Source organism: Trichosurus vulpecula, chromosome 4 (assembly GCF_011100635.1).
Source record: "Trichosurus vulpecula isolate mTriVul1 chromosome 4, mTriVul1.pri, whole genome shotgun sequence".
Lineage (NCBI taxonomy): Eukaryota > Metazoa > Chordata > Mammalia > Diprotodontia > Phalangeridae > Trichosurus > Trichosurus vulpecula.
Window position 1 is genome coordinate 104822060 of NC_050576.1, and position 60906 is coordinate 104882965.

At 40.0% G+C, this 60906-nt stretch overlaps 1 protein-coding gene across 1 annotated transcript; it reads left to right on the top strand.

Annotated features, from left to right (window-relative positions):
* The first annotated feature begins 4721 nt into the window (after window positions 1-4721).
* Window positions 4722-21490, top strand: LAX1 (lymphocyte transmembrane adaptor 1). The gene is made up of 6 exons (XM_036757064.1): window positions 4722-4787; window positions 7522-7636; window positions 13949-14058; window positions 14948-15058; window positions 17857-17942; window positions 19323-21490. The coding sequence occupies exons 2-6, from the start codon at window positions 7548-7550 to the stop codon at window positions 20169-20171; spliced, it is 1245 nt and encodes a 414-aa protein (XP_036612959.1). The 5' UTR covers window positions 4722-4787; window positions 7522-7547; the 3' UTR covers window positions 20172-21490.
* The last annotated feature ends 39416 nt before the right edge of the window (window positions 21491-60906 follow it).

Here is a 60906-nt window from a genome sequence, read left to right on the forward strand (position 1 = left end):
CGATCTCATCCCCATGTAGAGTCCATGAAAAGTGTTCTAATCCCACTCTCCAATACACTGAGAAGAAACTTGTCTGTGTGCATGTGTGTTTATAGTTACACATATACATACAAAGAAAGAAAGAGAAGGGGAGGAGAGAGGGGAGGGAGAGGGAGAGAAAGAAGGAGGAGGGAAAGAGGGAGAGAGAGGGAGAAGGAGAGACAGAAAAAGAGGGAGAGGGAGAGAAAGAAGGAGGAGGGAAAGAGGGAGAGAGAGGGAGAAGGAGAGACAGAAAAAGAGGGAGAAGGAGAGGGAGAGGGAGAGAGAGAGAAAGGAAGAAGGTGCTTCCAGGAGATCTTTGAGACCTCCAGAAGTCAAAGGAAGTATTTGCCAGTATTGAAACCCAGGGGGAAGACATTTTTAGAGGCCAGAGGACAAAGGGTATTCTCAACCATGAAACAAGGATAACCATGACTCACAGTGCCTTAGTGTGAAAGAAATGACTAAGAGATTTTTACTCCCCCTAGAAGCCTAGGAGAAGAATTCATCTGGAGGGGAGGGGTCTGGAGGAGGACAAAAAGGAAGTCCTTCCTACGGTCCTGGAAATCCTAGGGTTGGAACTAAGGGTTAAAGATGCAAACTCAAGAAGGGCTGAGCTAAGAATAGCTTTGCCAAACCAAATCATAGGATTTGAAACTATAACAGACCTTAGGAAGAGGATCTACAATTCTGCGACTTAGAGGTCTGACCACAAAGATCTTTCTGAACTTTGTCATGTTGTACTTTTTGCTACTTTTATACCATATATGTTTTCGTGTGATCTTTAGCAGCAAAACACCTAAAAGCAGAACTCCATGTTGTTTTCAGAGAGCAGGGTGAGGAAAAGAATTCTCACAAGCAAAGCTTTGGGTAATCCAGTACCTAACACAGTGTCTAAAACATAGTAAGTGCTCAATAAGTATTTACTGACTGACTAGTCAAGGATGATGATGGTGATAAAAAGAGTAGCCCATTTAAATGGTACTTGAAGGTTTACCAAGTACTTTCCTTTACTACATTAAAAAAAAAAAGCATTAGTGACTCCATTTTGCCCTTCTTCACCATTTTGTGAAACTAAGTTTCAGTTGCTTGAAAGTCACCTGATTTTGGAGAAGTCACAAGATTACTCCCCTCCCAAAGGTCACCTACTTAAGGAATGTCACAAAACTACCCCCTCTCCCTCTCATCTTGGTGTCTCCCCGATACCCTCCACCAATAAGAAACCAGAAGTCTCAGTCCCTTGTGTGTGTGATATGGTTTTTGGGTTTTTGGGGTTGCTAGGAACCCCAAAATGTCAGGGTACAGGGCAGCATCTGCCTGGAATGAATTAACGCGCTCAAACTTGCTTCCAGTCAAATGACAAGTTTTATTGTAAAGCCAATAGAGGGTGAACCTGCAACTTAATGGGGGTGAGACTGATGGTTATATACAAAAAGAACAGTGAAAGGATCTGGAGGGGGTTCTGGGCTACTGAAATGTACGGGAAATTCAGGTACTGGGTTGCTTTTAAAGCAAGTCCAGGTCCCATTACCCCATTGTGTGTGTGTGTGTGTGTGTGTGTGTGTGTGTGTGTGTGTGTCTCCTTTGCTTCAGAAAGCCTTGGTCCCAATTAGTTTCTGCAAACTGCATGCCATGCTAAATAAATCATTTGTCTGGACGATGCTCCATTTCTTTATTTCATTAAAACATCTTACATAGAGACTGGAATTGTAATAGCCCTTACAAATCATCTCTTTTAACCCACACATTTTATAGCCAAAGAAAGTGAGGCCCATTAATAATTATTTGCTTCAGGGCATACAGGTGACCAGGACTTTTCCTTCCCTGCCTGAACCTGAGTTCTCCAGTTTCAGAGAGGCAAGGTAACAACTCTCAGAAACCAGAAAGAAGCTCCAATAAACAAAGTCCTAGCACTTAGTAGTGGAAGGAAAAAATGAGTCAGAAGGTGAAGTCACAGTAAAATCAATGCGTGTTAAACACCCTCTGTATAGAAAGCCCTGTAAACCAGGCAGTCTTTAACTTCCTGTAATTGGAGTTTATGGCTCAGCTACGGTTCTTACGCTGGAGTGAGTTCAACACCCACATGAGTATGGGCCAGCTGTGGTGGTGCTGTCAGTGTGCACTCAGGGCCAACTGTACTGGTAGTAGTAGCCACTGTTCACATTTTTATAGGGCTTAAAGCACTGAGCAATGTGAGAATTGTTATTATCTTCACCTCACAGATGAGGATGCTGGGGACCAGAGGGGTTTAAAGATCTCAACCTAGGTTACATGGCCAGCAATTGTCAGAACTAGAGCCCAGGTCTCTTGGCTCTGAACTCTTCCTTTCATATTCACTGGAGAAGAAGGTAGCACTCTCAGAATCTGTAAGTGGCTGCATATAAATGAACTTAGCTGGTTCATCAGTGGGGTACCTCCTAATTCCCATTACCCCTGTTGGAGGGAAGAAGAGGGGACTGACTGAGGTTGTTGTTGTTTGTCCTTCGTTCTCAAAGAGGACCATGACATCAGGGAGGTGATGCCATGACATGCAAGTGAATTGGACTTAAATGAGGAGGGGCTGTGCAAAGTCACCAGCCTCACTTTCTTATCCAGAGCCAGCTGGGTCCAATGGCCAGATACCCATCAAGATCACTGGAGAGACCCCAGACTTGATGGAAGACTTGAAGGTCTTTAGCAGGTCTTAGTTTGACTGAAGCAATGCCCGTTCAGTGATTAAGGCTAGTTTAAAAAAAATGAGGCAAAGAATGGCCTCTTTAACTTAGTCTAGAAAAAAATCAAACTGGGAAGGGAAGACGCTCAGGGTTTCTGGCCAAAACAGAAACAATTCCTATTTACATTCACTCAGAACCAGTCAGAGCCCAAACAACAACCAAGTGGGGTTTGACCTGGGACCTACTGTTGGCCAATCAGTGAGATCCAGAGTGATTTGAGTTTAAAGCATGGTCCTTAAGAAAGAAATCTAGCCTGTAAATCCCAGTTGACTAAGGTATATAGAGGGAAAATAAGTGTGGGGGGAAGAGAAGAGGAAAGGAGGAGGAGGAGGAGGAGGAGGAGGAGGAGGAGGAGGAGGAGGAGGAGGAGGAGGAAGAGGAAGAGGAAGGATGAGTGAGCGTATAGCCTAACAAAGAGCATCTTGTGATATACATGGTGCAATGGAAAAAGTCCTGAATTTGGAGTCAGGACTCTGGTCCTGTTTCCTCGTGAATAAAATAAGTGTGTTAAACTAGTAATCTCAAAGCTCCTTTCCAGCCTATGATTATATTCAATAATCCCCTGCCTTCCAGAAAATAGTGATTTACCCCATTGTTATGAATAAGAATTTTCACACTATTGTTTCTACTAACAGTAGTCTAAATTTGGATAAGGATAGGGAGTGGGGGCGGGGAGAGGAAAGGAAAGCATAACCCATAAAGGGATGGCCCAATAAACATCCTTTTGTAATAAAGTAGCTAATACATTATAGTCAAACTATCCTTGCCATGAAGTTGCAAAACCCCGGGGATGTAGGCTAGCTGACTGATCACCCAATTGCAACATGGTTCCTTTGGATTGAAGTGCTTCTCACAATACCATCCTACCAAAAATGTAATTTTTGTAGAGCCAGTTAATGATGTTAAATGGGATATTTCTGTATTGGAGGAGGAGGATGTGAAAGAAGAGGAGGGGCCAGACAGGAGAGTCATCGTAGCCTGACTGCTGGAATCTCAGCGTCTGTCCACCCTGCTTTGGGGATGTTATAACACTTCAGTTTTGAAGTGTGTGGAAGGAGAGGAGGGAGGATGGAAACTAACTATTTATTAATTGCTAACATTTATGTAGCACTTTTATTTATTAATAGTTTATATTTATCATATATGTGTATATATATATATATATATATATTTAAAGTTTGCAAGGCACTTGACTTACATTTCCTAAGCTGATCCTTGCAACCATTTTGAGAGGTAAGTCATCTTAACGCCACTTTACAGATGAAAAAACTGAGACTCAGAAAAGTCAAATAACTTGCTCAGAGTCACACAGTGAGGAAGTGTCACATGGGGGATTCAAACTAGGTCTTTGTGACTCCAAATTCAGCAGTCTATCTATGATGCCCTACTCCCTCTTATCCGCTATCTGCAAACAGTGGGACCTGGGAGATAAGAAGATGAATACCACGTGATGCCTACAACCTAGTTGAGGATCGCACGAGAGATAGTGGGATATGTGCACAAGTTGGGGTGGGAGGGAAGGGTATTGTGAGAGTTCCTAAGGATGAAAAATAATCAGAAGACAGAATGTGACCATTGGTCAGATTAGAATGGAGGGAGCAGGCAAGTAGAAGGTAGGAGACAAAGTGGTAGGAGGAACAAGCCTCTGGAACTTTCACACCCACACAAAGACACACACCCCACGCCCCCAGGAGAGGCTTCAAAAGCAATCTCACCACAGCCATACTTCTTAAGTGAAGAAGATGCAGTCCAGTGAAAGTGAAAGTTCTTTCAGTGTTCTATTTCCAGTCCTACTCCCATGTCCCCTTCTCCTTCATTGTACCCTCTCTCGATGGGCTCAGGGCTCAAGCCTGTACTGAAGGAGTCTCCTCCCTCCTGCTTCAGCAACTCGGGTGCTTTGGGGGCTTTCCCTTATGAAGTGCTAGAGCTCCAGATGAGAGACAGGTCAGAGGAAGAAGCCAACCAAGGGACAGGTTATGACCCAGAACTGGTCTGTTGGGTGAATGGAATTCCTACCAGTTTCAAAGCTCACCTTCCTTTTCTGCTTCCTACTGGGTAAGATGGCTGTATGGGGAGTGAGAAAACGGATGGGGTGGCTAGAATCAAGAACGTGGGTGTCATTGTCAAAATGGCTCAGTGGGGGAGTTAGAGGGGATTTATGGAACTGAAAACAGGCAACAGATTAACTCCCTATGGAAGAGAGGATATGTAATAATTGAGGGTTGAATTTATAAATGGATGCTTTAATTGAATGGCCACAGTGAAGGATGTAAGTGAACCATTGTGTCCTGTTTGCATTCATTTCTCTGGGAAGGGAAAGGAGTCTTGGAGAATAGGTGAAGAAAAACCCTAAGGATCTTGCTCCAGGCAGCAAAATGCCCATTCTCCCTGAAGATGGTGAAATTTACTGCCAGTTTCCAGAATTTCTACCTCCACCTCCCCCCTCTACTCCAGGACCTTTCACAATAAGGAAGGAGGGATTATGGAGTGAAGTGGATATAAGCAAATATATAAGATGCTTTCAGAGCTTTTTCTTAGAGGTCTTCAGAGTCTAGGGGTGCTCTTTTAAGGAAATAGGATGTCAAATAAGAGTTAAGGACTGTGATACTGGGGACTGCGTTGATGAGAAAACTCCCTCTAACAATGACAGGCAACAATTTCTCTGCAAATTAGAGCCTGAGAGCTCAGTGGTCACACAGCCAGGATGTTAGATCCAGCTCTTTCTGGCTTCAAGACCAGCTTGCTATCCACTACACCACACTGCCTGTGTGCTGGCACATAAAAATGACTGCTGGGGGGAGAACACAGGGGACAGAGCAGGGAGGTTTTAAGTTGGTTTAGAAAGAGCAAGGAAAGAGGCAGAGGCAAAAGTGATTATGTTAGTCAAGAGATGTGGCAAGTGACTTTGGGTCACTACTTTGAGGAGATGTCTGTAAAGGTTAGCCAGATAATTGGAGCAGCTAGGTGGTACAGTGAGTAGAGCACTGGCCCTGGAGTCAGGAAGACCTGAGTTCAAATCTGGCCTCAGACACTTGATGCACTTACTAGCTGCGTGACCTTGGGCAAGTCACTTAACCCCAATTACCTTGCCTTCCCCCCTGCAAAAAAAAAAAAGTTAGCCAGATAAGGGAGTTTTTATTCAAATTAGACACACTGGCAGATATTTCCTGACTTTCAGGCTTGTAGGGCATGACATCCAAGGGGCAAAACTGTGTTAACCACCTTGGAAGATGTTAAGAGCAGGAGAAATCCTTTATCCTTTAGCAAGCATCCATCAACAAGCATTTATGAAACACAGAATCAGGCCCTGTGCCAGAGGTACAAAGACAAAAATAAAACAGTCCCTGCCCTTGAGGGGCTTACATCCTACCAGGGGAGATATGTAAATGTAAAGAAAGTTATTTATGGAGGAAAGTAGAGAGACAGAACAACCTTTTCGAGGCTGCCATCTTCTTAATTCCTGAGAAAAGAGAAGTCCAACTGTGAGTTAATAGATCTCACCATGTCTCTGAAATCCAGGAAATATAATGCACCTTCACATTCCAGGGGCCCAGAGTGATTCATTCCCCTCTCCCTTTTCCAAACAAACCCATTACACACTACAAAATAGAACATAAATGCTAAATACAGAGTAAGCACTGAAAATATTTGTTCTTCTGTCACGTTAAACACCAATCAGCACTTCCTGTGCCCCTTGCTATCTCAGCACATTGGAACTGATGCTTCCTGTGGTTGACTTTCTGTTTCCATTCCAGTAAAGCTGCCAGCTACTTTCTAACAGCATAAGGAGGCTCTACTTCTTAGCAGGGCTTCCTTTCTATCACTTGGCCTTCTCCCTCACTCAGTGCTTCACATACCACACTCCTCACCCACATGCCCACCCACAAGGAAGAAAGATCACAAAATATCTCCTAAACCACTTCTGGATCCAGAGGCAGGTCACAGGTTGCAGCATAGAGTGGATGCACATAGGAGGAATTCACCTAGCTCTTGCAGCTGAGGCCAACCAGCCCAGGACAGATATGGCAAGAACTGAGTTCATCCAAGGAGTTTGTTGAGAAAAGGATGGTAGGATCAGGAACACTGAGAAGAAAGGAATGGAAAAAAGGGAGATTTTTTTGTGGGAGAGGCAGCATATTACAGTGGAAAGTGAACTGGACTGGGAGGCAGAGGACATAGGTTTGAATTTTGGCTCTTCAACTCAGCATGAAAGATTTAGAGCTAGAAGGACAAAGGAAATGAGGCATAGAGAGGTAAATGATGTATCTCTCACTATGCTAATAAGTGCCACGGGTGAATCCAGGTTTTCCTGATTCCAAGTTCATCATCCTCTCCACTAAATCACGCTGAAGCTTTGGACAAGTTGCTTCTTTGCTCTGGGTCTCAGTTCACCTGTCTGCAAATGAAGGAGTTAAACTAGATGATCTGTAAGGTTCCTCTAGATCCTCTAATTCTGTGAGTTTAATTTTTAAAAAAAATCAAATTGGAGGATCCCAAAAGGAAAGAAAAAGGAATTGGGGGAGCACTTGAAAGAATGAGCCCCAAATACTAGCAGGATTGCAATGGAGTTTGGTATTAACTGATAATAAGATGATTGGATTCAGCATAATTAGATATGAATAACAGACAAATTCACTTTTGCTCTAGGGAATCAATAACTCAAAAGGTTTTCTGTATTAAAGAGGGCTGGCTAGCTACCCATTATTAGAAATCAACAGCAGAGAAGACTATGATGATTTGGGAGAGAGAGGACCTAGAGCTAAAAGATGATCTATTTTCTCCAACCTAGGTGTTCATTTAGCAATTTAACCTGCAATGGAAACATCCAACCTTCCATCCACCAGGAACAAACAGAAGATGATGGAATACACCACGCTCCCACAAACTGTTGGTAGCCCCAGTGGGTGAGTATTCATTTCAAGATTTGCTTTAATGGGCTAGCTAGTGGATGGAGCTCTCCTCACCACTGGCTTAAATAGAGGATAAAGGTTTCCTTTGGGAAGGTCCCTTCTTGACATTGCTGTTGCCGCTAAAACTACCTAGACACACTTAATTTTATCTGTTCGGTGGTTTGTGTCAGAGGAGGAGAGTGGAAGGACTGTGGGCATCTTTGTAAAAACTAGACAGCAGCCTAAGTGGGGGATTTTCCCAGGGGAAGAAAAAAACCAACTATGGGGTGCATTTTAAATTCTGTCCTGCTTGGAGCCAAGAAGTTGGATGACAGAAACTAGTTAATCTATGTTTGGGGGATACTGGGGGCTAAACTCAATTTAATTCAATTCAACAAGCAATTAAAGCATCTACTATGTGTACAGCACTATGTTAGGCACTGGAGATACAAAGAGAAAAGCTCTCAAGGAGCTTACATTCTCCTGTGCCTCAGAAGGTGCAGCACATTTCTCATAAGAATGTCCCCGGGCAGCTTCTTGCTTAGAGAGGTTATAGGCCATCATCCAAACCCCATTCCTCACCACCCACTTCCTAATTCCTTATTCTTATCCCCCTTAACACTCTCACCCCAAAGGCCCAATCAAACATACCCACCCTTTCCACTGTGCCCTCTGGAATGCCTGTTCCATAGGCAATAAACTTCCCTTTATCCTAAATCTTTTCCTTCCTCATTCCTTCCAACTTCTTTCATCTTCCATCTTCACTGAAACCCAGCTCCCCCTTAATGACACAGTTTCCCTAGCAATGCTTTTCAGTACTAACTTCAGCTTCAGTCATTTCCTTTGGTTCATTCTTGGTCAAGCAGGAGAGTTGGAATATTCATTGGATTGAATTAGATCAGATCGGCTCTTTTCTCTAGGTTTTTGGAACACCTCTCTCTCCTGGTTCTCTTCCTACCTATCAGACTGCTCCTTCTCAGTCTCCTTCACTGGATCCTTATCCATGTCACACCTTCTACCCATAGGTGACCCACAGGCTTCTACCTAGGCCTTCTTCTCCTCTCCCTCTCACTTAGTGATCTCATCATCAACCTTGTTTTAATTACCATCTCAATGCTGATGATTCTCAAAGTTTTCTGTCCTGCTCTAACCTTTCTACTGACCCCCAGTTTCACATTTTAAGTTTTTCTTCAGACATCTTGAACTAGATTTCTGGTAGGCTCTTTAAGCTCAACATGGCTAAAACGGAACTCATTAACTTTCCTGTAAACATCCCTCCCCACCCCACCCCATGTTAATTTCCCTATTACTATTAAAGGTAACACCATCCTTTCAGTTTCTCAGGTTTACAACCAAGGTGTTATGCTCAACTTCTCACTATCTCTGATGCCTCATAGCCAATCTGTTGCCAAGGCTTGTCGATTTTACCTCTATAATATCTTTCTCGAATATGGCCCCTTTTCTCCTCTGATATAGCCACGGTGAAAGCCCTTATCAGCTTATGTTTGGACTATTACAATAGCCTGCTAGTGGGTCTGTCTACTTCAAGTGTCTCTCACTCCAATCCATCGTCCATTCAGTTACCAAAGTAATTTTCCTAAAGTGAAGACCTGACCATGTCACCCCCATATTATCTCCTGAATCAAATGCAAAATGTTCTATTCAGCATTCAAAGCCCTTTAAAACTTATGGCCCTCAACCCCCTCACTTTTCCAGTTTTCTTATACCTTTCTCCCTGCCCTTCACTCTTCAATCCAGTGACACTGGCCTTCTGGCTTTTCCTTGAAGAAGACACTTAATCTCTTGGCTCTGAGCATTTTCCCTGGCTGTCTTCCTGTTCCTGGAATCCTCTCCCTCCTCATTTCCATCTACTGGCTTCACTGGATCCTTTCAAGTCCCAAATAAAATCCTACCTTCTCCAGGATGACTTTTTCAACCTCTCTTAATTCTGAGGCCTTCCTTATTTTAATTATTTCCTAATTTTCCTATATTATACCTTGTTTGATATGTATTTGTTTTCTTGTCATTTCCCTCATCAGATTGTAAACTAACCTTGAAGACGAGGGTTGTCTTTTGCTTCTTTCTGTATCCCCAGTGTTTAGCACAGTGCCTGGCACAAAGTAGGTACTTCATAAGTATTGACTAACTCACTCACTGACTGAGAAGTATGGCTACCTACAGGTTTTGTTCAGTCAGAGAGATGATCAACCCAAGTTTCAACATCAAAACCAGCCTGAGGTAATTCTAGCCATGACCTTGGATCACACCTAATATAAGCCACTTCTCAGTTGTGTCTAGAGGATTTAGGAGACACAGTCCCTCCGCAGAGTACACTCCTCTAGACACCTTTGGTGAACCCACTCAGCTGCTGCTTAGTTGTGACTGCCAAAAAGCCCATGGAAACCCTGGTGAGACTTTCTTTGTTCCCTCATCCCCTGTGGTGGGGGAACTCATGAGAGAAGAGGAGTGAGGAGCAAACCCAAATGAGGGTGGGAAAGTTAGAATGGCCAAATTTTATCGCTACCTCAGCTCTGGGCCTGTTCCCACTTGTCTCCCTAGCTTGACAAGTCATTTCCCTCCCCCAACTTTAGAGCTATCATCTCTTAGTCTATGCATCACTTAGGACATAGTAAGCACTTGATACATGTTGATAATCGATGATCCCAATCTCCTGCTCCCTCAATGGGGAAAAAATAAATCTACTAGTCCAGACTTTGCCGGAAGTCGAATATTTTAGCTTAGGTAAGGCAGTATGGTTTTCTAGAAGCCACACTGTACTTAGAGACAGATAGAACCTGAACTTGTCCCAGATTGGCCATTTATTAACAGTGTGACCTTGGGCAACTTGCTTGACCTTTCCTGAGACTGTTCTTTTTTATAGAAAATGAAGGATAACAATACTTGTACTACCTACTTCAGAGATTCATAAGGAAATCATGTTGCAAGTGAAATCACTCCTTAAATACAACAGCATCCTTGTCTTGAAAGCTACTACTGTATGAAACAAGAACTGGGGAAGATACACATTTCAAGAGGGGTTTTTGTTTTGTTTTGTTTTAATAATTCAATGTAACCATATTAGCAAAACACTGTTGCTATGGACCATCTGCCAAGATGTAGGAATGGCTTCCTTGTATAAGACATATGATACTGTATTATATATAATATATATATGTATGTTGCTACATTGATGATCATATGTATATATGATAAGATACATTAGCATGATATGCATTCCAGTAGACCTAGCATACAACTGAATCTATAACTACGTAGATAATGCTAAAGTGGTATGTGTAGGAGGAGAGGGGAGGTGGAGTAGAGTGAATGAAGGGACTAGAAATGGCTGGGATTTATTTTAAGCTCCATAAGGGCAAGGAGTTTTATTTTTTGCCTTTGCAAGTATTGTATTTATTATCTGCCCTAGGACCTCTTTTCTCTTCTCTCTATACTCTCCTCCTTGTCCATTTTGTTAGTTCTCATTGGTTTAATTATCATCTCTATGCAGATGAGTCACATTTATATATGCATATATATATATACACACACACATATATATGTATGTATGTATGCTTATATGTGAATATATAGTCTCTATATAAGTGTGAATGCATACATATATAAACACATACATATACATATATGTATATTAGACAGAGAGAGAGAGAGAGAGAGAGAGAGAGAGAGAGAGAACTAGGTGGTGCAATGTATGGAGTGCCTGGCCTGAAGTCAGAAAGACTCATCTTCTTGAGTTCAAATCTGGCCTCAGACACTTACTAATTGTGTGACTTTGGGCAAGTCACTTAACCCTGTTTGCCCCAGTTGTAAAATGAGCTAGAGATGGAAATGGCAAACCACTGGAGTCTTTGCCAAGAAAATCCCAAATGAGGGCAACAAAGAGTCAGATAACTGAAATGACTGAATAACAATCAGAGACAGAGACAGAGAGACAGACAGAGACAGAGAGATCTCCAGACCTAATCTCTGTCCTGAATTCCAATTCCTACACTTCCAGTTTCTTATTTGGCATCTCACTCTGATGTCCCATAAGAACATCAAATTCAGTATGTCCAAGATGGAACTCATTGTCTTCCCCACTTTAAACTTCTAAATTTCTATTGAGCGTACCATCATCCTACCAATCACTCAGTTCCTAATCTTGGAAATGTTCTTGATTCTTCCTCGGCTCCTCCTCCTTCCTCACCTTCTCCCCATCCCCACCCCATACTTATCATTTGCCAAGTTTTGTCAATGGTACCTTCAAGCCATCTTTTGCATTTGTTCCCTCTTCTCCATTCACAGGTCCTGTAACCTAATTTAGATTTCTCACTTGGACTATTATAATATCCCCTGAATCAGTTTCTCTGCTTGCCGTCTTTCCCTTCTCCTGTCCACCCTCCATATATAGCTGACACATTAATATTCCTAAAAAATAAGTCAAAAACAAAAACAAAACAAACCTGACCATGTCACCCCCTACTCAAACTTCTTCAGAGGCTCCTTATTGCCTTTAGGGTAAAAATATAAGATCCTCAGCCTGGCTGTTAAAACCCTTCATAATCTGGTTCTAGCTACACTTTCCATTCAGACTGTCTTGCCAGCTGTTCTCCATACATGCAATCTCATTTCCTGCCTTTACACCTTTGCCCAGACATTGGCTCACACATGGAAGGCACTCCCTTCTCAGCCCTGCCTTAGGCTCACAGGCTTCCTTCAAAGCTCGCTGCTCAGATCCCACCTCCTGCAGGAGGCCTGTTCTGATTCCCTGAGTCTCCCTCTTAACGTTACTTTGCACAGTTTTTTTTATACTTTGATTTTTCTGATCTGTACATGTGTATTAGTCCTCCTCCCCTCTTTGCTTTTTCTTTGTATCTCTAGCACTTAGCACACTGCCTTGCACATAGGCTGTTTGTTGTTGTTTATCCTTCTTTCTCAAAGAGGATCATGATATCAGATGATGCCCTGACTTGCAAGTGAATTGGATTTAAGTGAAGGAGGGCTGTGCGAAGTCACCAGCCTCACTTTCTCCTCCAGAGCCATCTGGACCAGTGGGCAGATATAGATCAGGACAACTGGAGATGGCCCAGGATGCACAGCACAGTTCCTCGCACATAGGAAGCAATTTATAAATGCCTATTCTTTGATTTTTGTTTTGTTTCACTTTTGCATCTCTCATGCCTGCCTGCTGAGGAGTCCTTTGTGCATAGCAGGTACTTAAATTATTATTGAATAAACAAATGAATGAAACCTTTTTTGGAGGAGATGAGCCTTGAGAATGTTTTAAAGGAGAGCAAGGTTGTACGGCTCATTGGAGGAGGAGGAAAGAGAGAGATCAAAATACTTTGGAAAACACTCTTGGCCAGAGATCTGACTCTTTAATTTTTTAGCCCCGTCATTAACTAGCTGTGTTTTCTTGAATTGGGTTCCTTACTGAGCTTGGCCTTATTTTCCTCATCTATTTGTTGTTCAGTCTTTTTAGTTGTGTCTAACTTTCTGGGACCTCATTTGGAGTTTTCTTGGCAAAAATGCTGGAGTAATTTGCCATTTCCTTCTCCAGCTCATTTTACAGATGAGGAAACTGAGGCAAACAGTGTCACCCAGCTAGTATCTGGGGCTAGATTTAAACTCAGGTTCTCCTCCTAACTAGAGGGTGGGCACTCCATCCACTGTACTACCTAGCTGCCCCATTCCTCTTGTATAAAAGGAGAGATTTAGGCCATGCCACTTCTACTCCCTTTCCCCCAACCCCCATCCTGCTTCATTCTTCTTTTCTCCCACCCCAACCTTGGACTATTCCCTAGGTCTGCCAGCTCAGATAGTCGGTGGAGTTTTTGCCTTATTTTTCCAAGAACCCAGCTTCTCTACCAGCTCTTGGCCACCTCCACACCCAGATGCCCTTACCAATTCCCCTTCATTTGTTGTCTTCTCCAGTTAGAATGTAAGCTCTTTGAGGGGAAGGGCTGCCTTGCTTGCTTATATTTGTATCGCGGGCACTTAGCATAGTGCCTGGCACACATTATTAAGTATCTTGTCTGTCTTTCCATCCTTATGTCTAGATGATCTTTAAGGTATCTTCCAGTCACCTCTAAGTTGTTCCACAAAGGCAGAAGTGAGCAAGACATATAGTGTGGATAGCAAACACAGCAGCCCAGGCTGGAGTAGAGGATCTGACAGAGAATGACAGATGAGATGGGTCATTAGACTGGAGGAAGATGTATAGTCAGGGGTGGAATCCACTGATTAGGGTGCTCTGATATGCCAAGCAAATACACAAAGCCCCACTCAGCCTGGGGAGAAGGAGCCTGAATTAATTGTGGGTTCTCCTAGATTTAAAGACCAACCCAGTGTCCTGTCTTCTGTGGCTGCGGGCTTGCTTGCCATCTTCTTCGTCACCGCTCTCCTCTTCACTCTGTGGTTCTGGAATAAATGGAAAAAACGTGAGTCATGTGTGTCTTTAGATCATGTATGAAAGTTATCCTTGTTATTTAAAGTCCACCTTTAAGCTATTTAACTTCCCACCCCAGCTCCATTTGGAAAGGCAGACTAATTGCATAAAGTCCTATTCAGTTCTCACATACTCCCAGAGCTGGAACTAGGACAAGGTGACTAGGACTTTGTCTCTACAAGAGGAAATTTAAAGGTCACATTAACAGTACTCAGTAACACAGAAACAACTGAGTGGCACACAGTTAGCAAGAATGATTAATTAAAATAGGAAGCTACCGGATGGCAATTTCTTTCCCCTGACTCTTTAATATAACCATCACTGCCTTAACCAAGGTAAGTTCCTCCCCTCCCCCAGCCCTGGCAGTGGCTTCCCCAGTAGAAGCCCTAGGATATCCTGACATCTCTACCACACCGAGAAACTCCCAACTGAATTGAGGTTAGGTTTCATGCCACTCATCTGGGCTAGCAAAAATTGCTAGTGGTGACACTACAAATCCCACCCAAGAGGTAGAGCTTTAGTCCTCTCAAAAGAATTTTAATTTTAATTTAATTAATTAATTAAATTTAAATTTAATTGATTTCAAAATTGTCAGTGATGATTTGAGTGCAGGTTTGCTTGTATTTTTGTGTTGTTCACTTAATATGAAAAAATGAATCAAACCCACTATTCTTGGATGCCTTCTCCTCCTCAAGACCTCTTACTGTCTCTACTTAGTTCTATGGTATTGACCTAATGTGGAAAATGACTAGTCTTCTGGTAAGAGCAAGACAATCTCCCATGTAGAATCCTTGCCCAAGAGGAGAGCCCAAGAGACAAGGCCCCATCTAACCCAACAGCCCAGATGCTACTGACATCTCTCTCATCCTATTGCCTTATAGAACGGGTATCTTACTTCCGGGTCACTGTTGTTCCCTTGGTGACACTGTCTCAATCCAGAGAACGCGCAAAGAACATCTATGGTTTTCTGCCCCAAAGCCAAGCAAGGCCTGGTAGGTTCTCCTCTCATGTTCCTGGGTCCACAGAAAAATGAACTGGCATCTCTTTAAGCTTTCAAAGGAGCACAAATTTAGATCTGAAAGGGACCTTTCAAATCATTTATTCCAATTTCCTCAATTTGTATATTGTGAAAATAGGCCAAGAGAGGTTAAGTGATTTGTCCAGGATCACACAGCTAGTAAGTGGCAGAGCCAAGATTCAGAAACAACTCTTCTGACTCCTAGTCCAGAGATCTTTCTGCTTTTATTGTTACTCTGGAATGCTACAAAAAGAATGAGACCAATGAATCTCAAGATGTAATTCCAATGAGTTGGCCCTAGAGAGCTACAGAAAGGTTGTCTGGGAAAAGTGGGAAAATCCAAACAGGGTGAGAAAGGGGAAGTACCCCCAGAATTAAGGAGACAGAAGAAGATAAACTATGAAAATGCACATGACTTAGCTTTACCCAGTCACTGGTCATCATCTTCTAGCTTAACTCAGGATGGGGAGTGGGAAGCAACAAACAAAACTTCAGTTCTAACCCTCTGGTCACAAGCGTATCAGGTTAGCTACCAGAGTAATCTTTCTTATACAGAAGTCTGGTTATATCACTCATTCCTTTGGTCAATCAATCAACAAGCATTTATTAAGCACCTACTATGTTTCTTGCACAGTGCTAGGCACTAGAGGGGCAATTGCAAAAGTGTCCCTGCCTTCAGGGTGCTAATATTCTATTGGGGAGACACAATATGTTCACAGATAAGTAAATATAGGCTATAAGAAAAAATACACAGTGATTGTTGGGGGCAGAGAGAACTAATAACTGGGGGAAACAGGAACATCTCTTGAAGAAGATAGAACTTGAGCAAAGCCTTGAATGGAGCCAGGGTTCCAAGGCAGAAATGCATAGGGAGAGCATGCCAGGCACCAGGTTCAGCCTTGCCTGGGAATAACAGATGGAAGGATAAGTATGGGGAAAACCCAGTAGGTCAGTTTGGCTGAAACATAGAGTGCACAAGGGGCAGTAATGTGTAATAAGCCTGGCAAAATAGTCCAAAGCCAGATTACAAAGGACTTTAGTTACCATACAGAAGAGTTTGTATTTTATCCTAAGTGCAATGGGTAGTCACTGAAGTGTCTCGAGCAGGGAAGTGAGATGGTCATATCTGCATTTTAGGAATACTAACCTGGGCCAGGCATGCTAGGGTTCACCTGAAGTTTCTGCTGCCAGGGAGGCTAATGCTGGTAGTAGGTCACTTGAGATTGGGAATTCTGAGTTGTAGTAGGGTTAAAGTCTGTTGTATATCCACACTGGATATGGGACTAATATGGTGAGTGCCTGGGAATGGAGGGCCACCACTGTGTCTAAGGAGAGGTTAACCAGCACTGGTCAGGAAAATTGAGCAGGTAAAAAGTTTTATTCTACTTGGTATTGGGATCAAGGACATGAGTGGACACTGCACTTTTAACCTGGGAGATAAAAGGGAATCAATCTCAAAAAAAATATTTACCAATTTAGAAACTTCATAGAAGGGAGGAACAAACTGGATACAGGGAGAACAATTAGGAGGCTATTGAAATAGTCTGGCCTCTGAGACTTGAAATTGGGTGGTAGTAGTGTGGATAGAGAAAAAGGTTCAGGTTAAAGAGAGCTGAAGTAGAATTGATAAGCCTTCACAATTGACTGAACCTGGAAAGTGGAGTGTGGTGAGTGAGAGTGAAAAATTGAGAACAATCCCCATGCTGCAAACCTAGTTTACTAGAGAATGATGGAGGAAGGAGGCCTTACCAGAAATAGTAAAATTAGAAGAAAAATAGTTTAGTAAGAAAGAAAGTGTGTTCATTTTGGATATGTTGAATTTGAGACACCTATGGGATATCCATATAAAGCTATCAAGCCAATAGTCGGAGATGTGGGACTTGAGGTCAGGAGAAAGATGAAGGTGAGACAAATAGATTTGGGAGTTGTCTGCACAAAGATGAAAATTGGGCTCATGGGAACTAATGAAATTGCCAAGAGAAAGAACCTAGAAAGAAGAGCTGCCCAACTTAATGGGCTTCTCTCTGATTTCCTCAATCGATAGCAAGCCTTCCCCTCAGACCTCACGTAAGTTCTTCATTATTATTCCTTTCTTAACCCTTAATAATTTATCATGTTAGGTTAGGGTTAGGGGGCAGTGGTCAAAAGATTGGACCTGGAGTCAGGAAGACCTGAGTTCAAATCCAGCCTAAGATATTTACTAGGTATGAGGTTCTGGTAAAATAATTTTAGTCATCCGTTAGCCTCAGTTTCTTCAACTATAAAATGAGGATAATAATAGCACCTACCTCCTAAGGTTGTTGTAAGAATAAAATAATATTTATAAAGTAATTTTCAAACATTAAAGAGCTGCACAAATGTTGTTGTTGTTCAGTTACTTCAGCTGTGTCCAACTCTTTGTGACCCATTTGGAGTTTCCTTGCCAAAGATACAGGAGTGGTTTGCCATTTCCTTCTCCAGCTCATTTTACAGATGAGGAAACTGAGGCAAACAAAGTTAAATGACTTGCCCTGGGTCACACAGCTAGTAAGTGTCTGAGCCTGGATTTGAACTCAGGTCTTCATGATTCCATGGTAGGCATTCTATCCAGTGGGCCACCTAGCTGCTAAACTACATAAATGCTAGCTGTTTTGTTGTTGTTGTTGTTGTTATCTGTATTTGTTTCATACACCCCCCTCCCAGAACATAAATTGGAGAAACATCTCATCTAAGCTGGTATCAACCTCTCTTCTCAGGCTTGTTCTCTGATTCTTGCTTCTCCATGTCTTTAAGGTCGGCGTCACTCAAGAAACATTCGTATTTTCAGCACGGAGAGTCTCATTCCCAGAAATTCAAACAATCCTGACTCTGAGCATGTGGTAAGACCCAGGCATGCATGCACAAACACAAACACACACACACACATACACACACACACCCCTCCGTATTCTTGGCCTACATGCCCACACACGCACATATACACGTATATTTATCACACACACATAGTATATACACAAAATATATATACACATTCATACACACATATATAATTTTCCCCAGTAACAACGAATTCTTGGCTTTTGTGCTTTTATGTCCAGTATGTAACCTCTGAAGAAAATTAAATTAATTTATTACTAGTATTATATTACTAGTATGTAATACTAGTATTAATACTATGATTCCTAAAGTTGCCTTTCTAGTCCTTGAGTTGAGCTCAGGAATTTTGCTTTCCCTCTGAGTTAGTTTAAAGTTATAATTAAAAGAAACATTATCATCTCTCATAACTGTAGCTCCTGGAATACTTCCAGAACATATTTGTTATCTTTAAGCTCCACAGATTAACTTGGTAACATCCCCAAAAGATATGTTGGCTGTCTTTGCCTGTCCCTGTGCAATTAGGGGAGTTTTTAAGCTGTTCCAAGAAGACAGAAAGTGTGGTCATTTTGATTCCCTAGCAAAAATTGGAAAGGATGCATTTCATCAAACAATTAACATTTCTTAATTGATAGAGAGGGGCAGTGATTAGCCTCCCAGGAATGCCAGCCTGCCTTTCTTAGTATAGCCAATCGTAATGTTCCTGCTCCAGCTCTACAACCTATCACCTTTTCCCCATGCCTACTTGTTGTATGTCAATAAGGAGGGTCCCCTTCTTCTCATTGGGGTTGCCGACTTCACTGAGGTTGCCAGTCTGACCCACTTAGTTAACATTTACACATGTCACTATCAAGGGATTAAGCTCAGAATCTTGTGCCTCAGTTTACCTTTATTAATTTTATAAAATAATATTTATATAGTAACTTTCAAACATTAAAGAACTATATATTTAACTATATATATGTGTGTGTGTATATGTATGTATGTATGTATGTATGTATAGATATATATATTTTTTTTAAAGAACTGTATGTCTCCATACAGTATCACAATATAATAATCACAGAAACTTGGGATTGGATGAGAAGGACCCCAGAGCTCATCAAGTCCAACACATAAATGAATAGGAATCACCTCTACCCTATATCCTATATGTTCATTACATATCCATGAAACAGACTAGAAAACAATAAACCTTTTCTGGATCCTTGGCCCAGGACATAGCCATTTTTAAGGCTACAGAAGGTCTTAGAAATAGCACCATGAAGGAAAAAACCAAAAGCTGTAACACATCAGAACATGAGAAGGAAAAAGAAAAGAAAAACTATGTTAATGTTCCATACTCCTTTCTGGTACATTTAAATCATTTCTCTGCTTCCTTACAGTTCTCACCAAGAGTTCATGTCCTCCAGTCATGCAGAGCCAGTGTCCCTGCTGTTGGATATGAAATTGGCATCTATGACAACACTGCTATATCCCAGGTCCATGGGAACCTCATCCATGCAGTAGACTATGTCAATGTTGGGGCATCCATAGAAAGCATGAGCACCTCTTCAGAGGATTCACAGGATTATGTCAATGTGCCCAGTGCCAAAGAAGTTTCCAGTAATCCAGGCGCAATGAACATCTTGTCTGTGACTCTCCAGGACCCTCAAACATCTGAGGAGAGTAAACCCAGTGTAGAAAGAGACAGCAGCTCTAGGGATGAACACTCTAGCCTTGAGGACAGTGACTATCAAGGGGATGCAGAAGGTTCTTCCCAGTCCTCCAATGACTACGTAAATGTGCCAGCAGCAGATAAGGAGGAGGATCAGGACAGACAACACTGGATGACCTTTCAAGACTTTCGGGCTTATGACAATGTCCTATGGGCTGAGCCTAATAGGAAAAAGCCACATGCAGGGGAAGGGTTGACATCAACAAATATAGGAGGCATGCTGGGTTGGACTCCCAGTGTCCCTTTTGATGGTCAATGTGAAGAGCCAAGAGAGAACTCACTTGACTTCTGGGATTATGAGAATATTGAGCCATTAGAACAGGATGGAAACAACCAAGAGACATCTGGAGAAATGGATAGTGAAGACTCTGATGACTATATCAATGTGCCAGCAATGGCTGAAGAGGGGAAGCTCAACGTTGAGCACGGAAATGAGGCAAAGGCACTGAATACCGAGCAGAAGCTCACCAACCAGGATGGAGACTTTAACTTCTCTAACCACATAGCAGTGACTTAACTCAATGAAGGACTGAGAATTTTTCAATATGAGCCATCTGGTGAAAGGTGGAAAGAGGTGATGAGTGGGCAAAAGGAACTGTGTGAAAGTGGTGGTGGATGGGCAAAAGCAAGAAAGGAACTGCTTTTGAGCAGTTGGAGCCTGGCGGAAAGAGCATAGACCTGCAAGCCGGGAGAACCAGGGATGAGCTCTGCTTCTACCAAGTTCATGTGTCATTTGTAAGTTACCTCCCTTTACCGCAGTTTTGTATCTGCCAAATGGGCATAATAATGATGGTATGTGGCCTACCTACCTAAGAAGAAGTGTGGTACAGCAGAAAACACCATATATTTGGCGTCGAAGGATTTGGGTCCAATTGCGTCTGTCCTTGGGCCTAATACCAGCAAAGCCAGGCTTATGTGTGGGCTTGGGAAAATAACAGCCTCTCAGGGCCTGCTTCCTCATCTGTAGAATGAGGGGTTGGACTACCCCATATGGGGTCACAACCCACAGTTTAAGAAGCACTGAAGGGGGCGTGAGTGGGAAAAGTTTAAGAAGTCCTGGACTAGATGATTTCTAGGGTCCTTCCAGTCCCAAATCTATAACCCCGCCCCTCAAACCTCCCATGAGAATGTTCTAATAATGGAAAAGCACTTTATAGAGGGGTAATGCAAATAGAAGGAATGATCATTCCAAGCCAGTGACATTACTAATGCCCACCCCAAAAAACACACCATTAACAATGTTGCTACAGGTACATTTTGAAGTTAAGATATTACAAGCACACTCCCTTATAAAAATTGCCCCAATTATGTTTTCGGTCTCTGGCTCCTAATCTCCACTTCCCAGGAGAGCTGCTCCAGTTTTACTGTTTCACCTAAAGCTGGCTTTTCATGGACTCAATTAAAGCTATTAGGTGGATCTGCCTACATGTAGAAGTCTAGGAAAGGTTGGAAAGACTAAACTAGGGGGAAGTTTTCATTTGGTCCATTTGTATGATCATGTGCTCTTCTTAGAAAGGAGCCAAGCTAGAAAAGAGCCCAATCTGGTGAACCAAGATCAAGGGCACAGAATTCTACATTCCCTACCACACTGCTTTGACTTGAGCAAATTTGAGTCCACCCGGGCCTTAGTTGCTTCATCTGTAAAGCTGGGGATAACAAAGAAGGCATGTGTTTGTAATTGCATTGACATCATTTGTATATGTCAATATACACATATTTTTCACATATATTTTCACATATAAGGTCCATCACTCTAACTGGATTGTAAGTTTATGAAGGGCTGGGATCCTTTTATAATTTCTTTGTATCATCCGTAGTATCTTATACATGCTACATATTCAATAAATGTTTGTTAATAAGGGAAATAGTATATGTGTTTTGTTCATGTGTTCACAGTACATATTCCTAATTAGGGATTGATTATTAATGTACCCTGGGGATCAAGTCTAGACATTTGCATAAGACTCCCCTTATTGTTGAAGAGACAGTGTATAGGCACATACAGAGGTTTCTTTCTGTTAAAGATGGTTGTCAAAGGAGGATTCTTGCTAGTTGTGATGAAGGACCAGATGCTGTACACTAAAACAGCACAGCATTTCCTTTTCCAGAAGTCACAGCAAACAGCAAAGCAGAAACCAGCTATGCAGCCATACCAGGGGCCTATGTTGTACATTCTGGGAAATGTTAATCAGATACGTCAGAGGTGTGTGTATGAGAAACAACTGGAACTTTGGGTGGGGTGGATGAGGCTTTTCCTAAGTACACTTAAATTTAGAGAGTGTGTAGCACTTGGATAGCTTCAGCAGGTGAGATGATTTTAGCACTTAGCAAAAATAATTAGTTAAAAGGGGAGGCTACCTTCCCCCTCACCCCATGACCAATTGGTCCCAAAGTGAACTCCTCCTGGGACTGGCCTACCTGTTCCCTCCCTCAGTGGTGGTCTTCCTCAAGTGGATTCCCTGTATTCTAGGGTCTTTGTATCCTCCCCCATGATGCAGTGCCCTGGAGTCTCTCCTCCATGTAACTTATGCCCTGAGAGCTAATGTTTCTTTGAGGCCTCCCTTACCCTAGCTGAATTTTTCTTAGAAAGTTGACTAAAGGATATCTTTAGGTGCTGCCTGTCTCAGAGCACATTTTGTGGAGCATTCCTAGAGTGCTGTCAGAATGGCTTTGTTCAGACTATAGATGTGTGTAGTTGGTCAAATTGGCATAAGTGAAATGTCTGATCCAGCCCTCAAAGTCTGATCATTGATCAGATGAACTACATTTTGTCTTCAGAGTTTTGAGGAAAGCTGAGACTAAAGGGGAGGAGCAGAAGGTGGCTCCCCTATCTCCTATAACTAAGGTGAGTCATTGTCCTTTTGCCAAGATTCACCAGTGGTACTGCATCCAGTGGGATTTCGCAAGGCCTCATCTCTAATAACTAATTGGAATAATTTGAGTTGGTATAGACTCAGAGGCCTACTGGATGAATCAATAATATCTCCAATTATTCACCTATTCTCTGCTTGGACTCTACCAGTGACAAGGGACTGATTTTCTCACTAGGCAGCCTCTGGTTTTGAAGTATACTAGTTATTAACGAGTTTTTTATATATCAAGCCAAAAATCTGCCTTCCTGTAACTTCCACGCATTGCTTCTAGTTCTGCTTTATGGAAGTGAGAAGAATAAGTCTAACACTTTTTCCTTATGACAGATATCTAAGGACAGCTATCATATCTCACCTCGGTCTTCTTTTCTCCAGCTTAAATGTCTCCAGGTCCTTCAACAGACAATGACACTGCTGTCAACAATTATAAATGATATTTATATAGTGGAACACATCATAGATATGTGTATGTGTGTGTATATACATACACATATGCATATATACATATATGAATATATGTGTGTATACATATGCATATATACATATATGAATATATGTGTGTATATATATTCATTTTATCCTTACAACAATCCTATGAAATAAGAGTTATGGATATTATTCCATTTTATGGTTGAAAAAATTGAGATTCATAGAAGTTATGTGATTTATACAAAATTACAGAGCTACTAAATTTCATGGTGAGGATAGATCTCTATTATCCACTGTGCCTCACTACCTCATGTGCCATAGTTTCAATTCACTCTCCTCTGGACACACTTCAGATTGTCAAAGTCCAGACCGACCAGCTCAAAGTCCATTGGTTCTAGAACCTCTCTTCATCTCGATACTACACTTCTACTCAAGCCGAGGAATCAGACCTAAGACAAGACACATCCTAAGGCATGGATCTATCTTCCTCCAGATCTATAACTTGATAAATTCCGACATTCTCCAATTTCTTCTTTAGTTTCTTCATCTCATTCAAAATCAGTTTCTTTTTTTTTTCACATATCGCGTTACAGCTACAAAAGCAAAAACTTATCTGCACACTCGTTTCCTGTCAGTCAATATTTTTGAAATGGCACAGCTCAGTGTTTGCATGTATCAGCATGATGCAAAGGAAAGAGGGCTAGATTTGGAGTCTTACAATTTGGGTTCAAATCTCAGCTCTGCTACTTATTCTCTGTGTGATCTTGGACCAGTCAAATAACTTTTGAGGGGGAGGTGATTGAGGTTAAATGACTTGCCCAGAGTCACACAGCTAGTAAGTGTAAAGTGTTTGAGGCCCTATTTGAACTCAGGTCCTCCTGATTCCAAGGCCAGTGCACTATCTAGTGCAAATAACTTCTCTAAACCTGGTTTTCTCTACCTGTAAAATGAGGGGATTGGATTCAATGATCTCTGAGGCCCCATTCAACTCTAGATCTACGATCTTATGAACAAGGTCAAGGACTGAGTTCAGTGATATTACACCAGAGACTTAACTCTATTCAGCAGCAATGAAGCCAGCTTGAATCATCTCAAGAGAGCAGGTTGTTAAATGTTCAGTGTGAGTGTTTAGCTGAGGAAATCAGCAAATGCCTATCGATTTCTTCAAAACTCAGCTCAAGCATAACCTCCTGGGTGCAGTCTTTCCTGAATTTCCTCCCCTGCCATACACACACACACACATACACATACATACACACACGTACACACACGTACACACACACACACACCCTTCACATTCACCCCTTACACCTACACACACTCATGCCTGGTTCCACCCAGATGACCTTATATTTACAGGGTAGCTGACTTTAGCTTTTGTTCTGTTTTTTTTTCTCTGCCTTCTTATCTACATGGGTGAAAGGAAAACCTGAAGTTTTTTTTCAATGCATTTTTGTATTAGTTCAAAGCATCCTTCCAATCAATTTAACAAACATGTAGCAAATACCTGTTTCACAAAAAGTGCTGTCCTACAATAAAATGACAAAGTGAAAGGGTTCCTGCCCTCATGGAGCATCCATTCTGCTGTGGGGTCAGTGACACTTGATGTACACAAGTAAATCAATATAAAGTATCTCGAGATAAAGTGTGTTGCAAGAATACTAGAAATAACGGAGGAGGCTTTGTGTAGGAGGCAGCGTGGGTGAAGCATTATTTCTTAACATCACCCCAAATCATGTTTTTATTTCCTTTTTTATTATAAACTTAACCATTATTATCAACATAAACATTCCTACACACAAAGAAAAAAGAAGATTTTATATGAAATGAAGACTTGGAATTTTAAAACCCATGGAGTCCCTCACCACAGAACTATTTGGTAAGTAAAAAGCAAATAACCATTAGTTGCTTTATAGCCTAGACTGGAGAGATGAGAATTTGAGAAGTGTACTGGCTAATCTCCTTCAGCTGGGGTGAGATAGGGACTGAGCCCTATCAGGAATTGTGGTAAGGGAAAGGACTAAGCCCTAAGGGCCTTACCTAATGCCTGGAGATGAGAATCTCCAGGAATGCTAAGGAAATGGGAGACCTTGGAGCCCACACTGAGGGAGAAAACCAGGAAGGCTTCTGTTGGTTATGGGATGATGGTTGCTGCTTTTTTTTTTCTATAAGAGCATAGCAAGGACCCTAGTTAGGGATTTCAGTTGAAACTGAAGTTGAGGTTAGTGCAGGCTGAAGCAGAGACTCCACTGTTAGGGAAGTTCCTGTGATCCTACACAAGACCAGTGGAGAGCAGGCCCAACCACAAAAGTCAGCGTTGGCATGCACAACACAGAATCATCAATGGCTGGGCAACAGGCTGCCTTGAGGGCACCTTGGCCACATGTGTGCCCCTCCATTTGTGTACTCCATGTGCATCTACTCTTCTTGCTGAAGTTGGATATATTTGTGGGAAAAGGCACCCTAGTTTGTTGTGGGAAATGTTTTATTTCTACTATTCTTGCTCTGTATGCCATCTCACTATTTTCTGAGCTGATTATCTTCTTTGGCCATTTTTTAAAAATAAATTTTTATTGCTATCTTTTATTTTTATATTACTTTCATATGCCAATATATCTCTCCCCAACAACTCCCAGAAAGAAACCTATTATAACCAAAACAAAAAATTTTAAAGGGAAAAAAACTAGTTTAACAAAATTAACCAACACATAATTTGTAATATCCACACCCAGATGATACCATCTGTAATGTCTCCACCTCTGCAAAGATGTGTCCCATGCTCAAAGTCTAGCTGTTCTAAAACCCCCTTAACCATAGCCAAGACTGGTGATTCAAATCACAAGACAAAGGCTCTTAGGTAATGGGAGTTGAAATTTGACCTTTGAGGTTAATCAGGTTTCTCTGGAAAAGTGGGTGATGGGTGGGGTTACAAAGAAGCTTGACCTTTAGGCAAGATTCTCTGGGCTGTGGGTGGTAGGTGAAGCTAACAAGGGGAAAGAAACATGAAAGGGAATATTAAATCTAGCTTGATTAAATCTTAACAAAATAGAATTAAAACCAATTTTTAATTTTACAATCATAAGAGAGCTGTTGCACAAACATATCTCTGTGGTTATATCTTTTGAGCAATCTTAAATGATTTTGATGTATGGAAGAGAAATACCTTACAGGGGGAAAAAGTGATTAAAGGTGGTGTTTTTCTCTGCTGAATCAAAAGCTTCTTTATAATCAATAAATAATAATCATAATGGTTCCCTGTATTCTCTACATCTTTCAGTCTATTTTGTGAAAGCAAAGATGTGGCCCATTGTAGAGAATCTATATATGCATCCAGTACAGGTATCAGTGTTTCTCACAGCAAGGACCAACTTTCAGGAATGATCTTCAGGACCATAGTCAGGATGAAGGAGTCATCTGAGACTCAAACATCTAACTATGAACTTGGTGAGACTGATGCTGTATAGAAACTGAGCTAAATGTTGTGATTACTCTCCCGGAAACTGAAGTGGTGAGAGGAGAGTATGCCCCAGAGTTTTGGGGGGAGGATAAGTGTTTGTACATTTGTTCTTGCTATATTTTTGAAGTAAAAATCACTTTACAACAGTCAATTGGTGTTAAGTAGTTAAATGGAACTGGGGTGCTAGTCATTGGTGCCATACAAATTGGGGAAATGATGGGAATGATGGGGTGATGGGGCCTGGACCCCTAAAAGGAAAAGACCATGTCTTTGAAAGCAATTCAGTCACTGAATTTTCCCATCCATTTCAGCAGCCCAGATCATTAGTATCTCACATAAAGCATCTGGCCCACCCCAGCCCACCTAGATACTCGACAGTTTTTTCACAGCAGTTCTTGGCCCACCCCAGGCTATTGAGCACTCCTTAATCCCATCCAGATCTTTTCACAGTCCTTTTTTATGTATAAGTATCAGTCTCACCCCCATTAAGTTGCCGATTCACTAGGAATCTAGCCTGCACTATTGGTGTTAGAATAAACCTTGCCACTTTGACTGGAAGGTTTGAGTGCATGAATTCTTTTCAAGTGGACACTGCCCTGTATCCCGACATTTTGGGATTCCCGGTAACCCCAAAGCACTTTAGAAACACAACCAGTGGGAACTTGAACTTCCAATGGTAAAAACCAGAAATGTCCCACAAACCTCTCAGGGTCCCTAGAATCTTGAGAAGTATAGCAACCTGGCTTTGGAAGAGGGGACCAGACCATATGCAACACTGGTTTTGTATAAAACAAAATTATTATTATGATTCAGTTCCTCTAGTAGTATGTCTACTCATTGGAATCATGGCACAAGCATCTCTAGAGTATCAACAGCCAAGTTAAAGTTTATAGACAATCTAAAATTTTTGACACTTAACACTTTCTGCCCCTTTTCCATCACTCAGAATCAGGACCCTAAGGGCCAATCACCATTACATGCCCAATGAGTGATCTCCCAGCCTCTGTTCATAAACCTCCAAAGAGGGGGAACTCATCCCCTCTCATGGCAGCCCAGCCCATTCTGAAACATTTCTAATGATTTGAAAGTTTTTCCTGGCATCAAACCTAAGCTGGTCTCTCTGCAACATCTATACATTGGTCCTAGTTCTGACCTCTGGGACTAAGCAGAATAAGCATGATCCTTCCTCCACATAACAGTCCTTGAAATAATTAGACAGCTCCCCTGTCCTTGCTGACTTTTCTCTTCTCCAGGATAACCATTCCCAGTACCTTTGAGTGATCCTCGTGCCCTTCCATATTTGTTCCATTACATTTGTTTCTCTGTTCTCCTTGGATTTTGACCTCAACATTAAATTTACCAACATGAATGTACAGATCTACAAGCACAATTCCTAAACAAACAGCTTGTTACATTGATAACAAGAAGCTTAATTCCATTGTCTTAGCTCCATTTGTATATCATCATCAACAGTTCTATCTGGTTTAACCCATCTGTGGAGACATCTCATAGACAAGCTAAATAAGGTTGAGAGTGACCAACCAACAGGCTTCAAACTCATGGTGAATTAGGGAGAATGTTTACCCCATGTGAGGACTTCTCCCAGCAGAATGTTCTAATGGCCATGAAGCAACTGGAGTAAGCTTTGTGGAGCACTTAGAGTTTGCTCAGATATTGAAGATACCAAGGTCATCCATCCACTGCATCCTGGCCTATCACCAGTTGTCTTGACTTATAGGACCCATTATGACCTCAGCTACACTCAAAGATGGTCACACCATTGCTCTTGCCATCACACACAAAGACTTTGTCCAGCTCTGCCTCACTTAAATCACTTGTTGAAATCCAGATAGACTATATGGATAGTATTCTCCTTATTTATCATTGTACCACTGTACCAAAAAAAGGAAATGAAGTTAGACTGGTATGATTTAATCTTGATGAACACATGCTGGCTCATAGTGATTTCTATTTCCCTTCCTAAGTGTTCATAAATCATCCACTTAATTTTTCAAGAATTTTTCTGGGAGAGGTCTCAATCTTATTGGTTCCAGGTCTACAGATTCCTTTCGTCTCTTACAGAATTGAGCTATTATTTGCTCATCTCCAGTCTTTCAGTACAACTTGTGTTCTCCACAATTATGGCATAGTGGAAAGAAAACTGAATTGATAGTCACAGGATCTGAGTGTGAATCCCAACTCTAACACTTCCTACTGGTGTGATCTGAACCCCTGGCTACCAAAGAACAAATCTCACCTCCAACGCCAGCTGTCTGTTCCTTCATTTCCATCCACAACTCAATCCTTGTTGTTGTTCAGTAGTTTTAGTCATGTCTGACTCTTCATGACCCTATTTTGGGGTTTTCTTGGCAAAGATACTAGAGTGGTCTGCCATTTCCTTCTCCAGCTCATTTTACAGTTGAAGTAGCTGAGACAAATAGGGTTAAGTAACTTACCCAGGATCGCACAACTACTAAGTGTCTGAGTCTGGATTTTAACTCAGATCTTCCTGCCCTATATTCTTCCTAACATCTCACTCCAAATCTGCCCTCTCCTTCTGGTATACCTTCTGGAATGTCTTCTCCATAATTAATGAACTTCCTCTCCTCAAACCTTTTATTCTCTTGTTCTATCTTCAAGTGCTCACTGAGACATGAGAACCTGATAACACCACATTCCCAGCTATCTTTTCCAGTCCTTGCTGTACTTTCTCTCATAGTCCTAGACTCACAGGTCATAATGGGAATAAGGATGTACTCTTTGCTCCCCATTGTCATTTTCAAACTCCCTTCAACTACCATCACTCAGCAGCCTCTACTTCTTTAAGTTTCATGATGTATAAATTTCTGACCCGATCCAGAACCTGACAGTCATTATCTATTGATGCCCAGAACATTCTCCCTCTTTTATTAATGAGTTCAGTGCTTGGCTCACAGACTACATCTCTACTCCAACTCCTACTTTTAAATGAGAGGACTTTAATAGACATGCTGATTTTCCAACAAACACCTTAATTTTTCATGTCCTCAATCTTCTCAACTCCAATGATCCACTACACTCCATCTCAGTTTACTCAGGGATCCTTGTATCATTGGTCTTGCAATCACAAACAAATGTTCTCTTTCCAAGTTCTTCAACTCCAAGATTCCTCTACCCTATCATAATCTTTTATTACCTTATTTACTTTTATTAACATTTTATTCATTTTTATTAATCTTATGATCCCCTAACTCTGTTCTTCATCTTCTCCATGACCTCCAAGAACTTTAACCATTCAATATATTCCCAGGATGTCACAGCCTATAGTTTCCCATGTCATATAATCCAAATTGTATTAAAGAATAGGATTTAGTTTTCTGGAGCATGGCTTAAGATACCAGAATGACTGGCTCAGTGGCAGTTTGGAGCTGCCTGGAACAAATGTAAATCATTTCCAGGAGACTGGGGTCCTGAGGGGAAGATCAAAGTTGGTCCCATTTCATTGACTCATGGCCCATGACACCATAGATGAAATCGTTTCCTTGCCACAGAGCCCGTCATTCTGGTATCTTAAGCCATGCTCCAGAAAACTAAATCTTGTTCTTTAACACAATTTGGATCATATGATATTTTCTAATGTGATTGAAGGAGGCTTTGGCTGGCTCAGCAAACAACTGGCTAAAAAGAAAGAGCTGAATCTTTTCATGTTCCTTTATTACTCCACTGCTTCATTCTAAGCCAGCATTCCAGGGAGCTCACCATTGGCCATCCTCAGATGGTTCCTGACACTGGTCTCATTGAGCCCCTGTCTATTAGTGCCATGGCTACATACAGGGCTTTTCTTCTTAGTCTGAACTTCAGTGGGATGTTTGAGATGTGCTTTCTTTTTAAAGGTTAGTCTCAACCATTTGGCTTCATGATTAATTCATCTGTGCTCTCTGCTGCTTTCTATATTATAAGAAACCTTAGATTGTAGTTCATGCATGTCTGATACACTGCCCAAGCACACATTGCCACTGTTCTTAGAATCAGAAGACTAATTTAACTCAAAATTGCTTCCCAGGAGCCTTTGTAGGAAGGAAAGTCAGCCTTAGGCCTGAGCATCTTAGTCTCAAGTCTATAGCAGGACTACATTATTTGGCCCTCATCCTTCTCTGTCTAGCCTACCACTTGAAGAAATAACACCAATACTCTAATAGAAAGCACATCTTGAGTTAGAAACCACGAGAAGTCTGAGTGGGGCAAATTTCCCAGCCAGGAGAGTCTGAAAGGCCGAAGGAACGAATCTGTGGGCTAGGAGAACGCTCCAGACAGGACCAAAGTGGAAGTGGTTGGCCAGGATACCCACGTGGGAGACAGGCTGGGAGAAAGCCAGGCGCTGGAAACCAGCAGAGATCCCCAGGCCTCCCAACACAGGACGGCACTCTGTGGAAGCAGATGAGAGGCAGCCCAGTGCCACCGACCATGAGATACCAACTCCTGAGGCTTGCAGCCCAAGGGTATGAAATGCTTCTTGAACTTCTGGGAGACATAATGGCCAGGTAAACGGCTCTAATCCCTCCCCTCCCCACCCAGAGAATTCCTCAGGGAAAAAACAAAAAACAAAAAAACAAAAAAAACGCTGGAATAGAGGAGACAGAAGTGGTGCTTCAGTGGCTGAATAGTGGGAGTACCTGAGTCCCAGAGGGCAGAGACAGCAGGGGTCAACACCAGGAGCCCAGACATACTCTTGCTCCCGCAGGGGAAGTGCCAGACACCCAGCTCAAACAAGAAAGAGCTGAGACCATTGCTGAAGAGCAACAGTGCTGGAGAACAACCCCAGGGGAAGAGGAGATTTCGGGCAGCCAGACCCCCTCCCCCACACCTCAGGAAACTGAAGGCTATAATTCACAAAGCCAACAATGAGACTCACAATCCCCAGAATAAGAAAGCTGGGGCAGAGAGCCCTGAGCCCCAAAAGAAGAAATTTATTGTAAAGCCAGGAAAAGGCTAACCAACATGAAGAACATAAAAAAATCAAGGACCATTGATTCTTTTTATGGAGACAGGCAGGATCAAAATACCAATTTCGAAGAGGATAACAATGACACTATACCCACATCTGATACCTCAAAAGGTAGTGCGCACTGGTCTTAAGCCCAAAAAGCATTACTGGAAGAGCTAAAGGAGGATTTTAAAAACCAAATTAGGGAGGTAAAAGAAAAAATGGAAAAAAAATGGAAAAAATGGAAAAAAAAATCCACTGATGAAATCAAGTCCCTAAAGAATAAGATTGGTGAAATGGCTACGGAGATTCAGAATCTAAATAGAGAAAATGACACCCTGAGAGGTAAAATCAGCCAATTGGAAAAAGAGACTCAAAAGCAAAATGAAGACAGTAACTCATTAAAAATTAGAGTTGAGCAAGTGGAAGCTAATGACTCTATGAGGCATCAAGAAGTAGTAAAACAAAATATAAAGAATGAAAAAATAGAAAAAAATGTGAAATATCTGATTGGGAAAACAACTGACCTGGAAAATAGATGCAGGAGAGACAATTTAAGAGTTATTGGTCTACCGGAAATCCACGATGAAAAAAAGAGCCTTGACAGTATCTTCGAAGAAATTATCAAAGACAACTGCCCAGAGGTCCTAGAACCAGAGGGCAAAATAGTCATTGAAAGAATTCACCAATCACCCCCTGAAAGAGATCCCAAACTGAAAACTCCAAGAAATATTTTAGCCAAATTTCAGAATTACAAAGTCAAGGAGAAAATACTGCAAGCAGCCAAAAAGAAACAATTCAAATATCATGGAACTACAGTCAGGATCGTGCAGGATCTTTCAGCTTCCACTTTAAAAGACAGGAGAAACTGGAATATGATATTCCTAAGGGCAAAGGAGCTGGGACTAAAACCAAGGATCAACTACCCAGCAAAATTAAGCATAATTTTTCAGGGAAGGAGATGGACATTCAACGAAATAAGGGAATTCCAGACCTTCCTGATGAAAAGGCCAGAACTCAATGGAAAATTTGATTTCCAAATACAAAACTCAAGAGAGACATAAAAAGGTAAACAGGGGGAAAACCCCCACAAACCTTATTAATCAATAAGGGCAATTATTTGCATCTTTATATAGAATTACATCATCTTATGTATGTTTTATATGTATACATATATATGTCAATCTTGAGAATAGGACAGCTATTATGACAATTGAAAGGGATACACTTAGACTGTGAATGTCTGTATAAAATAACTGATATAAGGATAAAAAACATAATTAAGAGATGTAAAGGGAGGGCTTTGAGAGAGGAGGTAAGGAGGTAGTAGAAAAGGGTAAATTACACCAAATTAAAAGGCACAAAAACACATTTTAGTAGAGGGAAAGAAAGGAGGGAGAAGAGCAGTATTTGATCTTTACTGTCATCTGATCTGGTTCAAGAAGGGAATAACATACCCTGATAATTATAGAAATCTAACTAGTCCTACAGGAAGTAGGAGGGGAAAGGGGGAAAAAAGGGAGGGGGTGGTCAGAAGGGAGGGGAGAAGTAGCAAGTGGAAAACGGTAAGACAAGGGAGGGGAATAAAGAGGGAGGGTAAACTGAGGAAGGCGGCAGTCAAAAGCAAAACTTTGTTGAGGAGTGGAAGGGGAAAGGGAGAAACAAAAGCATAAACAGGGGGAAATAGGATGGAGAAAAAGACACAGATAGAAATCATAACTGTGAATGTGAATAGGATGAACTCCCCCATAAAACGGAAGCAGATAGCAGAATGGATTAAAAACCATAATCCTACAATATGCTGTTTACAAGAAACACATTTGAAACAGGGGGATACACACAGGGTAAAGGTAAAAGGCTGGAGTAAAATGTATTGTGCCTCAGCTAAAGTAAAAAAAGCAGGTGTAGCAATCCTAATCTCAGACAAAGCAAAAGTAAAGACAGATTTAATTAAAAGAGATAAGGAAGGACACTACATCCTGCTAAAAGGCACCATAAACAATGAAGCAATATCATTGTTTAACATTTATGCACCAAGTGGTATGGCATGCAAATTCTTAGAGGAGAGGTTAAGGGAGTTACAGGAAGAAATAGACAGCAAAACTACAATATTGGGAGACCTCAACCTTCCCCTTTCTGAACTTGATAAATCTAACCTCAACATAAATAAGAAAGAAGTTAAGAAAGTGAACACAATTTTAGAAGAGGCAGATATGATAGACCTCTGGAGAAAACTAAACGGGGATAAAAAGGAATATACTTTCTTCTCAGTGGTACATGGCACATACTCAAAAATTGACCATGTACTAGGGCATAAAAACCTTACAATCCAGTGCAGAAAGGCAGAAGTAGTCAAAGCATACTTTTCAGATCATGATGCAATAAGAATTATTTGTAACAAAGAACTACGGAAAAATAAGCTAAAAATTAATCGGAAACTAAATAATCTAATTCTAAAGAATGAGTGGGCCAAAGAACAAATCAGAGAAACAATTAATAACTTCACTCAAGAGAATGACAATAATGAGACAACATACCAAAACTTATGGGATGCAGCAAAAACAGTTCTTAGGGGAAGTTTTATATCTCTAAATGCTTACATGAATAAAATAGGGAAAAGGGAGATCGATGATTTGGGCATACAACTGAAAAAGCTAGAAAAAGAACAAATTGAAAATCCCCAATTAAATATCAAATTAGAAATACTGAAAATCAAAAGAGAGATTAATAAAATTGAAATCAAGAAAACTATTGAATTAATAAATAAAACAAAGAGCTGGTTTTATGAAAAAACCAATAAAATTGATAAACTTTTGGTCAATTTGATTAAAAGAAAGAAAGAAGAAAATCAAATTACCTGTATCAAAAATGAAAAGGGTGAGTTCACCTCTAATGAAGAGGAAATCAAAACAATAATTAGGAATTATTTTGCCCAATTATATGCCCATAAATTTGACAACCTTAGAGATATGGACAAATATCTACAAAAACATAAATTGCCCAGGTTAACAGAAAAGGAAGTAAAATTTCTAAATAACCACATCTCAGAAAAAGAAATTGAGCAAGCCATCAATGAACTCCCTAGGAAAAAATCTGCAGGGCCAGACGGCTTTACATGTGAATTCTATCAAACATTTAAAGAACAATTAATTCCTATACTTTGTAGACTATTTGGGAAAATATGTGAAGGAGTCCTACCAAATTTGTTTTATGACACAAATATGGTACTAATACCCAAACCAGGTAAAGTCAAAACAGAGAAAGAAAATTATAGACCAATTTCCCTAATGAATATTGATGCAAAAATTTTAAATAAAATATTAGCAAAAAGATTGCAACAACTTATCACCAGAATAATACACTATGACCAAGTAGGATTTATTCCAGGAATGCAAGGCTGGTTTAATATTAGGAAAATGATTAGCATAATTGACCATATCAACAACAAAACTAGCAGAAACCATATGATCATCTCAATAGATGCAGGAAAAGCCTTTGACAAAATACGACACCCATTCCTATTAAAAACACTAGAAAGCATAGGAATAAATGGAGCCTTCCTTAAAATTATAAATAGCATCTACCTAAAACCATCAACAAGCATTATTTGTAATAGGGATAAGCTAGATGCATTCCCCATAAGATCAGGGGTGAAACAAGGATGTCCATTATCACCCCTACTATTTAATTTGGTACTGGAAATGTTAGCTGTAGCAATAAGAGAAGAAAAAGAAATTGAAGGAATTAGAATAGGCAAAGAAGAAACTAAATTATCACTTTTTGCAGATGATATGATGATTTATTTAGAGAATCCTAGAGAATCAAGTAAAAAACTACTTGAAATAATAAACAACTTTAGCAAAGTTGCAGGATATAAAATAAACCCACATAAATCCTCAGCATTCCTATGCATTACTAACAAAGCCCAATAGCAAGAGATAGAAAGAGAAATTCCATTCAAAGTTACTGTAGACACTATAAAATATTTGGGAGTTTATCTGCCAAGACAAACCCAGGGCCTATATGAACATAATTATGAGACACTCTCCACACAAATAAAGTCAGATCTAAATAAATGGAATATCAGTTGCTCATGGTTAGGCTGAGCTAATATAATAAAAATGACAATTTTACCTAAATTAATCTATCTATTCAGTGCCATACCAATTGAACTACCTAAAAATTATTTTACAGAGCTGGATAAAATAATAACAAAATTCATCTGGAAGAACAAGAGGTCTAGAATATCTAGGGTATTAATGAAAAGAAATGCTAGAGAAGGTGGCCTAGCCATACCAGATATTAAACCGTACTATAGAGCAGCAGTCATCAAAACTACCTGGTACTGGCTAACAGAGTTGTGGATCAGTGGAATAGGATAGGTACACAAGATGGAGAAGTCAATGACTATAGCAATCTACTCTTTGATAAACCCAAAGAGGCCAGCTTCTGGGCTAAGAATTCACTATTTCACAAAAACTGCTGGGAAAATTGGAAAATGGTAGGGCAGAAACTGGGCATAGACCAATGTCTTACACCATATACCAAAATAAAGTCAAAATGGGTTCATGATTTAGGAATAAAGGCTGAAACTATAAGCAATTTGGGAAAGCAAGGAATAGTTTACCTATCAGATTTATGGAAAAGAAAAGAATTCATGACGCAACAAGAGATAGAGAGCATTACAAAATGCAAAATGGATAATTTTGATTATGTTAAAGTGAAATGTTTTTGTACAAAAAAAAGCCAATGCAACAAAGATTAGGAGGGAGGCAGAAAACTGGGAGAAAATCTTTACAACTAGTGTCACTGATAAAGGCCTCATTTCCAAAATATACAGGGAACTGAAACAAATATATGGGAATACAAGTCATTCCCCAATTGAGAATTGGTCAAAGGATATGAACAGGCAGTTTTCAGAGGAAGAAATTAAAGATATCTATAGACATATGAAAAAATGCTCGAAATCACTACTGATTAGAGAAATGCAAATCAAAACAACTCTTAGATACCATCTCTCTCCTGTCAGATTGGCTAAAATAACTAAACAGGAAAACGATAAATGCTGGAGAGGATGTGGGAAAATTGGAACATTGTTACATTGCTAGTGGAGTTGTGAACTGATCCAGCCATTTTGGAGGGCAATTTGGAACTATGCCCAAAGGGCTATAAAAATGTTCATACCCTTTGACCCAGCAATACCACTCCTAGGGTTGTATCCCAAAGAGATCACACAAATGGGAAAAGGACCCATATGTACAAAAATATTTATAACGGCTCTTTTTGTAGTAGCTAAGAATTGGAAATCAAAGGGATGCCCATCAATTGGGGAATGGCTGAACAAACTGTGGTATATGAAGGTAATGGAAAACTACTGTGCTATAAGAAATGGGGATGATACGGACTTCATAACAACCTGGAAAAACCTACACGACATAATGCTGAGTGAACAGAGCAGAGTCAGGAGAACATTATACACAACCACAGATATATGGATTCTGTGATGATTAACCCTGACAGACTTTGCTCTTCTCAGCAACACAATATGCAGAGACAGCTCCAAAGGACTCACGATGGAGAGTGCTATCTACATCCAGAGAAAGAACTATGAAGTATGAATGCAGATCAAGGCACACTCCATGCTCACCTTTTTCTCCCCCCCCCCTTTTTTTTCTCTCTTTTGTATTTGTTGTTGGGTTGTGTTTTGTTTTGGTTTGGTTTTTTTGGTTCTGTTTCTTCTTTCTCATGATTCATTCCATTGGTCATAATTCTTCTCCACAACTTGACTAGTGTGTAAATTAATTCAATGCCAAGTTATACATGGAAGTTATATGGGATTCCATGCCATCTTGGGGAGGGAGAGGGGGAGGGAGGGAAGAAAATCTGGAACTCAAAATTATGTAGAACCGTGTGTTGCAAACTAAAAAGAAAAAAAAAGAAAGCACATCTTTTGGTGGCCCATAAGATCAAGATACAGAATTCTTTGAGGGTTTGGATTCTTGTCCTTGACAAACTATGAACGCATCATAACCTGGCTATTTTCCAGACTTATTTCACAATGCTTGAAAGAAAAACAGAGACAGAGAGACAGAGACAGAAAGACAGAAAGAAACATAGAGAGAGACAGGGAGACAGGCAAACAGAGAGAGACAGACAAAGACAGCGACAGAGACCAAGAGAGATAGAAAGAGACAGAGATAGAGACATACAGAGAGAGAATATCTGTTCCAGCCAAATTGACCTACTTGCTGTTTCCCTATTTGTTATGTTCCACCTTTGCACAGGTTGTGCCCCATGGAGTGCTCTTCTTCATGACCTTCATCTCTTAGAATCCCTAGTTCCTTTCAAAGGTCAATTCAGTTGTCTTTCCTACATAAGTGTCTTTCTATTCTCCCTTTCTCCCAATGATTAGTACTCTTCTTTATCCCAAAACTACTTTGTTTTTCATTTATATAGGGATGGGATTTAGACCTGAGATTTCACTGGCATAGGGAACTTCCACATAAAGAAATTCCCTCCACTAATACAGCACCTTCTCTACTATACAGTGTTAGAGAGCTGACTGCGACACTGAGAAGTTAAGTTACTTATCCAATGTCCCAAAGCTAGTATGTGTCAAAGGCAAATTTTGAACTCAGACCTTCCTAACTCTAAGATAAGCTTTTCCTACATACTTCGTATCCATCTATGTGCATTTTTAATCCTTCCTGTAGAATATAAGCTCCTCAAGGGCAAATCATTTCAGTTTTTTGTCTGTATATTCTCACCACTCAGCACATTAGGTGTTTAACAAATGCTGGATCAATTTAATTATTATTTAGTTCAAAAGAGAAAAGTGGGCATGCAGTTGAGAGTGGAGGGAAATTATGGATTTACCTTTTAGCAAATCAGCCTAGAAGTATTTTCTAAGCACCCCAGAGTTCTAAAGTTAGTACTTATGCATGGAGTTCACTGTGTAACAAACATCTATCAAACACCAGCTGTGAACAAGGCCCTATGCTAGGGATACAAAGATGGGAAACGACACAGTCCCTGTCCTCAAGGGAATGATAAACCTAATGGGCACTGGGACTACCAAGATGAAGCAGAAGGTGGCAAGTGTAAGGGAATGATCCAGGCAAAGTACTAAGAGAAATATGGTGAGGGAGAGATCACTTTCTGGGGGGACTACCACTTATTAGGGTCAGTGTACGTGACACCGAGAGGTTAAGTGTGACGTTGGGTCAGTCATTTAGGGGAGGCAGCTCTACATAGAAGAGGCAGCACAGTATACTGGCTCAGAATTCAGAGGACCTGAGTTCAAATCCTGCCTCTGACACATTAATTGGGTAGCTCTGGGCAAGTCATTTAAGTTCCCCAAGGCTAAGTTTTTGAGGCAGCATGAAACAGAAGAGAGAGAGCACTAGACTTGCAATGTAGAAGTCACATGATCACATGCAAGTCACTTAACGTCTACTTCTGTGATGAGTAACTTTGATAGACTTGGCTCTTCTCATCAATGCAAGGTTCTAAGGCAGCTCCAAAAGACTCATGATGGAAAAGGCTACCCACATCCAGAGAAAGAATTACCAAGTCTCAATGCAGATTGAGGCAAACTATTTGCTCCCTTTTTTTTAAATTTTATTTTTGGTTTTGTTACATCTTTCTCATGGTTTATTTCATTGGTTATAATGCTTTACAATTTGATTATTGAGAAAAGAAGCTTAATGTGAAGGTATATGTAGAACCTATATCAGATTATATGCCATCTTGGTGGGAGAGGGGGGAGGAGAGGGAAAGGAAGAAAATTTGGAATTCAAAAACTTGTGGAACTGAGTGTTATAAACTAAAAGTAATTAATTAATTAATTTATTTATTAATTGAAAAAGAAAAAAGTCACTTAATGTCTCTGGGTCTCAATTTACTCATGTAAAATGAAGTGGTTGGACTTGTTGACCTTGAAGGCCTTTTTTTCTAAAATCTATCACCTTATATACCATGGAAATCTTCATGGGGAGGTGACATCTTAGCTAGATCTTAAAGGAAGGGAGGGATTTCAACAGATAGAGATATGGAGGGATCTATTCCAACATAGGTTGGAAAGGGCAAAAAATGAGAATAGGGATCCAGTCTGGGTGGAACACAGGTAGCCATGTGACATTAAAAAACTAGCAAACTTGAAAACTGAAAATAAATAAAGTATAAAAAACTAGCAAATACTTAACAGATTAAATAGAATTGAAATATGTTAAACAAGTAAGTTGGAATCATATGTAGAAGGTCTTGAATGCCAGGCTTAAGTATTTTTATTTTACCCTGTAGGCATTAAGGAGCTACTGAAGCATTTTGAACAGGGGGCAGGGGTGGTGGTGGTGGTACATTTGAACCATGTATTAGTAGGATCATTTTGGCAGCTGAGTAAAGTAGCAGTGTCAAAACAAATAGAAATTTATCCCTATACTGCCTATTGACCTAGAAAATCACAAATAAACATTGACTATGTTCAACTGTATTTTTATTTATTTTGTTAAACAATTTTCAGATATATTTTAACCTGATTCTGGCTGCACTTGGGAGTTTTGTAGCCTCTTGGCTCTGGGTGAGTTTGACACCTCTGGTGTAAAGGATAGATTGAGGAAAGAAGAGACCAAAGGTCATTTTAATAGTCCAGACAAGAGGTGATGAAGGCTGGTCATAGGGTGGTGGCAATGGAAGTGGAAGGGAGGAGAAAGATGTGAGAGGTACCTTAGGGGTAGAAACTATAGGTCTTGTTAATTGACGAAAGAAAGGGAAAAGACAGAGGTGACTATAAGGTGTCGAGCCTCAGTAAGTGAACTGATTTTCTTCATCAACAGACATAGTAAAGTTAGGAGAAGCAGAATTAGGGTCTTGTTAAATTTGAATTGCCAACAGGACACGTAGTGGGGATGTCCAGTACACTTGGAAACCCTTGGTGTGCTTTCATGTTTTATTGTGTATTATAGGTATTAGTTTGTATATTATCCACCATGAAGGCAGGGATTGTTATCATCTAAAATTTTTTTTTCTCTTCCAACACCTAGGATGGTATTCTACACAGAGTAGATATTTAATCTTTCATGCACAGTGTGGCATAGTAAATAGAATGACATTTGTTGATAGAGGCTTTAGGTACTCAACCTCTCAGCCTCAGTTTCTTCATCTGTAAAATGGAGATAATACCTAAAATCAGATAACAAATATAAAACACTTTACAAACCTTAAAATGCTATGTAAATATCAGCTATTTGTATATTCAGCCTTTAGCATAGTGCCCGGTCCATAGTAAATACTAAATAAACTCCTATTCACTGGGTATGGTGGTAAACTTTTGCCATCTCTGTTACCAAGCAGTCCTAGGCTGGTAGATGCTGGAGCTTGGGAGTTCTGAGCTACAGTAAGGTTCAAACTGACTGGGTGTTGCAAACTGTCAGACACAAATATGGTGACACCAGGAGCAGAGGACAACCAGATTGCCTAAGCAGGGGCAAACCAGTTTAGGTCAGAAATGGAACAGGTCAAAACTTCTCTGCTGATCTGTAGTGGGATTGAGTTTATGAGTGGCTGCTACACTTCCAGCCTGGGTAAGACAAAAAAATAAATTGTTATTGGTCATCCTTCATTTTTGAAGAGAACCAATGACATTAGAAGGGTGATGTCTTGACTTGCAAGTAAATTGGGTTTAAGTGAGGCAGAGCTGTGTAAAGTCATCAGCCTCACTCTTTCCTCCAGAGTCATCTGAGTCCAGTGGCAAGATATGGATCTGAATGAATGGAGATGACCCGGGATGCAGTGGGAGACCTTGACCTTTTTAAGCTAAGGTCTTTCCCAGGTCTCAGTTTGTCACTTGTTGATTGACTGATTGAGCTAATGACAATAATCAGTGTTTGCTGTATTTGTAAAACAAAAACAAAAAAAACTAAACTAAAAAACAGGATTGGTGAGAATGAATCCATATTCCTTCATAAGCTTTGGCACCAAGTTAACATGCATCACACCCTCTCCACAGCCCTGATTTGCCTGTTCTACAAGACAAGAACCTGAAATCCAAGGCTCTCATTGGCAATAAGTTCCCCACAACAATTCAATCCTTCCAAATCTTACTGTTTCTTCTTTAGGAACACTCATGCCTTTCAGGCACATTCTGACTAATTCACTCTCCCTCTGCTCATGCTGAATTCAAGCCCTTATCATCTTGCACCTGGATTTCTACAAAGGTTTTCTGACTTGTCTTCCTGCCTTCATCATCTTTGTTCCTTCAGTTCATTGCATCAATTCATCACATTTTTGCCATGCTTCATCAATCCTTCAAATCCTGATTCCATCGATTCCATCAAGGTGGTTTTCCCTTTCATCAATATAGATCAGAACACCCTCCATTGAGACCATTTCACAAATTTCTGTGGCCAAAATATTCATCACCCAATTGCCAACTGTCTGATAATAAATTTTTTTGAATTGGCCAAAAGAAGGTCATACACATCCACCCACACCCACTATTCATCCCCACAACCATACGTACATATATACATACACACACGCATACACATACAGACAAGTTTGATGTAGGATTATTTCACATAAATGGCCTTCAGATGATAAATATGCTCTGCATCATATTGCAAGGATCACCAGGATCATATCTGAAGCCTTTCCCACTTGATAGAATCTACCTTTTAAGAACTCAATGTCTCCTCTAAGCTATAATGAGCCATTTTAGTAGGACATTTTGTTCCTAAAACAACATTTTCATCCTCCTCTCTCTGTCTCTCTGTCTCTCTGTGTCTCTGTCTCTCTCTCTGTGTCTCTGTCTCTCTGTGTCTCTGTCTCTCTCTCTCTCTCTCTCTCTCTCTCTCTCTCTCTCTCTCTCTCTCTCTCTCTCTGTCTCTCTCTGTCTCTCTCTCTCTTGCCAGAGAATTTGATGTAGGAATACATTTAACTCAACAGAGAAACTATCAAGCACCTACTATTCAGGCACTGAAGATAAGAAGAAAGGTAAAAACAAATGAACAAGAAACAGTCACTGCTTTCAAAGAGCTCAGTGTCTAATGAGGGGGGACAATATTTAAAGAACTATTTTCTTTTCTTTTTGTTTAGGTTATTTATTTGTTTAGTTTCCAACATTCACTTCTATAAGACTTTGAGTTCCAAATTTTTTTCTCCCTCCCTCCCCAAGACAGCAAGCACTCTGATATAGCCTAAACATGTACAATCATATTAAACATGTTTCCACATTAGTCATGTTGTGAAAGAAGAATCAGAACAAAAGGGGAAAACAATGAGAAAGAAAAAACATGAGAAACTAGTATGCTTTGATCTGCATTCAGACTTCTTTCTCTGGATAGCTTTTTCCATCATGAGTCTAAGCTTCACCGCCCCCCTCCCCATTTCTGGAGGTAATCAGGGTTAAGTGACTTGCCCAGAGTCACACAACTGTTAAGTACCTAAGGCCAAATGTGAACTCAGGTCCTCTTGATTTCAGGGTTGGTGGTCTATCCAATGCACCACCTAGCTGCACTAGAAAGAACTATTTTCAAACAAGAAATACGCAGAGTTAATTAAAGATAATCAGCAGAGAAGGCACTAGCATTAAGGCAGATCAGGAAAGGCTTTATGCAGAATGTGGGCCCTTACTTGGAGGAAGCAAGGGCATCCAGGAGATGAAGATGAAGTGAGAGAGAATTCTAAGTATCGGCGAAAGCCAGTAGAGTATCTTCTTCCAGGAGCAGCAAGGAAGCTAATGTCATTGGATATCAGAGTTGGGGTGGAGAATAAGGTGTAAGAAGATTAGACAGGTAGGAAGGGGCCAGGTTATGAAGGTCTTGGAATGGCCAAAAGAGGATTTTATATAAGAACCTAAAGGCAATAGGGAGCCACTGGAGTTCATGAGTAGAAGGTGACGTGGTCAGATCTATACCTGAGGAAAATTTGATAGCTAAATAGAGGATGGACTGAAGTGGGGGAGAGACTTAAGGCAGGAAGACCAATGAAGAGGTTCAGGTATGAGATGATAGGGGCATGTACCAGGGTGGTAGTAGTAGTATAAGAGGAAAGAAGGGGGGCCTGTAAAAGGTAGAATCGACAAGACTTGGCAATAGATTAGATACGGGGAGTGAAAGAGGGAGAGGAGTTAAGGATGATACTTTGGTAAAGAGTCTGGCTGATTGGAAGGATGGTAGTGCCCTCCACAGTAACAGGAAGTTAGGAAGAGGGAACAGCTTCAGGGAAACTGATGAATTCCATTTTGGACATGTTGTGTTTAAGATGTCTATCACACATCAAATCTGAGATGTCTAACAGGCAATTGGAGAGTGAGTCTAGAGATTAGGAGAGAGGTTAGGGTTGGAGAAAGAAATCTGAGAAATACCAACATAGGGATAATAATTGAATGGAAGCTGATGAGATCACCAAGTGAAATAGTATATAGAGAGAAGAGAGTCCAGGACAGAATTTGGGGAGAAATCATGTGAAGGAAACTGAGAAGGAGCAGTTAGGTAGGTAGGAGAAGAACCAGGAGATTCAACAACAGCCAATAAGCATTCACAAAGCACTTGACTATGCTCCAGGCACTGTGCTAAGAGATGAGAATACAAATACAAACAAAAAGAAAATCCCTGCTTTCAAGGAACTCTTTCCTAATGGAGGAAGAAGGTAGATAAAAGGGGTAGGAGAGGTACGCTATGGGAGCCATGGTAGAGAAAGTCTGGAGTACAGCCTGGAAAGAAATGAAACAATGCCTGGCCTGGGTGCCCTCCTTAAAAGGAAGTTCTGAGGGGAACCATACAATCAGAGGGAGAGGCAACAAGGGTGGAGGGTACTTGGGATGAAATAAGCTTTCCAAGGTTAAGGGTTGGGGGAGAGGCTTCTGGGGAATGGTAAGTAAAGTCTTAAATACAGCTTTAGAAGAGAGAGTGGTATCATGAAAACTGAGAGAGGAGAGAGAGAGTATCAGGGAAAACAATGATTAGTAATGTCAAAGGATTTGTTGTTGTTCAGTTGTGTCCAACTCTTCATGACTGAACCATATTGTTCATGGGGTTTTCTTGGCAAAGATACTGGAGAAGTTTGCCATTATCTTCTCCAGTGGATTAAGGCAAACAGAGGTTAAGCAATTTGCCCAGTCACGTAACTAGTAAGTGTCTAAGGCTAGATTTGAACTCAGGCCTGCATGACTTCAGGCCCAGCTATCCACTGAGCCATCTAACTGCCTCTATGTCAAATGATGTCAAAGGATTCAGAGAGGTAAAGAAAGGTGATCGCTGGTAACACTGAAGGGAGCCATTTCAGTTTAATGATGAGGTTGGAAGACAGGCTATGGAGCGTTAAGAAGTTAGTGGAAGGAAAGGAAGGAAAGGAAGTGGAGGCACCCATTGTAGATGGCTTTCTCAAGTAGTTTAGCTATAAAAGGAAGGAGAAATATAGACTGATAGCTAATGAGAATGGGTAGTTTTTTTGAAATGAAGGTTCAATCTGTGGGCAGTGAGAGTTTTTTGAGGATGAGGAGGATAAAGCAATAGAGAAGCAACTAGTAGACAGGGAAAAGCTGAAGATTAGTGAGAGAGTAGCTGGAGACAATGGAATGGAATGGGATCACTTGAGCATATAGAGGGATTTGCCTTGATAAAGAAGAAGGTCCAAAAAAAAAAAAGAAGAAGAAGGTCCATCTCTTCAGGTGGAGCAGGGATGAATGAGGAAATAGCAACAGAAGGCATTTGAATGATGTAAGATGAGGAAAGAAGAAGAGGGAGATCTTTGAGAATGGCCTCAATTTTTCCAGTGAAATATTAAGGCAAGGTTCTCAGCTGATAGAGTGTGGAGAAGGGGAGCCATGGAAGGTCCAAGAAGGAATGAAAAGGTTAGAAGAAGTTGCTATGGTAAAAGGGATAATGATCAATTAGAGATGCATAAAAGGATTTTCTGGAAGTAGTAAGAACCCAGTTAAGATTACATAACACAAATTTGTAGTAGACCCAGTCAGTATGATTTCATGATTTTTAGCAGCCCACTAGGAAGTAATACAAGGTTGAGATTTGACAGGTTAAGATCGGTGATAGGACAATGTATAACCTATATTGAATTGCTTGCTTTTTCAATGAGGGGGAGAGGGGGAAGGGAGGAAGGGAGAGAATTTGGAACTCAAAAGTTTTAAAAACGAATGTTAAAAATTGTTTATACATGTAACTGGGGAAAAACAAAAAACTAAATAAAAGCTACAAAAAAGGATTGGTGATAGAATAAGGGACTTGAGAGAAGATGACACTGTAGAGTTGAATTGGTTTGCCAAGGAATCAAGATGGGAAAAGAAGGAAAGTACAGCTAATGCAATAGTGATGGCCTCAAAAAAGAATTAAAGGATGAAGAGATTGGAGGTCATGGGTCATGATGAGAATAAAGAATGCAGTTTGGGGTTTTAAGGCAGAGAGAGAGAGAGAGAAAGAGAGAGAGAGAGAGAGAGAGAGAGAGAGAGAGAGAGAGAGAGAGAGAGAGAGAGAGAGAAAGACAGAGACAGAGACAGAGAGAGAGAAAGACAGAGACAGAGACAGAGAGAGGAGAGAGAGAGATATAACGACAACAGATTGTAATCAGGGAATTTCAGAGTTCATGAGCATGAAAGTGGAACATTTGTGGGGAGGGGAGGTGGCAAGATCAAGGGTATGAACAACTCCTGTGTGTAGCTGTGGTGGAGTGGAGAAGTAAGTCACGGAAAATGAGTAAGATAAGGAACTGTAAGGTTAGGATGTTTGGGGCAGTGTCAGTACACCCAGTGAAGTCTCCAGTATGACAGCAGGAGTTGGGGAGGAAAGAAGAACTGTGAGCTAAGCACTGAATATATAGATTCAGGGAGGGATTAGTCATAAGCAAAGCAAGCTCCAACCTCAAAAGGTATATTTTGAAATGATATTTACAGTGAAAAAAGGGAAAGGAAAGGAAAGAACTTGTGATTAGAATAAGGGGACTAGAAGAAGGGCAGGAGAGAAGAAGCAGATTGTATCAAGCATAGATCATGGTGGTGAGGATACTCTTTGTCACCCTCATAAACAAATGAAGAAAAGCAAAAATATTAAGCACATTCTTCAGTGACTACAGTTCAAGTAAAAAAAAATCTTTAATAGATGACCACTGAATTAAAGATTAAAAATTAGTCAGAGACTGAATAACTTAGTGACAAAGAATTGTTGAGTCAAAGAACAAATCACAGGAAAAAAAAGATAATTTCATCTCAGAAAAGGACAACAATGAGACAACAAACCAAAATTTGGGGGATGCAGCCAAAGCAAGCTATAGGGGAAAAGTGTCTCTAAATATTTTCATAAACTAAAGAGACAAAGAACAAATGAATCCGGCATGTAACTTTTAAAAACACCAAAAAAAGTCAAAATTCCTAATTGAATACCAAAATAGATATTCTGAAGATCAGAGGAGAGATTTAAGAAATTGAAAGAAAATAATTTAGTTAATAAATAAAACTAGGAGCTAGTTTTTAAATACACCCACTATATATGTATACATACATACATACATATATATATATATAAATTAGATAAGCCATTAGTTTATTTGATTTTTTAAAAGAAAGAAGAAAATTAAATTGCCAGTATCAAAACTGAATTTTTTTTACAATAAATGAAGAAGAAAGAAAGGGAACAAGCATTTCTAAGCACCCTTTACAAATAATATCTCATTTGAGCACCAGCCCCAGAGTCAGGATGACCTGAATTCAAATCTAGCCTCAGACACTTACTAGCTGTGTGATGATAGGAAAGTCACTTAACTCTGCTTGCCTTCCCTGCCCCCCCAATGAATATTATTTCATTTGATCTTCACAACAGCCCTGTGAGGTAAGTACTATTATTACCCCCATTTTACAGTTAAGGAGACTGAGTCAGACAGAAGTTAAGTGATTTTCCCAGGGTCCTATAGTTAGTAAGTGTCTGAGGTCAAATTTGAACTCAGATCTTTCTGACTACAGGCCCAGTGCTCCACCTAGAAGTAAAGGAAATTATTATAAACTATTTTGCCCAATTATATGACCCTAAATCCTGACAACTTAAATGCAAATGATAAATATTTAAATATATATATATATATATATATATATATATATATATATAAAATGTCTAGATTAACAGAATAAGAAATAAAGAATCTAAATAAACCAGTTTCAGAAAAAGTAATTGAACAAGCCATAAATACGGTCATAAAGAAACCACAGGACCAAATGGATTTAAAAGCAAATTCTATCAAGTATTAAAAGAATAATTAATTTCAAGATTACATAAACTTTTTTGAAAAACCAGGAAAAGAAAGGATATGGTCAAATTCCTTTGAATGATCCAAATATGTTCTTCATACCTAAATCAGGGAGATAAAAAGTGAATGAGCAATGGGAAGGGAACAAACATTTATTTAATGCTTACTATGTGCCAGGCACTGTGCCAAGCACTTTACAAATATTATCTCTGGCAGTCCTTACAATAACCCTGGAGGTATGGACTATTATTATCATCCCCAATTTGCAGTTGAGGAAACTGAGGCTGAAAGAGAGTTAACTGACCTGCCCAGGAAGTCTTTGAGGCTGCATTTGAACTTCTCTAGGTCCAGCATTCTATATACTCTATCACCTATAAAGCAATATTCCTAAAGGATGATGACACAAAAATTTCAAATAAATATTAACAAAGAGGCTACAGCAATGTATAAAAAAATATACTAACATTACCTTGGACATACCAGAAACACAAGGATGGTTCAATGATGAGAAAACCATAAACATAATAGACCATGTTAATGACAAGATCAATAAAAATCACGATTGCATCTACAGATTCAGAAAATGTTTTTGACAAAATATCATACCCATTTTTATTAAAAATATGAAAACTCATAAAAAACAAATGGACCTTTTCTTAATATAGCAGAACCTATCTATTTAAAACCAAAAGCCAGCATTCTAAACAATGGGGATAAACAAGAGGCTTTTTTCTATAAAAATGGTGTAAAGTAAGGCTGTCCATCATCATCACTAATATTTAATATAGTATAAGAAATGCTGATGAAAAGAATGACAAGAAAAAGAAATGGAAGGAATAAGCATAGAAAACAAAATGATAGGAAAGGAAATGATCACTTTTTGCAGATGATACAGTTATTGAAGAAAAATGCTAAAATTGTACTCTGTCTGCTTTAGGCACATCTGCCAGGACCATTTTTTGTTCATAAAACACTTTTCTAAACCCAAGCATTTCTAGGTTGGAAAGAGATATGTCCAAATTGAGATTGCTTCCCTCACCCTGATCCCATTCATAGGCAATTGAATATATATCTACTCAAGAAAATTTGAGGTAACATTTATAGTAATATGAATCAAGGAAAAGGTCACAATGTGGCAAAATATAGTTTTGGGAACCAATATTCTGCAGCAATAGTCACTTAATCTTCAACTTGAAATATTCAATTCCTTCAATGATCACTCCCCTCAAGAATCTTCCTGGAGAATTCCCAGAGATTGATATCTTAATCTTTCTGAATGGAGAAGAGGGCGCTGCCCTTAGTGGGGATTATAGCCCAGTTACTCTGGGAGATGGAGAAGGTAATAATCTTAATTAGACATGAGTTAAATATGGCTACTACCTGATCCCTATACCTAAGACCTTAATCTTTTTCTTGACCTTTACACACAGGAAATCTGGAATAGATTTTCAATAAAAGAAATGTATTTATTAATATTTTCAATTGAACTAAAAGGGGGAGTATTAATATATTTCCACACAATGGTTTACTTATAGAACCATAGTCAGCCAAAATTAAATTAATAACTTTGACAAAGTTCCAAGATAGAAAATAAATCTCTGTGTGTGTGATCAGCATTTTCATATATTACCAACCACCCCTGTCTGTAGGAAGAGATAGAGAATTCAAAATGACTAGAGAACGTATAAAATAGTTTTAAATCTACCTGTCAAAACATACTCAGGAACTATGTGACTACAACTACAAAACACTTTGTTACAGACATAAAAACAGACCTAAATTACTGGAGAAATATTAATTGCTTATTGGGGTAGGCCACATCAATACAATAAAAATTACAATGCTACCTAAATTATTTTTTATTTCTTTTTTGCCACATCAATCAAAGCACAATAGGATTTTAGAGTAAGAATAACAGATAATAACTCCTTTTAGAGTAAGAACAACTAATGATGACCTCCATCTGGAAGAATAAAACATCCAAAATCATAAGGAAAATAATTTAGGTGGGAAGGAAGGGGAACCAGTAGTACCAGACTTCAAACTGCACTACTACTACAAGGAATTCTGATAAGCATAATGACCACTCCCAATTCCAGAGAACTAATGATGAAACATGCTACTCATCTCCTGATAGAGAGATGAAGGATTCAGAATACAGAATAAGATATACGAATGTATATATTATGCAAATACACACATATTTGGACATGGCCAATGTGGATATTTGTTTTGCTAGACTATACATTTTTGTAATAGGGATTTTATTTTTTTTTCTTTTTCAGTTTGGAGGAAGGGTTGTGGTAAGGTGGGGAGGAGAAAAGGCAGATTTTCATTGGCTGAAAACTATTTTTTTAAAGTAAATACATAGGTGGCGGTTTCTGAGGGGAAGCTTTGCTAGAGATTGACCAATAGATTACCTTCAACTTGGGGTGACTGTTAAGGGTAGCCCACATGTGTGAGTAAGTGCTATTTGCAAATAATAATATATTACACAATTTGCCACTTAACTGTTTTCTAAGTCTTTTATTTCAGTCTTGTTTTCCTGGCTAGACTGTGTGCTCCTTTGGTTCAGAGGGCCATACTTCTTATATGTGCTAGAGCACCTAGCACAGTATTAGGCACATAGTAGGTAGTAAATAAATAAGAGTTGACTGATTATAAGTTGTTAGGAAAGACTTACAGGCAATCATCTTCTTGCCATTATCTAATGGCTCTTTTCTGGACTTTTCCTAGTTCATTTTGGTCTCTTTTCTTTGAAGCTTTGAGAAACCTCTAATTCCCACTAAGTATATTTTTAAAAAAATGTATGGACATTTTTATACTGCCTAGATTTTCCCCTGTGTCTCACTTCCCAGAGAGCAGTACCTTATAACAAAGGGTTTTTTTTAGCAAGTAAAAAAAGTAAAAGAGGATAAACAGAAAAAAAGAATAAGCAAAACTGAGCAACCATCAAACAATTTTTGTTTTATGCAATGTTCTGTAACTATGGACTCTGACCTCTTCTGAGGAGCAGGGAGAGATGTTTATCATAACTCTGCATTGGGGCTAAGCTTGTTCTTTATAATTTTTCAACATTTGGTTTTGATCATTTTATGGTTATGGCTCTTTTCATTTACATTATCATGGTCAATATACATTATGTATATTGCTTTCCTGGCTCCGTTTGCTTCATTTTTTTTTATCAGTTCATGTAAGTCTTTCCACGTTTCTCTGTATCCATCATGTTCATCATATTTTCCAGCGCAGTAATATTCCATTACATTCACATACCACAATTTGCTTAGCTATTCTCCAACTGATGGGCACCTACTTTGTTTCTAGTTCGTTACTGTGACAAAAAGTCCTCAACACTTTTTATATCTTCATAATTACAGCAATCTAGTATCTGCCACCTGTCACTGAGATCTTGGTTAGTATTGTTTTCTTTAGGGTTTAACTCCATGTCCTGAGCTGTGTCTCTGATATCGGATTATCTCGCAGACTAGTAAATTTAGAATTAGACATGTGCAGGGCAGATATGGAGTTTGCCACCCAACAAGCGAGGATAATAATGATGATAGCTAGCATTTATATGGTGCTTTAAGGTTTGCAAAGCACTGAATATATGTTATCTCATTACCCATTTCACAGACGAAGAAACAGAGGCTGAGATTGATTAAGTGACTTGCCCAGGGATACACAGCTAGCAAGGATGTGAGAGGCAAGATGCAAATTCAGGTGTTCCTGACTCCATGTCAAGCTCTTTTACCCACAGCGCCACCTAGCTCCATAGGAGAAGTATGTAGTTCTCCTGGGCAAGAGCCAAGATGAAAATCTCTCAAGCATGAAGCCAAAGAGGGTCTTTTCTTGAGCATGGAATTCAATTCAAACATTATCTCTTAGGTAGCTCCATTCCAGGCTTGCTGCACCCAACTGCATCCTAACAAGTTTGTGCTGATTCTGCTTGTCTACTTTGACTTAGTATTGTCTCGAGAGTACTTGCATAGAAAAAGCTTTTCCTAGTAGATAGAGCACAGAACGGGGAATCAGGAATCCTATGCTTGAGTCCATGCTCTGCTACTTATAAGCTATATGGCATAGAGCAAGTTCCCTACATTCTCCCTACCTCAGTTTCCTCATCTGTAAAATATGTAGGACATTTACTACTGAAGGTTCCTTCCAGCTTCAAAATTCTGTTGATGAAATGCATTTGAAGGATGGGGAGTTCCAAGCCCCCTCTTCTCTTCTCCATGACTTTTTGTCTTCTGCTCTTTTAGATGATATATTTTATCATCTTTGCCTCCAAATCATCTATCCTTCCAGATTTTTCTATGGGTGCAAATGGCACCACCATGCTCCCCTCATTTAGACTCAAACCTTGGATCCCTTGATTCCTTCTCCCTTCTTGTCTAACCAATTATCAAGTTCCATCAAAATGTCTCTAGAATCTGTCCGTTTCTCTACATTTTAGGCTTAAAGCCTGTCCTATTACAATAGTCTCTCTAGTGGTTTACCAGATTCCAAGTATCTCTCCCTTATTTCCTCTCTATTTTGTATGCCTGCGCTCCTATAAATCAATCTTCTGAAAGTACCACTTTGCATGTGACCCCACATTTTACAAACCCCTTTAATGGATCCCACTTACATAGTGAACAAAATTCAAAGGACTCATTCTGGCATTCAAGAGTCACTTCCATTTGCTGTTAACCTATCTTTTCAACTTTATATCCTTCTGCTCCCTACAGAAGCACAGCCCCAGCCAAACTGATCCAGACATTGGTTACCCAAATAGTCGTGGGGCATTCCCATCTCCATGCCATCACACTTGTTATTCCCCCTGCCTAGGATGCCTTCTTCCTTCCCTTCAACTCATCCACATTTTTCTTGCCTGCCTTAAAAGTCAAAGAAGCAGCCAACTCCCCAATAAAAGCCTTTCCCAGCTGCCCTAGCTCACAATGATCCCTCCATCCTATCAATTCCTAAAAACTGTTATTGTCTGAACAGCTCATGTGGTGTTTATCCAATATTACCGTATTTTATCACTTGTCCTTTATGTCTATTTTCTGCCTTCTCAGTGAAACTGTAAACTCCTTGAGGACAGCTATTTGTCTTCTATTTATCACTAGACTCTAGTCAGTGCCCCACATATAGTAGATGCCATATTGATGTTTGATTTTAATGACTTCATTTTCCTTGCAATGTGCTGAGAGTGACCACAATGCCAAGAATTATCTCAGAGGTTTCGAGTACTTTGAAATGAGGAAGGCTCTAACCCTGGCCACAGCCTATGCAGTCCTACTACTTTCCTTCCCCTATAACCTTTTTGTGTTATTCTCCTGAAAAACATCCCTCTCAGGTCCTAGACCCCAGGAATTGAGGTCCCCACTTCATTCTAGTCCCTACATGAAGGTGATGCATGGCTCAGATTTGGGGGAGCACTCAGCTCTAAGGCACTAATTTGGACAAGTTTCTGGAAGAGGTTCAATATAAGAAGTATTTACTAAGTACTGTTTCTAGCTTTGATCACCCCTGGAGAGCTCAGAGTAAGAGCCATCTTACTCCATAACAAGCGTTCTTCCATCTTCCCATGGGGTTACATGCAGAAATCATTATGTTTTTACCTATCTGTGTGCATATCTCATCCACTCCCAGTAAAATGTGTTAACAAGATTTTTTTTATTTTTTTATGCATGGTTTTTAAAAATTTATTTAATTTATTTAATATTTTTAGTTTTCAGCATTGATTTTCACAAGTTTGAATTACAAATTTTCTCCCCATTTCTACCCTCCCCCCCACTCTAAGGTGGCATATATTCTGGTTGCCCCATTCCCCAGTCAGCCCTCACTTTGGTTACCCCACTCCCCGCCCCATCCCCTTTTCCCTTACTTTCTTGTAGGGCAAGATAGCTTTCTATGCCCCATTGCCTGTATATCTTATTTCATAGTTGCATGCAAAACCTTTTTTTTGAACATCTGTTTTCAAAACTTTGAGTTCCATATTCTCTCCCCTCTTCCCTCCCCACCCACCCTCCCTAAGAAGGCAAGCAATTCAACATAGGCCACATGCCTATCATTATGTGAAACCCTTCCACAATACTCATGTTGTGAAAGACTAACTATATTTTGCTCCTTCCTATCCTATCCCCCTTTATTCAATTTTCTCCCTTGACCCTGTCCCTTTTCAAAAGTGTTTGTTTTTGATTACCTCCTCCCCCTATCTGCCCTCCCTTCTATCATCCACCCTTTTTTATCTCCTTCCTCCTTCTTTCCTGTGAGGTAAGATACCCAATTGAGTGTGTATGTTATTCCCTCCACAAGTCAAATCCGATGAGAGCAAGATTCACTCATTCCCCCTCACCTGCCCCCTCTTCCCTTCCTACAGAACTGCTTTTTCTTACCACTTTTATGTGAGATAATTTACCCCATTCTATCTCTCCCTTTCTCCCTCTCTCAATATATTCCTCTCTCACTCCTTAATTTGATTTTACTTTTTTAGATATCATCCCTTCATATTCAACTCACCCTGTGCCCTCTCTCTCTCTCTCTCTCCATATACATATATATGTATGTATGTATATATATGTATGTATGTGTATATATATATATATATATATATGTATATGTATATTCCCTTCAGCTACCCTAATACTGAGGTCTCATGAATTATACACATCATCTCTTCCATGTAGGAATATTAACAAGATTTTTACTGAGCCAGTCTCTAACCTGAGAATGCTTGGAGTCATACAAAGCAGGCCCAGAGATGGGAGTATTTAATTCAAGTAGTTTAATTAATCAACTTCAGAGTGAGGGATATTCTCATAGCTGAAGTAAGAGCACAGGTTATTTAATGGTTTCCCACAAGAAAACCACAAATTCCACAATATAACAATTCTGGAGTCAAGTCTTTGGGGGTCATGACCACCTCCCCTAGGGTACAGAACCAGAGTTCTGTGACAGGAGCAGATTCTACAGTCTTTGATTCAATTCACTTAAGGTCCAGTGATTGTGCATGTTGTCAGAGTTTTGACTAAGTTCAAGCTGCATTGTGAGCTCTGATTCCTGAGTCAGAGAGGCAGCTCTCAAGAAAACTAAATTATTAGTATATCCATTACACATATCATACTGATTAATATGAAAATTATAATTTCCTTCTCAAATTTAAGTTCCTTGAAATCAGGGACAGTTTGTGTCTCTGAATCCCAGTGCCTTGGATACTTCCTTATACATATGCAGTTAGCCCTACTCCACCCCCACCCCCACCCCCACCCCCACTTCAACAAAGGTCACACATGATTTCAACTTTGCAACCAGAATTTCAGAGTTTGAAGGGAACTCAGTGGCTACTTGAAAAAAAATGTATAAAATGTATAAAAATAAATGTAAAAAATGTATAAAAAATAAGTGATCATCTAGTCTTTCCTTGAAGACCTCTAGTGAGAGAAAATGCACCAACTCCATAGGCAGCTAGCATATTCCACCTTTAGAAAGCTTTCCATCAAGCCTAAATTTGCTTTGCAACTTATATCTCTTCATAACTCTAAACCAATGTTCCTCTTTACTAGACTAAACTCATTTTACAGATGAGGAAACTGGAGCAAAACAGACTTGCCCAGGGGCACACAGTCAGTGTCTGAGGCCAGATTTGAACTCAGGTTCTCCTGACTCCAGGTCTGGCGCTCTATCCATTGCAGCACTGGTACACCCTAATTGTCTGGTAATTGTTAGTACCTATTTACATCATTCTCTTAATCACCTTCACAAACACAAACCAGTTTCAGGACTGCTAGAGCTTTGCCAAACTAAATCAGGGCTCAAGTTTGTGCCAGTCTCATAGACCCTGTTATATACTTATATAAATCAGATATGAGAAATAGATCCATAGGGGAACTTTATAATTATCTCTAAGAATCTGGGAGGGGAAAATTGTAAATCCATATAGATTATGTAAAGATGACTCCCAGAGCAGTGAAGGAGGCTAGTCCATCCTCAAAGATTGTGGGTGTGCATTAGCCTAAATGAAGATTAGCCAGGCTTTTTATGTACACTACCTGTAGTAGTCCAAAAAAACTTTTTTTTTGGAAGAGGATGGTGGGGAGGGGAAGGCTGGCTTAGCCTAGGATCTAGTCATGTCCCCTCTTTCTATCTAGTAATCTTTTCCCAAATACATGAATTTTTTTTCTGAAATTTTTCATACCTCATCATTGTATAGCTGGGCCTTCACCTGGTAAGCCCTGCTGCCTCCTGGGCCTGTGAAATCTGAGATGAGAAAACAATCAGACACACCTGAGCAATTAATCAACAAGCATTTCTCAAGTGCCTAGTGTGTGCCAAAAAACTGTGCCAGGCAAGGGAACAAGCATCTGCCTTCTCCCATTTCCTATAAAAAACCATGGCCTTCACCAGGGTCATTCAACCATGCTGGTTAAATCTATTCCCTGGCCCTGGTTTGAAGGTATCAGTGAGCTAGCTTCACCCTATCCTTCCTTTGCTGCCCTTGCTCTTGTTCCCATCCCCTGTGTATTAGTTAAGATGTGCTGGCTTGCTGGGTTCTTTCTGAAACTTCCTTTAAGTCTCCTCTAAGATGCAATAGTAAACTCAGCCCTAACCATAGCCAGTTCCTATCCTCTTCTACCAATTATTTCTAGTCTTCCTTTTGGTAGATTTCTTCCTTCCTAGTGGTAGATTTCCCTTTATATTAGATATCTTCCTTCTCTCTCTCTCTCTCTCTCTCTCTCTCTCTCTCTCTCTCTCTCTCTCTCTTGCTCACTCTTCCTCTCCCCATATCTTTATCTCTCCCTGTCTCTCTGTCTCTGTCTCTGTCTCTCTGTCTCTCTCTCGGTAACTGAAATCTCACTTTCTTCTGAAGCTGCCATATCTCCCAGCTACCACCCTTGATCAGGCCAGCTATTCCTTCTGTCACAGTCCTTGACATACTGGCCTAGAGGAGGTAGCTATATTCCTGGCTCCTCACCACCACTTTCAGAGCCTCCTTTTGCTGTCATCATTCAACAACTCCCTGTCCTCCTTTAAAGTTCACTCATCCTGCCTAGATCCTTGTTATTATCATTTGTGGACTTCCATGTCACTCTCCTCCAAATAAGTCCAGGATCTGGCTCACAGCCTTCTTCTCCACCTCAACTCCTACCCTTCTGATTACCTTGACTTGTTAGTTCTTCAACCTCTCCCAGTTCCTGTGATCTTAATCTCTAGTTTACCACAATTAATCATAGGAATGGTCATTCATCAGATATTTCCCCATCCTTGCCTAAGCACACACGAATGTTTCCTAGGTGCTAGAATTCCTAGTTATGGTTCTGGTTTGAGATGCTATAAGAATATCCAGGCAGAGCAGTCTTATAGGCAATGGCAAATGTGAATCTTTTGCTCAGAAAAGAACTCAAGATTAGTGATAGACATTTGTTGTTAAATCATGTCTGACAAATCATCTAAATAGAAGTAATTGAAGTTCAGCTATAGTATATGATATAGTTCTACTATCGAGATAATAGAAACCTTAGAATGAATGAAATTGCCCAGAGAGAAAAGATAAAGATAGAACAGAAGGCCAGGACAAAACATTAAGGAGTCAGAAAGAGGAGCAAGCAATAGAGACAGAGAATGAATGGTCAAAGATGTAAAGGAAGAACCAGGAGAGTGGTACTTCTGCGGCTAAAGAAGAGAATATCTGGAAGGAAGAAGAATTAGTACACCAAAAAAGAGGAGAAGATTATTGCTTTATAGAAAGTGTTGTAGCAATATACTTGTATGTGGCTCTAGAGCAGCCAGAACCCTGGACAGGATGGATGTCAACCAACAAAACACCCTATCCCACATTCCTCTGTCAGCTTCAGGTCCTTCTTATATAGAAGTAAACTTATTCAATTAAGTCCTCATGTCTTTGTACAACTGGTCACTTCTCTTTCATTCCTTCCCAACATACTTGTCAATCAAAATCTCCATGCAAAAGTCACAACCTTAGTGACCAGATTAAGTAAATTAGGTAGATAGATGTGCAATAAAATGTAAGCAAATTAATGTGTATCTCAAAAGCTGAATACTTCCCAATTCCCCCCTCAATTCCTACAGAATGTAACCTCACTCTTGCTGGCTTCTCCTGTAGAGAAGAAGTTCACGTGCTTAATGCAAACCTTCATATGCCCACTAAATTTAGGGAGGGGTAGTGTCAGTCAACATCATGGCACATCATGGTATGTATAGCTACATAAATGGAGCTCACATAATATGGAACTCCATATCTAATGTCTTCATGATTTCTTCTTCAGCTAAATTAGCTACAAATGTGCTTGCTATTGCGCTGCTGTAAACTAGTGGACATACAGGGCCTGGCTCACATCTGCTTAGCATTACAGCTATAAGAGCAAATGTTTGCTGCCCTGTTTTGGATCTAGGGAGCAATATTGGGCCTATGGCAGTGACCTTCTCCATCTTTCAGTCTCATCTGAAAAAGTCCATGAGCTCAGTGATAGCCTAGCACCAATTTATCCTCCTCCCCTTAGCCTCCCAAACCTACTACTTTCCGGATGTATTATGTGCTCTTTGCAGGGCACTCCCCCCCACCCTGCGCCAACTTCTGGGAAATGTAGTCCATGAGGAAATGAACACAAATCCCTGGACATAGGTCATTTATGTCTGGAAGGTACTTGAGGAAGTAGGAAGAAGTGGCATAAAGGGCACAAGTTGAGAGATTAGACAACATAAAGGCCTCTTTCTCTCGAAGGAGAGGAAAGGCTAAACTCCAGAATCATCTCTACTAGAAGCCTGTTCCAATTCTTCTGATTGTTAATGTTCCCAAAATTATTTTTTCATTGATTATTATTAATTTAATAGCTAGCATTTACATAACCCTTCAAGATTAGTAAAGTGCTATCCATGTTGTCTGATTCGATTTTGGTTTTGATTTTTATATGCTTTGTATCTGTTTATCTGTGTGTACATGTTGCTTCCTCTAGTAGATTATATGTTCCTTCAACCAATCAACAAGCAATTACTACGTACCTATTATGTTCCAAGCACTGCATTAGACTTTGGGGATACAAACACAAGAATGAGATGATCTCTGCCCTCAAAAAGATTATATTCTAATACTATAATTATATTCTAATATAAGAGGGCTACGATATGTTGAGATAAGTAAATACAGGCTATATACAAATAAAATACACAGTGATGGGGCGGGGCAAAGAAATTAGAGCTGAGAAATTAGCTCTTGCAACAAGTAGCACTTAACCTGAACCTTGAAGGGTGCCAGGAGTTTCAAAAGGCTATGGTGAGGAGGCAAAATATCCCAGGTATAGACAACTTTCACAAAGACCCAGAGGTAAGAAAAGTAATGTTGTATATGGGGAAGAACAAGCAGGCCATGTGGCATAGAGTGTGTGAATGGGGATTTATTTGCAATCATCCTGGAAAGATAGGCTGGAGACAGGCTAGGAACTAGTTTAAATAAAGCCAGATAGGAGTTTGGGAGACTGTGTTTTATAATAGAGGAAATGGGGAGCCACTTTTTTCTTGAATGTAGGAGCGACACGGTCACAGCTGTACTTTTGGAATATCATTCTTGAACACGTTCCTTGAACATAGACATGACGTGGTCATATCTGTACTTTTGGAATATCATTTTGGCAACTGTGTAGTTTTATGGATTGGAGGGAGGAGAGACTGGAAATAAAGAGACTAACTAAGAGGCTATTTCAATAGTCCAAAGAAAAGGTGATGAGCATTTAAACTGGGCATTTGGAGGTGTGAGTAGAGTGAAAAGACCAGATGAGTGAAATGCTGAAGAGGTAGAATTGACAATACTTGGCAATTGATTGGACATGGAGTGAGCAAATGAAGAGTAGGGGATGACTCCTGCTCTTTGAGATCAGAAACTAATTTCTGTTATTCTACCCCCAGAATCTAGTCCAGTGCCTGGAACAAAGTAGGTTTTTAATTATGAATTTTTTTCAATCAGCAAAAATCTACCTTTTCTCCCTCCTACTTCCCCCTCCGACTGAAAGAGAAAACTCCTGTTACAAACATGTTGAGTAAAACAAAATAAATGTCCACATTGGCCATGAAAAAAAATGCCTCATTTTGCACTCTGAGTGTTTCACTTCTCCACAGTGTGGGTAGCATCGTCCTCTGGAAATGCAGGTGGTCACTATTCTGATCAGAGCTCCTAGGTTTTTAGAATTTGTTTGTATTTACAATATTGTTGTAATTGTATAAATCATCCTTCTGGTTCTGCTCATCTTACTCTGCAGCAGCTCACACAAGCTTTCCCAAGTTTCTGATAGTATTCTCTTTTTAATTTAGTTTTTATTAATGTGTTTTATTTTTTATATCCTCATAGTTTCTCCCAGTTTTCCTCCCCTCCCCTCATTCTATATAACAAATGGCATTTTTTAAGACAAAAAAGGGGGAAAGAATTAGCACAACTGATTGGTACATTGAAAAGTACAATACTATTCTATCACATTCAAATGTATATGCATAATAGTGCTTCCCTTTATTACACTTTGCAGATATTATGGTGGGGGGTGGTTGTTTGCTTTTGTTTATTGGTTTATTTTTACAAATTGAAGGTTTGTGGCAACCTCGTTTTAAGCAAGTCTGTCTGTACCATCTTCCTGACAGCACGTGTTCCCATTGCGTCTCTGTGTCACATTTTGGTAATTCTTTTAATATTTCAGACTTTTTCATTAGTATTTTATATGTTATGTTGACCTGTGATCAGAGATCTTTGATGTTACTATTGTAATTGTTTCGAGGCACCACAAACCATGCCCACATAAGATGGGGAACTTGATAGATAAATATTGTCTGTGTACTGACTGCTCTACTGATGGGCAGTTCTTTGTTTCTCTCTCCCTCTCCTCTGGCCTCCCTCTTCCCTGAGACATAACAATATTGAAATTAGGCCAATTAATAACCATACAATGGCTCTAAGTGTTCAAGTGAAAGGAAGAGACAGTTTATATGGCAAACTTTATTGTTGTCTTGTTTCATTATTTATTTCCAGTATGTGGTACTGGATTGAAATGAAATTAACAGTGTTATTGAATTGTTCAGGAATTAAAGAAACCCAAATGTAATCAGAACAAATGTTCTTGCCAATGTCCCAGACACAAGCTACATGCATGAAATCTACATCCTACATGTTTGAATTAGCCCTGTGGCTGTGATAAAGTGAATGAGCTCTCAAAAAAAAGAAAAGAAAAAGAAATTGCCACAGCCACCTTGAACTTCAGCAACCACACCCTGCTCAGACAGCAGCCATCAATTTTAAAGCAAAACC

Coding starts and splice junctions, on each gene's coding strand:
- LAX1 (XM_036757064.1), top strand. CDS start 7,548: ATGGAAACATCCAACCTTCCATCCACCAGGAACAAACAGAAGATGATG. Junction 7,637..13,948: donor ACTGTTGGTAGCCCCAGTGG/GTGAGTATTCAT, acceptor GGGTTCTCCTAG/ATTTAAAGACCAACCCAGTG. Junction 15,059..17,856: donor CCAAAGCCAAGCAAGGCCTG/GTAGGTTCTCCT, acceptor CATGTCTTTAAG/GTCGGCGTCACTCAAGAAAC.